Below are 65,478 nucleotides of genomic sequence, written 5' to 3'. Positions count from 1 at the left end.
ATTATTTCCCTATAGGCTATCCATATTGGTTGAGCCATTTGAGGGATGTTTGAGTTGTGTACATGTGAGCATGGCATCCGACGGGCTTTCTTTGGTTTAATTTAGACAATGTTGTCTTATTTACATTGGTGATGGTGGGTGTTCCTGTCTTTATATTTACCATTGGATTTTTTGTGTACATAAGTTTGATACATTTTTATATGTAGCACTGACCCCCGAAGGAGCTGCTGAATTAGTTTGGGCTTGTACTCTGCTAGTGAACCCCCACTGACTTGGCTCAGTCCCCTTGACACAGCTGTGGTACAATGTTGGTGTGGAACTAATGTTGAAGGATAACCCCACAATATACAATATAATAACAGTATACCTTTGTTATTACCTGGGTATCCGATGGCTCCACCTGCTGGGAAAGGAATAACACTCCACACCAGTTGTACTTAACCAAGAAACTTATTTTTACTAGGGTTAGTGTAAAGTAGTAGTTACAGCATTTGCACTGTCACATCAACATAATGTGACAGCACAGTAGGAACACACAACAGTATGTATATGTAGCATTTTCTTTCCAATATTTTTATTCAAATTTTTCCACTAAGAAAATACAATTTCAGTATCTGGCATCATCGAGACACAGAAGATCAGAAATAATAAAGAACAATTTAAGTAGAATGAAGAGCAACAAAAAAGAAAAAAACTAGGTTTACATGTGCATAGTTTTGAAGGTAACTTAAAGAATAATTAGATCACCACATACAGAAATCTAGTGTTTGTCTTACTCCATATGAGAGTTATGTAGCAATCACTGGGCCCTTGTTATCTAACCCTCAATTCCGGCTTCAGTGCTATAGTTAGTACAACGTAATGATCATACAGTAAGCGCTGGCACATATGTGATCAAGAACCCTCTGGTAGAGAAGGGAAAGCAAAAAAGATAGCTATAGTAGAATGAAATGAATGAATAAAGAGTAGAGAGTGAAGAGAGAAAGAAAAGGGATAGAAGAAGGGATGCACTCCAGCTCCAGGGGAACGCCTTACCCTGGTGGACCAGGTAGGTCTATTAGACTGTTACCAGGTCCCTAATCCACGGATCCCACACTCTGTTAAACCAAGCCATTCTATCAATTAGTATTGCCGATAAGCGTTCATTCACCATTATCCAGGACAATTTTGTTTTAAGTAAATGAAAGGGTATTGTTGGTGTCCTCCACGATTTGGCTATAGAGACCCTCGCAGCCACAAATATGAAAGCCATAAGTGTTCTCATTGGACGCCTCCGGAGCAAAGGTAGCCACTCGAGCTGGAACCATATACCACCACAGCAGCACCTTGTAGTTCGCTTCGATCAAAGAAGTATTAATAAGGGCTTTGATGCGCCTTGTACTATTTTGTTCCACTCTTCCATTTGCAAGGTACTGTGCATATCTCTTTCCCATTTCTCCATATAAGGCAGCTTCTGAGAGATTGGGAATAAGATATTGTATATCATAGATATATGACCCTTGTGGTTGTCGTATGTCCTGCAGGCAGTTTCCATTGGGGTACATATAGTGAGATCAGATATACGACTTAATGTGGCCAAAAAGTGCGCTATCTGAGTGTAGCGATAGAGTTCTGACCTCGGGAGCTTATGTCTATCTTGTAGTGACGCTCGCGACAAAGCCCCTTTATGGTCGCAGAGGTCAGCTATGCGCAGCAAACCTTTGTTGGTCCACCATAAAAAAATCTTGAGGGCGTAGACCCGGGGCGAACATGGGATTATTAAGCAGAGGGGCTAGCGGAGCATGCCTGGATCTGAAGGCGTGGGTAGTAGCTATCCTATCCCACAAATTTAGAGAATAGGACAAAGTCGGGCACATTACTTTAGGTCTGTCTTTTGCTTTCATCCACATTAGGTGGCTAATCTCTTTTCCAGGGAATTCAGAGGATTCCAACAGCATCCAGAGCGGTCTGGCTTGGCGTGTGTGGAACCAAATTAGTTGTGAAATTAGTGCTGCCTGATGGTATTTAAACAAATCCGGCATGCCCAGGCCACCCCTCGCTTTAGGTGTATATATTGTTTGTCTGTTCACCCTGGGTCTTCCATGCTCCCATATATAATCCAACAATTTTGCTTGAAATTTCTGAAGCTCTCGCCTGTCTATAGAAATCGGGAGGGTCCTGAATAGATAAAGCACTTTTGGAAGAACTGTCATCTTAATTGAGCACAACCTGCCAAACCATGATGGGGGGCTGTTCGACCAACGTTTAAGATCTGCAGATACTTTTTTAAACAGTGGAGGGAAATTATGTTTGTACAGCGAGGTGAGAGTAGGGGTCAGCATAATACCCAAGTAAGGTAAAGTCTTGTCCTGCCATTGAAAGGGAAAGGAGCTCCGTACTGCTCGGACTATATGGGGTTGTAGGGACACATTGAGTGCTTGGGATTTGGAGTGATTTACCTTTAAACCTGTAAATGACGTGAAATGCTGTAGTACCGCATGGAGATTGGGCAGAGAAGTGACTGGGGAGGAGAGAAGCAGTAATATATCATCGGTAAACAATGCGCATTTGTGTTCACGTCCACCGCATGTGACGCCTAATATATCCGGATGTTCACGGATCTTAATGGCCAATGGCTCCAAGGCCAAGATAAATAAAAGGGGAGACAGGGGGCACCCCTGGCGGGTCCCTCTGTGTATGTGAATGTTTGGTGACTGGCAACCCTTAATTACTAATGTCGCCTTGGGGGCTTCATAGATCGTTTTAAGTGTAGTCAAAAAGCTGGGCCCGAATCCATATTTTCCCAAAATAAAGAATAAGTAATCCCATGACAGAGAATCAAACGCTTTATGTAGGTCGAGGGAGACCAGCAGTGCACCCCTCTGTCCCCCACCATCCCAACCCGAGTTCAATGCAGAAATAATATCAATGATACGTCTAGTCTGGTCTGGGGCTTGCCTAGTAGGGACAAACCCCAACTGGTCTGGATGGATGTAGTCCACTAAGAACCCATTCAGTCGTGTGGCCATTATCTTCGTCATTAATTTGAGATCCACATTGATCAAAGATATGGGACGATAATTTGGGCAGTCACCGTGGTCTTTGTTCGGCTTTGGTATGACATGTATATAAGCCCTATTCTCGTGTGGAGGTAGAGGGGAACCCCTACGCAGGTCATTGTAAAAAGAGCAGAGATGAGGAGTCAGAATCTCGCTAAATTTGCGGTAATAGTGGCCCGAGAGGCCATCAGGGCCCGGAGATTTTGACGGGTTCAAGGATTTGATGGCCACCGCTATTTCTCTCTCTCTGTAAACTCTGCCTCCATCATCTCTGCGTGGTGTCTAGACAATGTGGGGAGCTGCAAATTCCGCAAGAATGCTCCGGCCACATTCGCCTTAAAGTCCTTGGGAGACTCGTACAACTTGGAATAGAATGCATGGAATTCTTCAGGGATGAGCTGCGGGTTTTGGGAGGTGTGGCCGTTCTGTAATCTCAATTTGGGAGGTGCTGGATTAAAGGGTCTAGGGTTAAGTTTCCTAGCTAGTAGGGTATTAGGTTTATCCCTGAGGGAATAATACCGATGTCTGTTCCATCTGACATACTTTTCTGCTTTTGTCGTGAGGCTCAGATTCAGAGCCAATCGCGCCGCATCTATCTGGCTCCTAAGGTCTATTTGTGGATTGTGTTTTTGTGCCTGGGTTAAGTCTAATAGTTCCTTCCCCTGCTGTTGTATCACCTTTTCCCGTTCCCTTTTTATTCTAGCAGATAACTGTATCAGTGTACCCCGAACAGTGGCCTTGTGGGCCGCCCACACTATGGAAGGACAGGTGTCTGAATAGGGGTTGTATATGTAGCATTTTAAATGAACCCTTAGAATGTGTCTCCAATTGGGACTAGTGCTCAGAGTGATTACACCTTATTCTGGGCACCTTCCCACTTCCAGCACACTCTGGTTGCTACAGAAATGCAGGATTAATAATGAATTACAACACAATCCCTAGGGAGCTCCCCCTGCTTTAATAGGATGCAAGTCCTTGCAATAACAGATGTAGTCTCTTTAGTCTTCAGTCTTCTGCAAGCTATTTGTGTTTGTAACAATTGTAATCCAGTTGTAATTCCCTTTGGTGTAATTGCTTTGGAATAACACAGTGCTAATAGTATTGTGATGAATAGGCTTGAGGTCTGCTTAAACTCAGTCTCTGTTAGGTTCTCCTCCGTGGGACTACAGGTCCCAGCACCACCATGTCAAAGTCTAGGTGTGTAACAAAGTGCATTAGCCAACTGGACAACAGTCCTCTCACCAAACTGGGTCTGAACAATAAGTCAGCTCCACTCCGCTGGTCTCAGTCCATTTGCTGTGGCCATGCTGTCATGCTGTTTCACTTCACAAGGTCACCAGGAGCTCTCTCAGTTACCTCCGTCAGGGCGCCTCTGGATCCTTCCTGATCCGACCACACTGCTATCTCAGCACGCTGTGGTGTGAAGTCCTCCTCTAGCTTCATATTTCTGCTCCGCACAGAGCAGGCCGCAGTGCTGTGGGACACACACACCCACAGGTCCTTGCAGGCAGGCCATGCATCCAGAAGAGAAAGAAAATGGCCGCACGCTCCCTTTTATAGCCTACCTAGCATGCAGTTCAGTACAGGGTGATCATGGATAGGTCACCTGGTATTCTGGGTAGGTAGGTCACAATAAAAATATAAACAACACAGTCACTTCCTGTTAGCTTTCTAGTGCTATAGAAAAAGAAAATCATTCAAGTCTATTTAATGTTTTTGGTCACTAGATGGCGCCAAATGTTAACGAATAACACCGTCCGTAGACTTACATTGCATTAACATTAACATTGCATTGGTAGGCAAATATGCCAGCGCTACATATAGATTGATTTTGTATTCAATTTTGTTACCATGGATGAGAGTCGAGATTAGCGTAGGTTCACAGTATTCTACAACATGTATGTAAACTTGTGAATAATTCTATACCTTATTGTGCACAATAAGGTATATAATTATTCACAAGATTACATATATGTTGTAGAATACTGTGAACCTGCGCTAATCTCGACTCTCATCCAACCCTTATTGATTTACATCAATATCGATAAAGCTGCGGTTCGGTCAGTTTAGTTGTTACATATACATCTTTGTCACTGTTAAAACCTTTTTTTTGTACACTTTTGTTACCATACTTCGAAGGCTCATAGTTATGGCAGTTCTGTCTATCTGTCCTTTTTTCCATAAGAGAACCAGAGCTGACAGTGCTTACGAATCTTAAGCCTCGTACACACGGTTCATTTGTCATGCGACCGAGCGGCTGATTTTTGTCAGAAGTGCGTGTGCAGGATTTTGTCTAGCATAGTAACTATGTGCAACTATAGTAACTATGTGCAAATTGTCATTCGGCAAACAGGAACGTAGTGACGTACTACTAGAGTATAAAGAGGAAGTTAATTTCTAGAGCACCACCCTTTGGGCCCCTTCTGCTAAATTTGTGTTAGTAGAAGTTTGGTGAGCGTTGATTTGTGATTTTCAGATTTGTGTATTTTTTTGGTAAGGTTTTGTTTTGTTATATTTTCTTTGTTTTTTTCTGCATGGAATGCACTTTTTTTGTTAAGTTATTTTTATTTGGATGGCAGATAGCATCTCTAATTTAATTTCTGTCATTTTTTTTCTTCTGCACAATAAAAAAATTGTGTAGAATAATACTTGGCTATGTTTTTTTCTTCAAATGACAGTTTGGGAGTAGGCAGTTACATTAGAAACAACACAATGGAAAATTAACAAGGGACACCAACATAGTTGTATCTTTGATGTTAAAAACTACGGGATAATGGTGTTGTGGTAACTTCCCCAAAAAATCGAACAACAACCATAATATTAATATTTTTTCTATCACTACAAAACATATGCCCTTTAAAATACGTTTGGTATAACTCCATCAGTATCACTAGTAAAGCAACTTCATTATTATCCCATTAAAAAAGATGAGAATTGTGCGCTGCATTTCGACATTTCATCAATTGCCACATCACGAATGTTTATTCTAGATTACAAACGCTAGTTTACAAGACCAAACTCTTCCCGGTCGTTCCTTGATTCTGAACATGCGTATTTGTACTTCTGACTTTTGTGTGACGATTTCTGTACTGACTATCTCAAAATCAGACGTTGAGTTCATATCAGACAAAAAATGTATAGCCTGCACATCCTTCTTTTGTCTGACGAAAAAGTGAAATCGGCTGTCGAAAGCACCGTACTAACGATCCAAAAATCCGCAAACAGCTCGTCTTATGAATTTTCCCATCTGATTTTCGTATCGTGTGTACGAGGCCTTAGTGCAATACTTTCTGTGATGTCTACTAAATGTTAATACGTTTTACACTATGGATGCCTCTTTTTCCCTCCACATATATGCGATGAATGTGATGAGTATGGACAATAAGGATTAACCCCTTATGTGCTGGAGAGAATTTCCCATCTGTCAAGAGATGTGTTTTTACCTAAATTAAAGAGACACTTTTACCACATGAACTGATTTTTAAACTGGGTGTTTGGGAATATGTTAAGTGCTCAGGGAAAAGTCAGATGATGATTATGTATATACTTTATATACTGTTTTCATGAATTGCATAATTGTTGCACTTTTACACATTTAATGAATTTGCCTATGGATATATAAACCATTTATTTGTGTTAATGTACGTAGAAATCAACAGGTTAATGAACTATTTAATGATTTTTTTTTTCACTTGTCATGTTAGTATTGTTTTTTTCACAGTATTTTTTTCACAAAATAATTCTTAGCATTTCGATGAACTTTTTATATTTTTTATAGTTTTGATGAATTACGGAGTATATATTTTGTTGGGTTTATTCATATCAGTTCAACATCCTTGTCACAAAGAATGAGGGTGGTCTAGTGCGGTTACACTTTATAATACATCTTTAGATATTTCACTTTGGAAGATGCTGATCATGTCTGAACACCGGGCAGATAGCTTTAAAATTCCCACCATGTGTCAATGACTGCAAGTCTCCTCTCTGATTGATGTCTAAATGATGAAGTATGTGCAATCAAACCCACCAGCTCAACATCCTTTAAAGGATGCAGACTTTTTTTTATCTTAATGTATTCTATGCATTAAGATAAACCCCCCCCCCCCCAATTACTTTCCTCAGCCTCATCTCCCTCCAACAATGTCCACCAATGTCTAAGCCACCCGGGACACTCCCCCTGATTCGCTAAGACACAGCAGCGGCGCCATTGGCTCACTGCGGCTGTCAATCAAAGTAGGTCAGCCAATCAGCCAATCAGGGGAGAGATGTGGATGGGTTGGGAGTCCGCATCTGAATGGGCACACAGAGCTGTGATCCGGCTTGGGTGCTCCCATAGCAAGCTGCTGACTATGGGGGCACTCAATAGAAGGGAGGGGCCAAGAGCAGCAAAGAGGGACCCAACAAGAAGAGGATCCAGGCTGCTCTGTGCAAAACCAACTGCATAGAGCAGGAAAGTATAACATGTTTTTTTTTTTGTTTTTTTTTTAAATCATTATGTGACAGAGGGGGGCAAAATACATCCTTCCCCCAGACCAGTTCAGCCCTGGGTCTAAATCAGGACTGAATTACAGTTTGTTTTTTTGGCATAGTTATATTGGTCCAGTTGAGACCAATGCAAGGATGCATATTCCATACTTGGCCTATCCTTGTGGAAGCGGAGAATTACTGTAGTAGCCACCACTACTAAAGTGTTCTTCATTGTATTTTGGTTCCCCTACTGAGCAGCTGCCCTGCTGCCACAGGATGTCACTTGCTTGGCACAGGTGCCATTCAGAGAACACTTTGCATTTTTCTCAATGAATGCATATCTATATATGAGTATCCCACATACAGCCAAAGCTTGCCAAAAGTACCCACATTTTTGTATACAAAACAATCCACGAGGGAAATGGATAATAGTGAGGAGCACCGGGGCTTTATGACACCCAAGGAGTAGATAAGTCAGTATGTACACAAAGATAGCATAGCAACAAATATTTATTTAGAAAAAGCGAAAATATTTGAGCTGTCACAAACCCCCTGTGCTCATCACCATTCCCCATTTTCCTTGTGGATTGTTTTGTAATGAATGCAAATCGTTTTCTTATTGGATGAGGTGGAGAGTTGGGGCAGTGACATCATAATCTCCACCTCATCACCTAACCCAATCAGAGAATGCCTTGTATTCATTGAGAAAACTGCAATGCTTTCTCAGAATGGTGCCTTTGCCAAGCTAATGACTGCACTGCTGCATAGTAACCAAAGGGATTCACTTACTCTGGCACCCAGAGAACAGCAATGATCACTGTAGTAGCGGTAGATAATACACTAATTCTGTTCTTTTACAGGGATAGGCCAGGTAAGTAAGAATATGCATGCTTACTTTTGTCCAAGCTGGGCCCATGCAACTATACAGGCAGAGAGTGTCAAGACCCTTGATTAGCACACATTTTCTAAGTTAAAAACTTAAAGTATTAATATTATTGGGTCATTATGACAGCCGGATAAAAGGATAAGTTAGCCATAGCAGCTTCCTGGGCCGAAACTGGTGGGGGGGGGGGGGGGGGCAGGGGGAAACATGCCCTGGGCGCTACACTGAAGGGGGCGCCATGACTGACAGTGTATGTTGGCACTGGGCAGATGCTCAGAGAAGAAGCGGAGCAGTAGGACCATGAGGCCATTATAAAGCATGCAGGAGAACATGTGAGCTTCCACTGATTTGTTTTGTGGATCTCTGGAGAGGTAGAGGGGTGTGGGGGCCTAAAACTTAGATGCCTGTCTGCCTCTTCTGCTCCCCCTCTTCTCCTGTGTTGGCTCTGCAGGTTGGCAGTGAGAATGGTCTGTCCCCAGGAAACCTGAAGTGTCAGAGACTTGGAGGAATTACAAGATCCTCTGATAGCAAGGTCAGGTGGAGGAAAGTGGCTGGGAGACAGGAGATCCCTTGGGCTGAATGGGAGCTTTGTAAGTATATGTCCACACATGACACACACAGTCTTTGAGCTGCAGCAGGGGACAGTGACTAGAACAGCTGAGAGATCTGTTATGTTACTACAACTGCACATGCTGGAAGGGGGGCACACTGATGTAAGGAGGGCACACAGATGGGGGGTGGGCAGAGAGGGGCACTCTAAGGTAAGGGGGAGGGGGACACACTGATGGAAGCGGACAAATTGATGTAAGAGGGGGATATGCTGATGTAAGGGGGGCACTGAAGTATGGAGCAGCTATAATGCAGGGAAGGCACTATTGTAATGGGGAACAATAAAATAAGGGGAGGACGGGCAGCACAGTGGTGTAGTGGTTAGCACTTTCACCTAGCAGAAAAATAAAATAAGGGGAGGACATTGTAAGGGGGTATATGAAATAAGAGAGATGTAAGGGGGGGGGGCAATGATGTAAGGGGGACGCTGATGCAAGTAAGGCAGTATTGTAAGAGGAAACACTGATGTAAAAGGGAATTGATGTAAGAGGGGACTCTGAATTAAAGGGGCACACTGGTGTAAGGAAAGACTCTGATGTAAAGTAGAGCATTGATGTAAGGGCGGGTCACCGAAATAAGGTGGGACACTGATGTAAAGGGGGGGCTCTGATGTAAGGAAGGCAGTATTTTAAGGGGAGATTGATGTAAGAGGGGACATTGATATAAAGGGGGAACTGATGTAAGGAGGCACTCTGATGTAAAAGATGCACTGCAGTAAGGGGGGACACTGATGTAAGACAGAACACTGATGCAAGGAAGGCGATATTTTAAGGGCAGGGTAATGTAAGGCGGGGCATTGATATAAAGGGGGACACTGATGAAAGGTTGGACTTTGATGTTAAAGTGATTCTGATGATAGGAGGGGCTCTGATGTTAGGGGAATTCTATAGCAAGGGGGACACTTATGTAAGGGAGACACTGATGTAAGGGAGGGGGCATTGATGTAAGGAGGACACTGATGTAAAGGGGGCATTGATGTAAGGAGGGCATTGATGTAAGGGGGACACTGATGTAAGGGGGACACTGATGTAAGGAAGCAGTGATGTAAGGGGGGCAATGATGTAAGGGGGCATTGATGTAAGGGGGGACACCAATGTAAGGGGCTATTGATGTAAGGGAGACACTGATGTAAGGGGGCATTGATTTAACGGGACACTGATGTAAAGGAGGCATTGATGTAAGGGGGACACTGATGTAAGGGGGCATGGATGTAGAGGGGGGCATCGATGTAAGGAGGACACTGATGTAAAGGGGCATTGATGTAACGGGACACTGATGTAAAGGAGGCATTGATGTAAGGGGGGCACTGATGTAAGGGGGCATTGATGTAGAGGGGGGCATCAATGTAAGGAGGACACTGATGTAAAGGGGCATTGATGTAATGGGACACTGATGTAAAGGAGGCATTGATGTAAGGGGGGCACTGATGTAAGGGGGCATTGATGTAGAGGGGGGCATCAATGTAAGGAGGACACTGATGTAAAGGGGGCATTGATATAAGGGGGACACTGATGTAAGGGGGCATTGATGTAAGGGGGACACTGATGTAAGGGGGGCATTGATGTAAGGAGGACACTGATGTAAAGGGGGCAATGATAAAGGGGGGATTTATGTAAGGGGCACACTGATGTAAGGGTGGTATTGATGTAAGGGGGGCACTGATGTAAGGGGGACACTGATGTAAGGGGGCATTCATGTAAGGGGGACACTGATGTAAGGGGGGCATTGATGAAAGAGGGACACTGATACAAGGGGGTCTTGATGTAATATAACAATTTTGTAAAAAAAGAATTATTATTATATATTATAAAATGGAAAATAAATAATAAAAATAAAAAATTACAGACACCGTCCTCTTTTTTTTGGGGGGGGGGGGGGGGGGGTTTGGGTTTGAGTCTTTGCCCCCCGAGTGACAGAATGTCTAGTTTCGCCACCAGCAGCCTCCATATTTTTTAATTAAAGTTTTATTTAAGAAGCAGGTGAGTGGCTGAGACCAGCAGCCAAATGTGAATGTAACCTTGTGCTTGAAGAAGTATGTTGTGTTCTTGTGTATGTCTTCATACTCACATTGATTATCAAAAAAAAGTTAAAAAAACTTATTCACAGAACAGTTTATTTTTAATTAACAAACACTGCATTATAATATAGTTTTTGACAATCAGAAGAACAATTGTTTAAAAGTAATTTATACAATGTGCAGGAATGCATGGCATTAATATTGATTATTTGCATTAAAATGTTCCATTCAAACATGCTTTTCTGAAAATTTATCAAATATGATTGGTTTTAGGATTGAACTTTCTATGTTTTTTGTTTTTTTTAATCAACCAAATGGCTAGTAGAATTGTGTTCTGCACCCTAGAATTACCATTTCACTTTCTTGGACCAGCCTTTACTCTCTTGTACAGGAATGCTTTCACTCCAAGTAAAAGTTTTACCATTCATGCCTGACATTGGCTTCCCTACTGACCCCATTCCAGATCCCCATCCACTGTCTGTTTGGGAAAACTCCTGGCCTCCAAAGCCTGAATAATATCCACCAAAGCTGCCACCTTCTCCAGTTTCTTGTAGTCCTCCAAATCCATTGAAGGTTCCTACATTGTTGCTAGCTCCAAATTCATAATCATTTAATGTAATGCCATCACCACCAAAGCCTCCAGCAAAGCTCCATTGTCCACCTGCACCTCCTTCAAATCCACCAGAGCCTCCCTGGACCCAGTACTCAGATCCGCCTCCTTTGCCATTTACACTTCCTGCTATTTCTCCTCCAGTTCCTCCAAATCCACCAAATCGATTAACATTTCCTTCACCTATACTGCCTCCAAATTGATATTCATCAGCAAAAATAGCATTACCATTAGTGCTCCAACTACCATCTGCACCTCCTATTTCAAATTCACCTGAGCCCCCCTGGCTCCAAATCCCAAATCCTCCTACACCGCCTGCTTTTTCTCCACCATATCTTATTTCTCCTGATATGCTACCTTCTCCAGCTCCTCTAAATCCATCTCTTCCATTGCCACCAAAGCCTCCACCAAAGCTCCATTGTCCACCTGCACCTCCTTCAAATCCACCAGAGCCTCCCTGGACCCAATACTCAGATCCGCCTCCTTTGCCATTTACACTTCCTGCTATTTCTCCTCCAGTTCCTCCAAATCCACCAAATTGATTAACATTTCCTTCATCTATACTGCCTCCAAATTGATATTCATCAGCAAAAATAAGATTACCATTAGTGCTCCAACTGCCACCTGCACCTCCTATTTCAAATTCACCAGAGCCCCCCTGGCCCCAGATCCCAAATCCTCCTTCTACACCGCCTGCTTTTTCTCCACCATATCTTATTTCTCCTGATATGCTACCTTCTCCAGTTCCTCTAAATTTACCTTTTCCATTGAAGGTTCCCCCAGCTTTGTTGTCTCCAAATTCATATTCCTCATATGAATTTCTATTGCCATCAATGTTCCAACCTCCGTTTCTACCTCCCTGGCCCCAAAACCCAAATCCGCCATCTACATCTTCTGATTGTTCTCTACCATATCTTATTTCTTCTGATGAGCTACTTCCTCTAGTTCCTTTAAATCTACCCCATCTCTTGGCTCCAGATTCGTTTTCCTCATATGAATTACTGTTGCTATCTGTGTTCCAGCTTTCTAACCAGCTGTCAGGCACGCTTAAAACATCATCCATTAAATCAGATATAGTTTCAGTTATACCGGATGCTACATCATTTAACATTCCGCCTAGTACATCATCTATTAGGCCCATAGGCATTTCTAACATATCCCCTATATCAGATAAAATATCAAATGAGAGAGCATCTGTTAGAGCATCTGTTATGCCATCCAGTAAGTTATCAGTGATACCTGAAACTGTATCTGATAATCCATCTAATACATCAGTTAACATATCTAATTGGAGACCCTCTGTTATGCTGTCTAAAACATCTACTACATCTGTTAACATATCTAATTGGAGAACATCTGTTAGACCATCTAAAACATCTACTACATCTGTTAACATATCTAATTGGAGAACATCAGTTAACATATCCAATGGGAGAGCATCTGTTAGACCACCTAATAATTCCATAGGACCGTCTAAAAGACCTCCTGCTAAATCAGTTAAAATATTCAATGGGAGAGCATCTGTTAGACCACCTAATAAATCCATAGGAACGTCTAAAAGACCTCCTGCTAAATCAGTTATCATATCCAATGGGAGACCATCTGTTAGACTACCTAATAATTCCATAGGCATTTCTAAAAGACCTCCTGCTAAATCAGTTAACATATTCAATGGGAGACCATCTGTTAGACTACCTAATAATTCCATAGGCATTTCTAAAAGACCTCCTGCTAAATCAGTTAACATATTTAATGGGAGACCATCTGTTAGACCACCTATTAATTCCATAGGCATTTCTAAAAGACCTCCTGCTAAATCAGTTAACATATTCAATGGGAGACCATCTGTTAGACCACCTAATAATCCCATAGGCATTTCTAAAAGACCTCCTGCTAAATCAGTTAACATATCCACAGGCAGAATATCTGTTATGCTACTTGCTAAATCAGTTATCGCATTTAATGGGACCAAATCGGTTAGGCCACCTAATAAGCCTCCTTCACCCCCAAGTAAGCCATCCACAGGAATCAGACCTGTAAATAAATGGAGAAGGTAGTAAATCACATTATCGCAAATTACTTTGACTATTTAAGGAAAAAAAAAACTTACCACCTGCCAAGCCAACAGCTGCATTTACAAGTCCAAGGGCGACGTCAAACACGGGGCACACCTGTTTTATTAGCAAAAAGGAACATGTGGGTCAGCCCCCACAAAGGAAATGATTGCATTATGCTATTATATATTTAGATAATATGGAGTGCTATGCTAAAAGAAACACAAATTTGATTGTGTGCCTAGCCTGCTGTTTGGGTTGCTGAATCCTTAATGACTTCTAGCCATTCATTTATGCATTTAAAGGAAATGACCTAAAAACTTGCAATCTGCACCAAACATTTACATAATGATTGCATACACTGATTACTTTAGGCAGGCATAGATTCGCCCCTGATTCGGCCCTGAAATGGGGAATAGGGATGCACAGGGCTCCTGTGCTATCCGCAGGTGGTTCCAATGTGGCTAAGTTCACCTTTGTTGACTTAATTAGCACACACCCTCAGCTGGTCAACTCCTTCCTGTGTCATTACCTAAAGTCTGTTCAGAAAGTAAGGCAGAAGTAATCGAGCACTGTTTTGAAACAGCCATAAAGACAGTGAGGTAAGCGCGCATAGAATAAATAGAAAGTGGTTTTATTTTAGCAAAAGAAGCTCTCAGAGAAATTGTGCAGCCGATGCTCATTCCCGCGCAGTAAGTGCTCATTCCCATTCAGCAGCTGCTAATTCCCGTTCAGCAAGTGCTAATTCTAATGCGCATGTGCAGAGTCACAGCCCAAGATGAGCAAGGCCTGGAATCTGCATGCACATTGGTGCATACGTGCGAGCACGTGCAAGTAGATGTTAGCGTGCATACGCATCCATAGATTCCCAGCAGCCTATTTAAATTGAGAGTTATTCATGTCTGCTGACCTTGTTCCTGACCCGGCTATGTCTGACAACTCTCTTGGATCACCCATGCCTGCTATATCTGCTTCTTACTTATGTTACTGACCCTGGCTTGGATTTATGACTACGGCTCCGCCTCCTGATTTGGTAGCCCACCTCCAGCACGATACTAACTTCTACCTGTCCCTGACCTTGCAACTGATCCTGATTTTGCACCTGTCTGCCTGACTCCTGCTGAAAAGGACTTGTGACCAGACTCCATGCCACCACTGGGAGGGCTCCTGTGTCTTCAAGTTACAGCTCACTCCTACAGATGCCAGGCACCTGTACTTTTCCACTGCCCTAGCAGTCCCTGTCTCCACTACCAAGGGTGCATGGGCAGGAATTGTGCAAGAGGCCACCCTCATCATCTCGGGCTTCACAGTTAATTACATGACAGAAGCACATTAATCCTATATTGGTACGTAGGGGAGCTGGAATTTAGAAAAAAAAAAAAAGGTGAACAAAGGTGAACTTTAAACTGTAAGGTCATCCTATTTCCTGCCTGAGCTCCATGCTGATATAAGATGCACCTGTATTATCAAAGTGCTATCGGGATGGTATAAAAAAAGCTAAACATATTTTGGGGAATCAATTTTTAAAGCTTCAATATTTCAATGGCCAGCAGGCTTAAGAAAATCCCAATTTTAATTACTAACATTTCACTTGCAACAAACAAATAATTCCTAAAGCCTAGTGGTGTTTGGTGAGGTCTGGTAGTTCCATCAGTCAGGCCTGTTTGCTGCTAACCTAATGCTCCGTAAACACACGACCCCTTTTCCCATCGGAATAAACTCCATAGGTTTATCCGACAGAGTTCTGCTAAAACTGTCTTGCCCACACATGATCACACCAAAGTCCGACGGTCTAGAATGCGGTGACGTACAACACGTACAATGGGACTAGAAAAAGGAAGTTCAATAGCCAGTAGCCATAAGCTGCCGTCTCATACTTGCTTCAGAGCATGCGTAATTTTTGGTCCGTCGAAACAGCATACAGACGAGCGGTTTTCCCGAAAAGAATTGATAGATTGAAAACATGTTCTATTTCTAGGTCTGACAGAATTTTCTGAAAAAAAAGTCAGATGAGGCCCACACATGATCGGAATATCTGATGAAAAGATTCCGTCTGACTTTTTCTGCCGGAAAGTCTGACCGTGTGTACGCAGCATAAGAGTTTGGATGTCCCTGTCTACCTTTGCTTTTGGTTGCTTTTTATTTTCTATTCTGTAAAATAAATGATAAATCTAACAGACAGATCTCAGAAAGAAGTGGAAAACAAAATCAGAGATCTCGCCAATAGAGTGCCCATGAATAGTGATGGCCGAACGGTTCGCCCGGCGGTCGTTTCGCGGCGAATTTCCGACTTTCGCCGTCCGCGGGTTCGAACGCCTTTTTCCGTCGTTCGCCCCGGCGGACTTACGTGTTTAATGTATACAAGAACTTTAACCTTTCGTGACACGTTTATCATGTGTTACAGGACAACCAATTGAGACATGACAGCTCATGGACACTTGGACATTCCCCCTAACCTATAAATACACCCGATCCGGTGGCCATTTTACATTCTTTCTTCTGTCACTGTAGGGAAAGGATCCTGTGTGGAGTAGGGACAGAGAAAACGCTAGCTATTTGGTACACAAAAGTTCTTTTCAGGACTGGTATAGGTGTTAGGTCAGCAGCCTGAGTTTCTTTTGTCAGTTTAGATAAAGGGACAGAGCGCTGTATGCTGCTATTTTAGGGACAGCTCAGCCAGATTAGTCTTTCTTCATCATCATCATCATCATCATCATTAGCTGTTACTATCAGGTCCACAAAAGAGCTGTTCCAGCTAATCGTTCCAGCCTACTCTTTTTTGCCAATTTGTATAGGGACAGGCAGGAAGCAGTGTGTCAGGCAGTGAGGATAATTTTAAAGACTTGCTGTTACTATTAGTTCCACAAAGGTTCTTTTCAGGACTGGTATCAGTGGTACGGTAATAGGCTTGTACACGTATAATATTCTTTCTTCCAAATATAGAAAGAATATTATACTTGACTGCTGCCCTTCTGCTGCAGTCTGCTAATCATTCACAACTCACTTGTTCCACAAAGCTCTTTATCAGGACTGGTAACTTGGTCTGTCTAGGGTGCTACGGTACATAGGCTTGGGTGCGGTACAGTCTGCTGTTCTGTAAGGACCGCTATCGGTCCACAATACATAGGGTTGCCGTGCACTACTGCTGACCGCTGCCCTATACTGCAGCAGTCCTTCAGCGGTATAGGGACTGACGCACAGTCTGCTAAACACTAATACACAACCTGCTTGGTCCACAAAAGTTCTTATAAGGACTGGTAACTTGGTATAGGGTGCTACGGTACATAGGCCTGAGTGCAGTACAGTCTGCTGTTCTGTAAGGACCGCTATCGGTCCACAATACATAGGGTTGCCGTGCACTACTGCTGACCGCTGCCCTATACTGCAGCAGTCCTTCATTGGTATAGGGACTGACGTACAGTCTGCTAATCACTAACACACAACCTGCTTGGTCCACAAAAGTTCTTATAAGGACTGGTAACTTGGTATAGGGTGCTACGGTACATAGGCCTGAGTGCAGTACAGTCTGCTGTTCTGTAAGGACCGCTATCGGTCCACAATACATAGGGTTGCCGTGCACTACTGCTGACCGCTGCCCTATACTGCAGCAGTCCTTCATTGGTATAGGGACTGACGTACAGTCTGCTAATCACTAACACACAACCTGCTTGGTCCACAAAAGTTCTTATAAGGACTGGTAACTTGGTATAGGGTGCTACGGTACATAGGCCTGAGTGCGTTACAGTCTGCTGTTCTGTAAGGACCGCTATCGGTCCACAATACATAGGGTTGCCGTGCACTACTGCTGACCGCTGCCCTATACTGCAGCAGTCCTTCAGCGGTATAGGGACTGACGCACAGTCTGCTAAACACTAACACACAACCTGCTTGGTCCACAAAAGTTTTTATAAGGACTGGTAACTTGGTATAGGGTGCTACGGTACATAGGCCTGAGTGCAGTACAGTCTGCTGTTCTGTAAGGACCGCTATCGGTCCACAATACATAGGGTTGCCGTGCACTACTGCTGACCGCTGCCCTATACTGCAGCAGTCCTTCATTGGTATAGGGACTGACGTACAGTCTGCTAATCACTAACACACAACCTGCTTGGTCCACAAAAGTTCTTATAAGGACTGGTAACTTGGTATAGGGTGCTACGGTACATAGGCCTGAGTGCGTTACAGTCTGCTGTTCTGTAAGGACCGCTATCGGTCCACAATACATAGGGTTGCCGTGCACTACTGCTGACCGCTGCCCTATACTGCAGCAGTCCTTCATTGGTATAGGGACTGACGTACAGTCTGCTAATCACTAACACACAACCTGCTTGTTCCACAAAAGTTCTTATAAGGACTGGTAACTTGGTATAGGGTGCTACGGTACATAGGCTTGAGTGCGGTACAGTCTGCTGTTCTGTAAGGACCGCTATCGGTCCACAATAGATAGGGTTGACGTGCACCACTGCTGACCGCTGCCCTATACTGCAGCAGTCCTTCAGCGGTATAGGGACTGACGTACAGTCTGCTAAACACTAATACACAACCTGCTTGGTCCACAAAAGTTCTTATAAGGACTGGTAACTTGGTATAGGGTGCTACGGTACATAGGCTTGAGTGCGGTACAGTCTGCTGTTCTGTAAGGACCGCTATCGGTCCACAATAGATAGGGTTGACGTGCACCACTGCTGACCGCTGCCCTATACTGCAGCAGTCCTTCAGCGGTATAGGGACTGACGTACAGTCTGCTAAACACTAATACACAACCTGCTTGGTCCACAAAAGTTCTTATAAGGACTGGTAACTTGGTATAGGGTGCTACGGTACATAGGCTTGAGTGCGGTACAGTCTGCTGTTCTGTAAGGACCGCTATCGGTCCACAATAGATAGGGTTGACGTGCACCACTGCTGACCGCTGCCCTATACTGCAGCAGTCCTTCAGCGGTATAGGGACTGACGTACAGTCTGCTAAACACTAATACACAACCTGCTTGGTCCACAAAAGTTCTTATAAGGACTGGTAACTTGGTATAGGGTGCTACGGTACATAGGCTTGAGTGCGGTACAGTCTGCTGTTCTGTAAGGACCGCTATCGGTCCACAATAGATAGGGTTGACGTGCACCACTGCTGACCGCTCACCTATACTGCAGCAGTCCTTCAGCGGTATAGGGACTGACGTACAGTCTGCTAATCACTAACACACAACCTGCTTGTTCCACAAAAGTTCTTATAAGGACTGGTAACTTGGTATAGGGTGCTACGGTACATAGGCTTGAGTGCGGTACAGTCTGCTGTTCTGTAAGGACCGCTATCGGTCCACAATAGATAGGGTTGACGTGCACCACTGCTGACCGCTGCCCTATACTGCAGCAGTCCTTCAGCGGTATAGGGACTGACGTACAGTCTGCTAAACACTAATACACAACCTGCTTGGTCCACAAAAGTTCTTATAAGGACTGGTAACTTGGTATAGGGTGCTACGGTACATAGGCTTGAGTGCGGTACAGTCTGCTGTTCTGTAAGGACCGCTATCGGTCCACAATAGATAGGGTTGACGTGCACCACTGCTGACCGCTGCCCTATACTGCAGCAGTCCTTCAGCGGTATAGGGACTGACGTACAGTCTGCTAAACACTAATACACAACCTGCTTGGTCCACAAAAGTTCTTATAAGGACTGGTAACTTGGTATAGGGTGCTACGGTACATAGGCTTGAGTGCGGTACAGTCTGCTGTTCTGTAAGGACCGCTATCGGTCCACAATAGATAGGGTTGACGTGCACCACTGCTGACCGCTCACCTATACTGCAGCAGTCCTTCAGCGGTATAGGGACTAAGAGTTTTGTCACAGGGTCATTTAAAAAATGACATGCAGAGGAAGAGGCAGGCCCTTCCGCAGGGGTGGTAGGGGTAGGGCAGGAGCAACAGGCTTGAGCCAAAGTGGGAAGTTGCAGAAGGTGCGTTCAATTACTTTAAAGGATGCACCAGACTTGGTTGAGTGGCTCGCTCAGCCTTACTCTTCTGCACCCTCCTCATCCTCTCGATCTGCACCCTCTTCTTCACTCTCTGCTATGTGCACCCCCAAAGACACTACCACCAACAACACGACCACCACCACCACCACCACATACCTTCCGCTTGAGTCACTGGAATTATTTTCCGATCCATATCAAGAGGACATTTCTGATGCGCAGCCACTCTTGGTATTGGATCAGGAAGAGGAGGTAGCAACAAGCGCTACTCAGCAGTCTGACGCCAGTACCCAGATCAGCCCAAGGAGGAGGTTGGTCCCCGGTGTTGCTGCCTACTCTACTTATAGCGGTGGGGAAGGTGACGTTGATGATGACGTGTCTAGTGATGTCACGTGGGTGCCCACAAGAGAGGAAGAGGAGGGGAGTTCAGAGGGAGATATGGACCAGCAGATAGGGAGGAGAAGCAGCAATGACTTACATTGCACAGCAGGGACAAAGCAGACTGCAAATGTATCAGGAGCGAGTCATCGACCATGTACGGTCACATCTGGCGCTCCCAGGACACCGGCACATGGCTCCGCAGTGTGGGCTTTTTTTAACGTGTCCGCTGCTGACAATAGCGTTGCCATCTGCAATCTTTGCAGTCAACGCGTTAGTCGCGGTAAGCCCAATACTCACCTAGGGACGACCGCCTTAAGAAGGCACATGAGCAGCCATCACCGAGCCCAGTGGGAGCAACGGAACACACAAAGCCACACTGCAGGCTCTCACCGTCCAGCCTCGTCTTCTACTTCTCCTTCTCCTCTCTCCTCACAATTGTCCTCCACTCCACCTTCCATCACGCCAAGCTCACATTTTTCTGCAAAAAGGCAGGCTTCCGTGGGCCTAATGTTTGAGCGTAAAAAAATGATGACGCCGGATAACCCTCTTGCCCAACGGTTGGCGGCTGGCTTGTCAGAACTCATAGCCCGCCAACTACTGCCATATAAACTGGTGGACTCGGAGGCCTTTCGCAAATTTGTGGCCATTGGAACACCACAATGGAAGGTCCCAGGAAGGAAGTATTTCTCAGAGAAGGGCATCCCAGAGCTATATGGCCATGTTCAGCGGCAAGTGAATGTATCTCTGGCACACAGTGTCGGTGCCAAGATACATCTGACCACAGACACGTGGTCTAGCAAACACGGGCAGGGAAGGTATATCAGTTTTACTGCCCACTGGGTGAACCTTCTGACGGCCGTCAAGCATGTAACCCGTGGCACCCGTGTAGATTTGGTTTTACCGCCACGGATTGCATGCAGGCCTGACTCTTCTTCTCCTCCTCCTACTCCATCCTCCTCCCTCTCCTCCTCAGCTGCCTCCTCCTTTTCCGCTGCTAGCGTCTCTTCCACTGCACCGCCCAAGCTCCCCAGAACCTATTCCACATGCCAGGTGAGACGTTGCCATGCCGTGCTGCGTCTGTTGTGCCTGGAAGCAAAGAGCCACACTGGCCCGGCACTCCTTTCAGCTTTGCGTTCACAGGCAGATGAGTGGCTAACACCGCTCAATTTGACAGTTGGTAAAGTGGTGTGTGACAACGGTGCCAATCTGCTTAGCGCATTGAAACAGGGCAAAATCACGCACGTGCCGTGCATGGCACACGTCTTAAACTTGGTCGTGCAGCGATTCCTTGTCAAATACCCTGGGGTCCAGGACATCTTGCGGCAGGCAAGGAAAATCTCGGCCCATTTCAGAAGATCTTACACGGCCATGGCTCGCCTTGCTGACATTCAGCGGCGACACCATCTGCCGGTCAGACGTCTTATTTGCGATTGCCCGACGCGATGGAACTCAACCTTCTATATGCTTGATAGGCTGCTCCAGCAGAAACGTGCAGTTAACGTCTACCTGTATGAACTCTGCGAAAGAAACGGTTCTGGGGAGCTGGGTTTTTTTTCACCGCGCCAGTGGCTGCTCATGCGCGACACATGCAGACTTCTGCGGCCATTTGAGGAGATCACCAAACTGGTCAGTCGCAGCCATGGCGCCATCAGTGACATGGTACCTTATGCCTTCTTTCTGGAGCGTGCATTGCGTCGTGTCATTGATCAGGCTGTGGAGGAGCAGGAGCGGGAAGATGAGGAAGTCGCAATGCTGGATGAATTCCCAGGGGGGGCTACTCTATCTGAGACAAGTCAACAACAGGAGTCTGATGAGGAGTCAGAGGAGGATGGTGCCGGGGCGGATGAGCAGGAGCAAGAAGAGCATGCTTTAAACCTTTCTGGGATCCCTGTTGTGCGAGGATGGGGAGAGGAGAATGAAGAGGACGACATTATCCTGGATGATGAGCAGGAGCCAGGCCACCACACCGCTTCCACTTTAGTGCAAATGGGGGCCTTCATGCTCCAGTGTTTTAATAGGGACCCCCGTATAAAAAGCATGAGGGTCAAGGACCAGTACTGGGTGGCAACGTACTTAGACCCCCGGTACAAACACAAAATGGCGGAAATGTTACCGCCGTCGCAGAGGGCTGTCAGAATGCAGCACTTCCAGGCCTTGCTTCGAGAAATGCTGCATTCTGCTTTTGCGTGCGCTGGCAGAGGAGCAATTCCCACTCCCAGAGAAGGATTTGCGGGTACCAATCCAACAGCGCCTGCAAGAAGAGGCCGGTTTGAAGATGTGTTGGTGACTTCGGATATGAGGTCATTCTTTCAGCCGACCCATCGACAGGTGTCATCCGGATCCAGCATCAGGGAACGCCTAGACCGTCAGGTGTCCGACTACATTGGGTTAACGGCCGATGTGGACGCTCTGAGGAGTGATGAACCCCTAGACTACTGGGTGGGCAGGCTTGACCTCTGGCCAGAGCTTGCCCAATTTGCAATCGAACTGTTGGCTTGCCCCTCATCCAGTGTCCTGTCCGAAAGGACGTTCAGCGCAGCAGGGGGGATTGTGACCGATAAGCGTACTCGCCTAGCTCACCACAGTGTTAACTACCTCACATTTCTAAAAATGAATGAGGCATGGATCTCGGAGGAATTCAACACATGTGATCAGTAGACCATGTATATGTCTATAAACAATTTTTGGAATCAAGCACACAGACCTTCTTAATTCATTTGGCTCACTTCCCTGACCCAAAAAAGCACACCGTACTATATGCCCCTACCCTCCTCTTTGAAGAGGTTGAGCGGTGTCATATTTCTACTGGGGCTGCTTATTATGAGGGGTTCCCACCATCCCTGTGCTGTGCTGACTTCCTCCTGGGTGTTCTTATTATGAGGGGCTCCCACCATCCCTGTGCTGTGCTGACTTCCTCCTGGGGGTTCTTATTATGAGGGGATCACACCATCCCTGTGCTGTGCTGACTTCCTCCTGGGGCTGCTTACGGTGCTGCTGTCAGCGCTGTATGTCACGGAGCTGCTGTCAGCGCTGTATGTCACGGAGCTGCTGTCAGCGCTGTATGTCACGGAGCTGCTGTCAGCGCTGTATGTCACGGAGCTGCTGTCAGCGCTGTATGTCACGGAGCTGCTGTCAGCGCTGTATGTCACGGAGCTGCTGTCAGCGCTGTATGTCACGGAGCTGCTGTCAGCGCTGTATGTCACGGAGCTGCTGTCAGCGCTGTATGTCACGGAGCTGCTGTCAGCGCTGTATGTCACGGAGCTGCTGTCAGCGCTGTATGTCACGGTGCTGCTGTCAGCGCTGTATGTCACGGAGCTGCTGTCAGCGCTGTATGTCACGGAGCTGCTGTCAGTGCTGTATGTCACGGAGCTGCTGTCAGCGCTGTATGTCACGGAGCTGCTGTCAGCGCTGTATGTCACGGAGCTGCTGTCAGCGCTGTATGTCACGGTGCTGCTGTCAGCGCTGTATGTCACGGAGCTGCTGTCAGCGCTGTATGTCACGGAGCTGCTGTCAGCGCTGTATGTCACGGAGCTGCTGTCAGCGCTGTATGTCACGGAGCTGCTGTCAGCGCTGTATGTCACGGAGCTGCTGTCAGCGCTGTATGTCACGGTGCTGATGTCAGTGCTCTGTATTACGGTGCTGCTGTCAGTGCTCTGTATCTCCTGCACCCTCTTGTTTGCCTACCCTGGTCCCTGACCTTCCCTCTCCTCCATTGCCTTCATTAGCTCCATAGTCCTGAATTGTCAGAACAATTTCCCAAATAAAAAAAAAATGCTTGTAGTTATCGATCCCAAATTCACCTCATACATGTATTATGCTATTGTCCAGGTGGTGGGACTACGTGCTACCCCCTAATAATTACCCCGTGGCCGCAAATTCGACCTAAAGGTTTGCGAAATTCGCCTCCCATTGAAGTCAATGGAGCCCGCGGCGAACGGTCGTTTTCGCGAACGTTTGTGTCCGTTCGCGTTTCGCGTTCGCGAAACGTCCCGTCGGAAGTTCGTCCATCACTACCCATGAATCTTAAGAAACTGTCAGTTGATTTAGCTCTACAGCATCTAGCTCTACTTTCTTAGACAGGCTGACCTTTGACTAGGGATGAGGGAAACTGAGAATTTTTGTTTCATTAGGATTTAAGTGAATGTTGAGACATTATGGTGAAATGCAATTGGATGGGGAAGTCAAAACTATTTTTTTTTTTTTTTTTTGAGGGTGCAATGGGACCTGAACAGGTGTTATTTAATACAATGAATGGGGTTCATTGTAATATCTGGCTGCTTCTTGTCCAGATATTGTCATGGCTACTTCTTTCCTTTGGTACCTTGATATTACCACAATAGGCTCTTTATTTTCTGTGTATTGTATCAGTTGTCTGTTTGTTGGCTAAGTATTGTGATCTCTGCCCATTTGCTGCCCTGTATAGTCAAGATTGTCTGCTTGTTACCCACATATTGCATTGATTAACTGTTGGCTGGGTGTTCAGCCACTTTTTTTCCTAGTATATTATAACGGTTGTCATTTCTTGCATACATATTCACATATTGTAGTCACTGCCCATTTCTTGCCAACGTATTACTATAATTGCCTCTTTCTTGTCCACATTGTGAACCTGATTTACTAAAGAAATAGAGAATGTTCAGTTTTCAAAGTGACTTTTCAATTATCGTAGTCAATGAACTTAAAATAATGTAAAAAAAAAAAGTCAACTTTGTAAAGAATACCCAAACATGAGCAAGGACAGTAATAATAATTTTTTATAAGTTCACCTGATTCACTAAACAATTCCCTCAGCAAAGAGAAAATTCACTTAGCTCAGTAAATTAAGTTTTGTTTTAATAATTTAGTTTTTCACATAATAGGATGTTGGGTGAATTATCACAATGTTTCACTTTAGAGAAAAAGAGAACATTCAAAACTGAACATGACCTACTCTTTTAGTAAATCAAGGCCAGAATAACTGTTTTTGTTGCCTGTGCAGCTCATTGTAGCAAGAAACATTTACAGTCGCCTCTATCATTTTTTTTTAACTGTCAGTGGTTTTTTTAAAAAAAAATAGGGGTTTTAGTTCCACTTTAACAGACCAAAAGGGAGCCAGTAAGAAAAGTTAATTGCTAGGGTTTAATACGCTTTAAAGTGGAACTATAGAAAAAAACATTATTTTTATTTTTTGCCTTGAATAGAGTAAGGGAGGGTTATTACCACTGTTGGTTTATTTTTTGCCATCTGTACCCATTAGAGTTGCCACCTCATGCCTTTAAACCTGAACACATATGAATTCCGCAGGTTCTGAGGCTAGTTTAATGCAGATAAGGGACCAACTGAGTTTAATCACCACCCTAATTAGCCACAGAACCTGTGTAATCAACCACAGGGCACCTTCACCCCTGTCCTGCCCAAGCCATTTTTCAGCTTTCAATGTTGTCACACTTTGAATGACAATTGCGCGGTCATACTACACTGTACCCAAACAAATTTTTTATCATTTTCTTCACACGAATAGAGCTTTCTTTTGGTGGTATTTATTTAACTGCTGGGTTTTTTATTTTTTTGCAAATAAAAATACCAAACATTTTGAAAAAAAAATGTTTTTCACTTTTTTTCTGTCAGTAAATTTTGTAACTAAGTAATTTTTCGCCTTCACTGATGTGCGCTGATGAGGCAGCACTGATAGGCTGAACTGGTGGGCATTGATGAGGTAGCACTTATGGGCACTGATGAGGCGACACTTACTGGCACTGATTAGGTGGCACTGATGAGGAGGCACTAATATGCCGCACTTATGGGCACTGACAGGTGGCACTGATATGTGGCATTGATGGGCACTGATAGGTGGCACTGATGGGCACTGATAGGCAACACTGATGGGCACTGTTAGACGGCACTGGTGGACACTGTTAGGCAGCACTGGTGGGCACTAATAGGTGGCATTAGTGGGCACTAATAGGTGGCACTGGTGGGCACTGATAGGCAGCACAGATAGGCAATACTGATGGACACTGATGGGCATTGATGAGTGGCACTGATGGGCAACACTGATGGGCATTGATTGACTGCAGTGATGGGCATTGATGGGTAGCACTGATAGGCGGCATTGATTGCCAGCATTGACTGGCTTCGCTAATGGGCACTGATTGGTGACACTTTTGGGCAGTGGTGGGCACTGATCGTTGGCATTGGTGGGCACTGTTTTTTTACACTTTTTTTTACTATTGTAAATCATCAGTGATCATCAGTGCCCTGATTACATTCCTAAATGTTCCCCTGTGAAGAGATGCCACTGATCGGCTCTCCTGGCCACACACTCTGTCAGTGTGAGGTGAGGAGCGCCGATTACTGGCATTTCCTTGTTTACATGTGACCGGCTGTGATTGGACACAGCCAATCACATGTTTAAAGAGCCGAGGACTCGGATCTTTTCACAGATCGGGGTCGCGGCGTGTCCTAGCAACATGGCGCAGACAAAATCGCTGCATTGAGCGCCCCCGCAGGCACATATGACATATCACAGTGGCCCAGAACAAGAGCTGCACCACTCCGCTGTCATATGACGGTGGGCGGGCGGCAAGCAGTTAATATGTGTTTGGTTTTAAACTGATGAGGTGGCAACTCTAGTACCCATTGGGGAGATTTACCTTCACTGCTTGTTCCATAGCCAAACAAGAAGTGAGAGAAAATCCTTGCAAATTAAAGGAATCTCTTGGGGACCCCCCAGACTACCAGAACTAGTGCCCCATAGGAAGATTTTCCTTTTATTACTTTTGTAGGGACATCCCATAGTTTTAGATTTTCTTTTACTTTCACTTTCAATGCTAATGATAAACAGGACAAATAGAGAAGGTGAATCTCCTTAACGTTGGCACAGACAGCGATAAAAACTGACAGGAGTTCTAATACATCTCCACTCCACCCAAAACTAAGGAAAACATTTTGCTTTTAGTTATACTTTAAGGAATGGGGAATATGTCGGTAATGCCTAAAACTGGGCGAATCACATGTTTTTTGGTAATTTTCTATGGCAAACTGCTAGGGTGTAATGTGTCCTAAGCATTTCCCTTGAAATTATCCAGTTTTGACTGGAGCAATGATGTCCCTCAAGCTTTCAGCGGTCCCAGAGTCAACAATGCGATCAGTTCAATAGCTGGCCATTCACGCTCTGCTTTTCTTAGTATCGAAGTTTTAATCAGAGTAGGTATTTATGCATCCGTAGTTTTGTCAAAGCAAATGTGTAACACTTCAGCATAGCATTCAAAAGAATATAGATACTTACAAGGCCGGGCAGCATGCCTTTTGCCATAGGTCCTACCATGTCAAGTACCCTAGATTTAATCAGAAAAAATAAAATAAGTATATAGAGAACTGAAGCAGCTTCACAATGGCAAATAATGGTTTTCAACAATCCCCAATTAAGCGGAAAATATGCCACTAATTTATTGCCAATGTAAATGTATGATAAGGCAAAGTAGACTTGTCCCTATAGGCAGCAGTTGTATAGTTCTCAGCCTCCCACTGTTTTTCATTTATGTCTAGGGGATCAGGTAAAGCACAAGTATTTACTTGATCCTCTGTTTCTGCAGGTTTCTCCATGCGGCTAGATGGCTCCCTCCTCTTCCTTTCACTCTGGCAATCAGATGCCTCAGATGACTAAAGGCTGATCGTCAGGGTTTTCTTTCCAGGGGGAACGTGGGGGAACACAGTTCCAGCACCTCCAGGACTGCCTGTATGTTATGGCAAGGGGTGCTAGGGTGTGCCGCAGGGTATTGATGCTCACTGCTGGGGGATCTATTCAAGCTGTAGGGGATCTATTTTTTCAGGGGGTGGGTCTTATGCTGCTGGGGGGTCAGTTGTTCCTGAAGGAGATCTACTGTTGTGGGAGGGGTCTATTGTTGATGGCTGTCAGAGAGTCTATTAATGCTGGCTGTGCGGAGGTCTGTTGATGCTGCCGGAAGTCTATTGTTACTGGGGGGAGGGGGGCGGCAGATTTTGTTGTGGGTGGTACATTGTTGTTAGGGGGATCTTTTGTTGCTGGCTAAAGGGGATCTATTTTAGTGCTTTTTTTTATATCATTACCAAATTCCATACAAATTAGCACCACAAAAGGATACTTGGTTCTGTATTGTCTAAAAGGGGTGGTACTGGGAGGTGGGTAGGGGATGGAACCAAGGGACAATGCTGGGAGATGGGTAGGGGGCGGCGAAAAGGGGTGAGTCAGAAAAGGGGAGTTCCTACACCTATTTTATGAGAAAAAAAAGCCCTGCTGATCATGCATGATGGCTGAACAAAGATATAGTTGACCATAGGCGTGCGCACTAATCACCCTGTTCACATTAGCATTATTGCTCTGTGTGCCAGTGGGGTGATGAGAGATGAGAGAAGCTGCTTAAAAGAAATGTGTAGAAGCATTTCTCTCTCAATCTGAATATGCAGGTAGGGGGATTGTGTGCTGGTGGAACAGAATGTCACATGGAAGACTGTATGTATGTATATGATCTACGTATATACATTTATATATATATATGCACACACACGCACGCACATTCATGTGTTTTTGAGCTTTGTTGTGCACACCCTAATGCAATAGCCTATGCACACCAATGTTGTTGACCTTCTGGGGTGAACAATTGAATAAGGGATTATCAGCGGAGTGCTGTGGTCTCCTTATGTAAAAATGAATATATGTAATTAAAATGTACTTAGTACACGTGTATTAAACATGAAAGAAAATAGCTTACATTAAGTTTGCTTTATCTAAAGCAGGTATTTTACTTACATCAAACCCTCCACTCTCATGCCGTCGAACATTGCTTGGCAGCTATCGACATTAAGTTGAAGACCAGCACCTAGATCCTCGAAGGTGACTGTAATTTCAAAGTCAATTTCTATACGGAAAGCAACCATGTCTAAAGGACCACTAACAGAACATAAGAGAAATGTTCGGTAAGTAAACTGAATAGAAAAAAACAATGGCATTCTCTTGTATTAATGCACATATATTTTTGAATGAAAGATGCAATGTTGTTCTGAAATAATATGTACCCTACATTACACATGATTTCCATAATTTGAAGTTTAATTAAGGGCATTCAAAACATTTGTAGTACATCTCTACATGCCCCCATGTTTTATACCTTTGCTGACCTTGCAAGTACAGAAAAAATATATATTTTTTTTGTCTGAAATGCACTCTGTCCTATTTTGGGCTGGCAACACAAAGCATTTTTGTAGACTAATTGGTGTCAGCCCTGCCCAGTTTTCCTTTGCTAAACTACTAGTTCACACACCTTCTTCTCATGTCCACAACATAAGCACATATTAATCTGTAGTCCAGGATTTAAACTGTGAAGGTTAATCAGACCCCCTAAGATACCACAGAAAGCATGTAAAAGACACAGGACACCTCTAAATTTCTGATATAACAGGTATTTTTCTTGCAGTTATTGAACAGATATAACAAAACACTTTTTGATGGTGAAGTTCATCGTTAAGGTTTATTTTTACTGTAACATAAACTTTTCCTAAAGTGGACAAAGTATGGAGTGATAACTGACTCTCTAAATGTAAAACTTTGACCAGAAACAAGTATGTAAATAAGGGTTTGTGACCTTTTTCTGACTCTCCTAAACTGCATACTTGCTCCAGGTTTCCTTCATTCTATATTAATAAGCTGTCTCCATTCAAGATAGCATTTGTTCATATTGTATTTAAACTATATTGTTATTTCATGACTGCCATTCCAAAGATGTCACTATATCCTAAATTTGAGATTTTTATTTTTTTCATATGTTCAATAATACAGCTCTGAGTCCCGTTGTCAGAATACAATGTCCTAGCAAAGGGGATAAAGGAATCATATTTTTTGTTCTTTTTGCTCGTCTATGACCGCCCCATGGCCTCTTTCACATGGTTTTGCCATGGAGCAGTAAAAATAGGCGGCGCTTCTCCCATACCTCCCACCTGCAAGACAAAGGCATAGTGAGCTAGTATGCATAACATGCTAGCTCATTATGTAATACTCACTTGAGATCGAAGCCCTCGATGCGATGCCCATACACCGCTCTGGCGGCCGACATCACTCCTGTGGGTTACTACCGGGTATCGTGGCTCCAGTGCTGTGATTGGGCGGAGCCGCGATGATGTCGCTCCCGTGCATGTGCCATTGCGTATGTGCCATTGCTTCAGTGCGCATGTGCCGATGATGTCAATACAGGGGATATCTCCTAAATCGTGCAAGTTTAGGAGATATCCAGGGTAGCTACAGATAAGCCTTATTATAGGCTTACCTGTAGCAAAAAGTAGTCTGTAAGGCCACGTACACACGGGCGGATTGTCTGCTCAACTAAGTTCGGCAGACAATCCGACAGACAGTCCGTTCAAAATTAGCATGAACGGACTTGACCACACACGATGAGCAGACAGTCCGCTGAAAGCGTGCGTGATGACGTGTACAGCACGTACGACGGGACTAGAAAAACGACGTCCTATACACTGCAATGCAACCTTCGGCCGTGTAAACCCTTTCTGAGCATGCGCCATACTTAGTCCGTCCAACTTGCCTACACACGAACGGACTGTCCGCTGAAACCAAGTTTGGACGGACAAAACCAAGTTTGAACGGACTGTCTTACGGAAATTCCGTAAGACTTTGTTCGTCAGACTGTCCGCTGAAAAAGTCAGCTGAAGCCCACACACGAGCGGATTGTCCGCTGAAACACTGTTCAGCGGACTAAGTTGGGCAGACAGTCCGCCCGTGTGTACGCGGCCTAAGGGTTTACAACCACTTTAAAGCGGTAAAAAAAAAGAAAAAAAAATCTTTTCCCTGTAAATGAATGTCATATTATGCTAGTATGCATCGTATACTAGCACATTATGAAAGACTTCCCTGAAAATGCCAGACACTGCTGCTGACAGGCCTTCCATCTCCACTTGGTCTTCCTTCTGGGTCCGTGGGCTGTTTGACTTGCTGAGCCTCGATGATGTCACTCCCGTGGCACGGCTCTCTCTATGGATGGCACACCGTCCATTGAAAGTGCAGTGCACACACGCCAGTGGCGTCGCCGGCACTGCTAAGGGAAGTGTCTTTGAAACAATGCATATTTAGGAGATATTTACTGTACCTACAGGTAACCCTTATTATAGATATAATTAAAAAATAAATAATAAAGGCTTACCTGTAGGTAATAAACAAATATAAATAAGCCTTTAAAGCAGGGTATTCATGTATAGTTTTTTTTTGTTTTGTTTGTTTGTTTAAACAATGGGTTGAACAAAAAAACCTGACAAATCCCTGCATCAACACGAGTGATGTTGATGTAGGGATCTCTCCCACTGTTCTTTTGTTAACTGACTTCCTTCTCAGAATACACAAATCAGCGATTACAGCCATTGGCTGCATGCTGTGATCGAATGCTGGCTTCAGTCTACAATAAAACAACACCTGGCTTATGATTGTGGAGAATTAGTCCCATTGTAAATGGCAAAATAAAAAAAATTAAAAAAAACAGCCTGACTGCGACTTCATAGCCACACTCTGAAAAGTGATCCATTGCCGATCACTTTTTAGACCATGGACTAGTGTCAACCTAGCCTTAAGTGCTGCGAACATCTTTGATACTGACACAAACCAAAAAAGTTTACTTTGGCATAAATTTTCAGGATTCATTCATTTCTGCTGTATGATGGGTAAGCTCAAAAATAATCAATAAACTGTGCTTTCTATATATGATATCATTTACCCGCTTGCTTTTGCTGCTGCTTCACCACCTTCGGCATCACTAGCTCCAGCTGATATCCTGGTTAAAACATCAATTATGAATCCAATGCAGTCCTCCATTGGGGTAAGCTTGATAGTTGGGAAGATGATATCAATAGATCTGTGAAATATTCAGAGTGTACGTTATTATCATTCTGATATGACACTATTTTTATTAACTTCTTTTTATTTTTTGCTTGGAACAAGATTAAATACCCTGAGGCAAATAACCAAGCCATATTTTACACAATAAAAATTTCATAAACAGCAATTCTGATTCTTAATTGCTTTATGGCACACAGCAACCCGAAAAAGGTCCAGATCCAGATACATTCATACTTCATGGTCTTTGAAAATTATATTAGCATTCTCATTGCAATGAAATGTGTCTTTAGGCATAGCCTTTTTAAGTTTTGGATAGAGTGGGCGTAGGGTTAGACCCTCTGCCAGATTTTTAATACAGTCTGTGTCCCTGATGGAGAGATGCGCACTATTATTTGTACTAGACTTGAACATTGCGAATAAGAAAGAAAGTGAGGGGAGATTCAAAATGTTATGGCGTGTACACACGGTCGGAATTTCCGACAACAAATGTTCGATGGAGAAGGGATCTCACAGATCCAGGAGCACACATGCAGGCTACAATCTGTCTCTTCGGCTGGGAAGCCACAGGTGCTGGCTATTACCACTAGCAACAGACGGAAAACAAGCTCTGGACTCCCACACTCTTTAGAAGTCCACTTTCTTTTATTGGAAAATCACATCACAGCTCAACAAACACAGCAAACAAGGAACAATTGCTGATGTCAGCAATTGTTCCTCGTTCGCTGTGTTTGTTGAGCTGTGATGTGATTTTTCCAATAAAAGAAAGTGGTCTTCTGAAGAGTGCAGCAGTCCAGAGCTTGTTTTTCGTCTGTAGCAAATGTTCGATGTGAGCTTGTTGTCGGAAATTCTGACCGTGTGTAGGCTCCATTGTCCATTTGTTGTCGGACAAATGCCACGTTTGACGTTCGGAGTTATCAACAACATTTGTCCGACCGTGTTTATGCAAGACAAGTTTGAGCCAACATCCATCGGAAATAAATCCAGGATTTTGTTGTCGGAATGTCCGATCTTGTGTACGCAGTATTAGAGTTGTTCCTAGAACAAGTGGTAAGTGGAAATCTTCTAATGGAGATAGATGCCCGTTCTATGGAATTCCTTCACCTTGGCAGATTTCTTCTAATAGGCAATTGCCTTCTTAAGGCAGAAGACAATTGCATATTAGAAGAAATCTGCCAAGGTAAGGGAATTCCATAGAAGCGGAACTGATTCTACCTGGAGTGGTCAAATTTTCTACCAATTTTAAAGGATCATTGCAAGTGAATAAAGAAAAATTATTGGAATAAAAATGTGTTGCTGCATTTACTAATTAATAGAATATGTCACCAATTCAAAAGTATATAAAAAGTATATAAAAGTATTTAAAGCTAAAAAATTTTTTTTTAATAGAATAGGGTTGTACCACTGTATTTTTTCCAGTTTGTGTCTCAACAAATTTTCCTTCACTTCCTGTCCTGTAGCTTCAACTACAAATGATAGGATATATTTCTAATGAGAGAGAAATACCCTCTTAGCCCTTGTACACACGGTCGGAAAATCCGTCGGAATGTGTCCTATCGGACCGTGTTGTCGGATAATCCGACTGTGTGTGGTATTCATCGGAATGATTCCGTCGGAATATCCGTCGGATCCAATTTTCCAACATGTTGGAAATATTTTCCGACCAACTGGTTCGATCGGACATACTCCGATCATGTGTAGAGAATTTTGATCGGACCAAGTGCCACGCATGCTCAGATCAAATTCCTAAATCAAAGCTATTGGCTACTAGTCCCATCGTAACGAAATTACGCCATCACGTTCTGAATGATCGGATTTTTCGACAACTTAGTCCGACCGTGTGTATGCAACAGTTTCGGGCAAAATCCGACGGATTTGGTTGGCAGAATGTCCGACCGTGTGTACAGGGGCTAAGACAGTTGTCATGGAAATAAAGGTCCCTATTGGTATTTTGTATTTAACCCCTTTTTTTCACCAGTACATTTTTTATTTTGCAGTAACTACTGCATAATCTGTTTTTTTTTTTTTGTGAATTGAACTTTTTTTTGCTGCATGTGATAATTGATATTTATGATTCACATGCCCGTGTTATTGCATGCGGTAAACGTTAGTGAATTGACTTCATAGTCATTTCTTGTGGTAGAGTGACAATGCAAGCCATAGGCTCCCTATACAGTTATTAACTCATTATTAATACAGTAGCTAGGGAACTGTGGGATTAGAAGAGAAAGATGCAATGACAGCTCCAGACCAATGAGTCAAACATTTTTATGTGATTCATATTAGATCAATGCAAGGTAAAACAGCCAAAGTATCTTGCATCAATAGCTTTCAAAAATCCCAACCTGGAAAAAACCCATCAACCATATAATCTAGTTTTCTACAATTATTTCACTATTCTATAGCTCTAATGCTGTATATACATGTCCAGACATTCCGGCAGACTAGGTTCAAAGGGATTAGTCCATCGGACAATGCGATCATGTGTGGGCTAGTCCGATGGTTTTTCGAAAAAAAAAAAAAATTAGACGGACCTAGAAATAGAACATGATTCAAATCTATCCAACGGACTCAATTCCAATGGACTAAAATCGTGAAAACCGTTCATCTGTGTGCTAGTCCAATGGACCAAATACGACGCAAGAGAAGCTATTGGCTACTGGCTATTGAACTTTCTTGTTTAGTCCCGTTTACGTCATCACGTTCAAAACGAATGGACTTTTGAAAGGACTTAGTCCGGTCGTGTGTGGCCAAGTCCGTTAGTTCGTAAAGTCAGTCGGAACTCCGCCGAGAGTCCGTCGGGAAGACCGTCGAACCTAGTCTGCCAGAAAATCCGGTCGTGTGTACGCGGCATAAGTCTCCCGTTCGTATTACTCTTAACTTAAGCACTAAGGAAGAGGCAATGCCTAGACCCCCGAAATGCATTGGTTGTTTTAACTTGTATTGATCTAATGTGAAACAAATAAGGATCTTCTTAGCTTTCTTTGGCTAGGTCTTTGCAGTTCCCTGGCTGATGAAAGCAGCCTAACCAGAGCAAGTGAGCTCTGTGAAACAGATTTTTTTATATTTTGCAATATGGGACCTTTATAACAGAATATTGAGAACCTTGCAGCCCTTAGACTGTTACTGTCACCATTTTGGATGTATAATCAGTAGCCCCAACAGAATCAGAGCTACTACTGTCATGCAAGTGAAATTTTGTAGTATTCCCTTTTACGCCTGCCCTAGCAAACGGATTTGTGGAAAGGAAAAACAATGGTTGGCTGGGTGAGGGAATATCATTCATGACAAAACATCTTAGATTGCAGATTGTTGTCATCAGTGGGTTGGTAGTAGACATCCCTTGTTACTGACAATGGATCTACATCACTGGACAACGTGATTGACAATGCTTATACAAATGTGTTACTGTGTTAATTTGGGGGCCCTTTTATTTTATAACATTCAAACTTTGGCGCAGTTCAGCAAACATCCTATTAACCTGAACCCAGGTACATTCAGCTAATCACTATTCAGCAGCACTCTTCAGAGAGCATTTAATAAGTGGTGAAGAGGTGTTGTATTGCCTCGTCATCTCCTGCTTTAACTCCTGCTTTAACCCTTTGAATCATATACTCGTGTGGCACAACTACATGCACTGCATGCAGTTGCAGGAGGCTTGCAGAGTGGCCCCATTTATTAAAATGGTAGCCACCGCTGAAAATGACAAGGGGGGTATAATGCCTACTGCTGCTTGTGAAGCATAGCATCACAGCTGTGAAATGTGTACATCTCCTGTCTCTTCAGTTAAAGGGGGTAGCAGTTGGGAGGCTGTAAATTCACGGCTCAACAAGGTTTTATCGCCCCTTAACCTCACATATCTATAAGTCCTAAGACCCCTATACCTAAAATATTTTACTGCAGTCCAGAATCATTGAGCCCTGATGAAAGGGGCACCAGGAATGCCCTAAAATATGTTGGGCTATTAAACACCCTTTGATTTTATAAACATATTTTGGACCCTTATCTTTGCAAAATAAACTAGGAATACATAAGCAAAACATTTCTCATTAAACAGTTTCTTCGAGATTGCAATGAACTATGTGTATAATTTTTAAAAGTTAACTTATTTTATATTCTCAATAATTTATTCATTAAATTTACTTACCCAAAACCGCCAAGAAGTCCTCCAATTAGATCACCACTGAGAAGGTCTCCTATCAAATCTCCACTGAGAAGGTCTCCTAGCAAATCTCCACCTAGAAGTCCTCCAAGCAAATCTCCACCGAGAAGGTCTCCTAGCAAATCTCCACCTAGAAGTCCTCCAAGCAAATCTCCACCGAGAAGCCCTCCCAGTAGTCCATCCTCACCAAGAATTCCATCTAGCACATCTCCACCGAGAAGCCCTCCCAGTAGTCCATCCTCACCAAGAATTCCATCTAGCAAATCTCCACCGAGAAGCCCTCCCAGTAGTCCATCCTCACCAAGAATTCCATCTAGCACATCTCCACCGAGAAGCCCTCCCAGTAGTCCATCCTCACCAAGAATTCCATCTAGCAAATCTCCACCGAGAAGCCCTCCCAGTAGTCCATCCTCACCAAGAATTCCATCTAGCACATCTCCACCGAGAAGCCCTCCCAGTAGTCCATCCTCACCAAGAATTCCATCTAGCAAATCTCCACCGAGAAGCCCTCCCAGTAGTCCATCCTCACCAAGAATTCCATCTAGCAAATCTCCACCGAGAAGCCCTCCTAGTAGTCCATCCTCCCCTAGAATTCCATCTAGCAAATCTCCACTGAGAAGCCCTCCCAGTAGTCCATCCTCACCTAGAATTCCATCTAGCAAATCTCCACTGAGAAGCCCTCCCAGTAGTCCATCCTCACCAAGAATTCCATCTAGCACATCTCCACTGAGAAGCCCTCCCAGTAATCCATCCTCACCTAGAATTCCATCTAGAATATCTCCATTAAGAAGGCTTCCCATTAGTCCATCCTCACCAAGAATTCCATCTAGGACATCTAAACTGAGAAGCCCTCCCAGTAGTCCATCCTCACCAAGAATTCCATCTAGCACATCTCCACTGAGAAGCCCTCCCAGTAGTCCATCCTCACTAAGAATTCCATCTAGCAAATCTCCACTAAGAAGCCCTGCCAGTAATCCATCCTCACCTAGAATTCCATCTAGAATATCTCCATTAAGAAGGCTTCCCATTAGTCCATCCTCACCTAGAATTCCATCTAGCACATCTCCACTGAGAAGCCCTCCCAGTAGTCCATCCTCACCAAGAATTCCATCTAGAAAATCTCCACCAAGAAGGCTTCCCATTAGCCCATCCTCACCTAGAATTCCATCTAGCAAATCTCCACCAACAAGCCCTTCTAGTAGTCCATCATCCCCAAAAATCCCTTCTAGTAGTCCATCATCCCCAAAAATCCCTTCTAGTAGTCCATTGTCCCCAAAAAGCTCTTCCAGTAATCCATCACCCCCTAGAAGCTCGTCTAGTAGTCCATCACCACCAAGAGCTCCTAGCAAATCACTACTAATAACTCCTCCCAACAAATCAGGACCACCATGAAGCCCTCCCAATATTCCACCACCACCATGATGTCCTCCCACTTGTCCACTACCACCATGATGTCCTCCCAGTAGTCCACCACCACCATGATGTCCTCCCAGTTGTCCACCATCACCATAATGTCCTCCCACTTGTCCACCACCACCATGATATCCTCCCACTTGTCCACCATCACCATTATGTTCTCCCACTTGTCCACCATCACCATGATGTCCTCCCAGTAGTCCACCACCACCATGATGTCCTCCCACTTGTCCACCACCACCATGATATCCTCCCACTTGTCCACCATCACCAATATGTTCTTCCACTTGTCCGCCATCACCATGATGTCCTCCCAGTAGTCCACCACCACCATGATGTCCTCCCAGTAGTCCACCACCACCATGATGTCCTCCCACTTGTCCACCGCCATTATGATGTCCTCCCACTTGTCCACTACCACCATGATGTCCTCCCACTTGTTCACTATCACCATAATGTCCTCCCACTTGTCCACCACCACCATGATGTCCTCCCACTTGTCCGCCATCACCATTATGTTCTCCCACTTGTCCACCATCACCATGATGTCCTCCCACTTGTCCACTACCACCGTGATGTCCTTCCAATTGTCCACTATCACTCTGATGTCCTTCCACCTGTTCACTACCACTGTGATGTTCTCCCACTTGTCCACCACCACTGTGATGTCCTCCCACTTTTCCACCATCACCGTGATGTCCTCCCACTTGTCCACCATCATTGTGCTGTCTTCCCGCTTGTCCACCATCATTGTGCTGTCCTCCCACTTGTCCACCATCATCGTGATGCCCTCCCACTTGTCCACCACCACCGTGATGTCTTCCCACTTGTCCACCACCATGGTGATGTCCTCCCACTTGTCCACCACCGTCGTGATGTCCTCCAACTTGTCCACCATCACTGTGATGTCCTCCCACTTGTCCACCACCACCGTGATGTCCTCCCACTTGTCCACCATCACCATGATGGTCTCCCACTTGTCCACCACCACCGTGATGCCCTCCTGATACTCCATTACCTCCAACATATCCTCCCCCTTGTCCTTCACCAAATAGATACCCTCCTGCTTGTCCATCACCAACAAGATATCCATGTGCTAGTCCATCAACCCCTGGAAAACCTCCAACTAGTCCATCACCGCCTATAAAACTCCCCATTAGTTCATTACCACCAAGAGACCCTCCTTTTCCATAATTATGATAAAGCCCTCCCTCTACTCCATCAACATTGTGGTGCCCTCCTGCAAGTCCATCACCACCAAAATACCCTCCTGATACTCCATTACCACCAACATATCCTCCCCTTTGTCCTTCACCAAAAAGATACCCTCCCGCTTGTCCGTCACCACCAAGATATCCTTGTGCTAGTCCATCACCACCAGTAAAACCTCCAACTAGTCCATCACCAACTGTAAACCCCCCCATTAGTTCATTACCACCAAGATACCCTCCAGCTATACCATCATCACTGTAAAATCCTCCCACTTTTCCACCAGCACCAAGAGACCCTCCTTTTCCATAATTATCATAAGGCCCTCCCACTACTCCATCATCACCTCCTGCTAGTCCAGCACCACCAAAATACCCTCCTGATACTCCATTACCACCAGCATATCCTCTCCCTTGTCCTTCACCAAAAAGATACCCTCCTGATTGTCCATCACCACCAAGATATCCTTGCGCTAGTCCATCACCACCAAGAAACCCCCCCACTAGTCTGTCACCACCAATAAACCCCCCCACTAGTTCAGCATCACCAAGAAACCCCCCTACTAGTTCATCAGCACCAAGATACCCTTCAGCAATTTCATTACCACTGTAAAACCCTTCCACTTTTCCGCTAGTATCAAGAGACCCTCCTTTTCCATAATTATCATAAAGCCCTCCCACTATTCCACTACCAAACTGCCCTCCCATTTGTCCATCACCACCAAGAAACCCCCCTACAAGTTCATCACCACTACGATACCCTTCAGCTATTCCATCATCACTGTAAAACCCTCCCAATTTTCCACCAGCACCAAGAGACCCTCCTTTTCCATAATTATCATAAAGCCCTCCCACTACTCCACCATCACCAAATTGCTCTGCCATTAGTCCTTCACTACCAAGATAACCTTTGGCTAGTTCATCACTACCAAGAAAACCTCCAGCTACTCCATCACCACCAAGAAAACCTCCAACTAGTCCATTACCACCAAGAAAACCTCCTGTTAGTCCATCATGATTACCTTTTTTCCCCCTTGAATGGTGGTTGCCATGATTTGACCCCTTATGATCCTTATGTTTTGTGTTTCCACCACCATTTTTATCTTTACCCTTCCAGCTAACCTTTTCACCTACACCTCTATCAGATATTTCTTCATTATAATACCAGGTTTGCACAGGTTCCATATATTCATATTCATAATCATAATATGTCCAAAGTGTTTCATCAGATGATGATCCTCCATGGTCTTTATAATGATATGTAGTCCTGTGTTTACTTTCTTCTGGTTTGGCATTATCTAGAACATTGTAAAAAAAAAAAAGTAAATAGAATTATTGTCAAAAATGTAAAATTTAAGATGCAGTGTGTCAATAGCATTAACACAGCAGTGTTATTAATGCTCTGTATAAAAATAGGATTTTTATAACAGCTTACCTGTAAAATCCTTTTCTTCTAGTACATCACGGGACACAGAGCCACAGTATTTACTGAACGGGTTATATAGGCACCACTAGGTGATGGACACTGGCACACCATAGACAGGAAGTTTAGCCCCCTATATAACCCCTCCTCTTACTGGGAGTACCTCAGTTTTGTAGCAAAGCAATATATGTGATATGTGTTAGAAGAGGGGAGGAACCTCTGTGTCCCGTGATGCACTCGAAGAAAAGGATTTTACAGGTAAGCTTTTATAAAAATCCTATTTTCTATTTTGTACATCACGGGACACAGCGCCACAGTATTTACTGAATGGGATGTCCCAGAGCAATGCTCTCTGAGGGGAGAGAGACACAAACAAAAGTAGGGTATAATCAGATCTGAATAAGAGAAAATTGGTGTAGCGCTAGTGAATCGATTAGTGAAAAACTCTAAAGCTGTATATTAAAGGGGTGATAATGAAACCAATACTAAAAAACACATGTGACAAAATGTGCAAAAATAAAAAATATAAAATAAAAATAAATGAAATTAATAATTCACTAAATATGTGGATACAATATATAAATGCGCACAGATCTTGATGGGTATCAGCAGCTGAAATATAAATCCCAGCAAACAGTCCACATATGTTAGGTAGTGAAAAGTGTCAATGTTGGTCTTCCCGGCAATGAAATCAAGCGACCGCACAATTCAATTTAGCCTGGAACAACGACTTGTCTGGAGTGAATTAAAGAGAATTGAATACTCTTACCGGAGGAACTGGACACATCTGTCATATGACAGTGGGTCAAATGCGCTTGAAATCCTAGGTGGTATCAATCAGGTGTTATGCGTTGTTGGCAGGTCCCCGTTAGTCACCGCACTGTCTCCGGATTTCACGGTTCTCTGGGACTCCTGATATGAGTATATCATTATCATATATCATATCATTATCACCCCTTTAATATACAGCTTTAGAGTTTTTCACTAATCGATTCACTAGGGCTACACCAATTTTCTCTTATTCTCACTAAACTTTGTTTGTTTGGGTGTTAGCTGCTGACCCTCAGTTTTTGGCCTCAGCCCAGTGTTTTCCCCCAATTTTTTCTATAATCAGATCAGAGCACCTTGTACACTGCACCCAAAGGCGATATCCTTGTGCCTTCTCACATCCACCTGAAAGAATCTGGTGAATGTATGGACTGAAGAAATCTGCAAGTTGCGGCCTTGCAGATTTGAGCGATGGAGGCCTGGTGATGCACTGCCCATAGAGCACTAACGGCCCTGGTGGAGTGCGCTTTGATTTGAAAAGGTGGAACCTTCCTCTTCAAACCATAAACTTGAACAATTACCTGTCGAATCCACTTAGCAAAAGTAGATTTTGACGCTGCCTGTCCTTTTTTTGGACCTTCAGGCAACACAAACAAAACATTTGTTTTGCGAATCTGAGCAGTCACTTCCAAATAGATTTTGACTGCTCTCACTACATCCAGAGAATGTAGTGACTTTTCTTCCATAGAACAGGGATCTGGAAAAAATAAAGGCAGAACAATATCCTGGTTTCATAATTAAATATGGCTCTTTACAAGAAAGAGCTGGCAATTCTGATATCCTTCTTGCAGAAGAAATGGCTACCAGAAAAATTAGCTTCCTTGTCAAAAGGACCAAGGGAATATGTCGTATCGGCTCAAAAGGCTGTTTCTGTAATGCCGACAGAACTAAATTCAAGTTCCAAGGGTTCAGGGGAGCTTTAACCGGTGGATTAAGCCATGATACCTCCTGTATAAAGCTTCAGACCAAAGAATGCAAAGCAAGCGGACATTGAAACAATACCGACAAGGCAGAGACCTGGCCCTTGATAGTGCTCAAAGCCAGCTTCATCTCTAACCCCATTTTCAGAAAAGCAAGGATTCTCCCTATGGCATACTTTGAGTGATGTCAACCTCTGGATTCACACCGGGAGACATATGCCTTCCAGACTCTATAATAAATTACTCTGGAAGCTGGCTTCCTTGCATTAATCAAGGTAGAAACTACTGAGCCTGAAAGCACACGATTCTTCAGAATGTGGGTTTCAATAGCCAAACCGTTAAATTTAGTGTTTGTAAGGTAGGATGGAACACTGGTCCCTGTGATAGCAGGTCTGGATGTGGTGGTAGGGTCCACAGGGGCCCTACCGCCATCTTTACTATTTCTGTGTACCAAGATCTTCTGGGCCACGCTGGGGCCAGCAGAAGCACCGGCTTCTTTTCCTGTTTGATCCTGCTAAGAAGCAGAATAGGAGGCAATGCATAAATCAGTGAGAACTGATCCCACAGAGTCACCAACGCATCTGTCCCGCGTGCAAGTGGATCCCTTGCTCTTGACACAAAGTTGTCGATCTTGTTGTTGAACCTGGACGCAAACAGATCTATGTCCAGGATCCCCCACCTTTGACATATAGCTAGGAAGATGTCGGGTGAAGAGACCATTCCCTCGGGAACAACTGCTGGCGACTTAAGTAGTTCACCTGTCAGTTCTTTACCCCTGGAATGAAGATTGCAGATATGCACGGCACATGCTTTTCTGCCCAGATTAGGATCTGGTTTACTTCTCCCTGGGTTTTGTGACCCCTGGTGCCCCCTTTGTGATTGATATAAGCCACTGCTGTGGCATTGTCAGATTGGACCCTGACAGGACAACCCTGCCTGCTCTTCCATGGAAACCACCATGATTACTTTTTGTGACAAAAGTCGCTCTAACGATTGAAAGAGAGACTTCTTTCTCTCTGGGTCTTTGGGAACATTTGATCTGAGGAAGCGAAGAGACAGGAATTCTCTAATTTGTAACCTAGAGTTATTGTGGGGACCACCCATCTGTCCTGAAAATCCTCCTGCCAGACCCTTGTAGCAGTCTTCCCCCCACTCGAATGAGCAGGAGCGCCCCTTCACAAAGAGGCTTTAGCATTCTGTCTTGTATATTTCCTCCCCCAGGACTTCTTTTGTCCCTGGGCTTGTCTTTGAGTTTTACCACTTGAACCTGATGGTGAAGGCTGTCTCGACTGCCTGGAGGCTGATGCCTCTGGCACTGGAGAAAGAGACAGTTTAAATGAGGGACATTGACTCCTTTTCTTAACTGGCAAAAGGATACTTTTCCCACTTGATATTTTTTGGATATTATTGTCCAAATTATCCTCAAACAGCCTTACACCACGGAAGGGAAAACCAGCCAGGAGCTTTTTGCATGGTGTTTTGGCTGACCAATTTTTCATCCATAAGATTCTACGCATATATAAGGCAAGAGCTCTGAAGGATAGAATCTCTGATTGAGTCAACTGCAAAATACAAAGCCACTGGCAGATTGGCTAACTCCTGGGCCTGCTGTTCAGGGAAAACCTTGAGCATCTGCTTCAAGTGATCTCTCAAGGATTGACATACCCAATTGCTGCCATTGCAGATTGAGCTACTGGATCTTCTAAAGAAATTTTTTTTTTAACAGGAATTGCAATTTTTTATCAGTTGGTTCCCTAAGCGTGGTCCACAGGACAAGTCAAACTTTTATTCACAGAGAATATAGAGGCGTCAATTGACAGTATACCCCATATCTTTGTGAATTTTTCCTCCATAGGATAAAGTGTTGAGGGGAAAAAATGTTTATCTCGGTGATCCCACTCAGAATATTTTCAACTGACTCACAGGTGCCTCGGGACCCTTCGGGGTAAGACCACACTATATTAAGACACCTCTCAACTCAGGTAAATTAAATGTGGAGTGGACCATTTCAGTAAGAGATTGCACTAGCAACTTCTCAGCCTGTGAAGAGGAAGAGGGTCCTTCCCCACTTGATTCCTCAGAAGAGGAGTCATCGGTCTCATTCCAGTCCTTTGAGAGGGATTCATCTTCCCTTTGCCAGAGTTACTCTGTTTGAGGGTCCTGGGTGGTAGAAGGGGACCTAATGTGTTTTCTTCCACTTTGTGAAGATCAGTTGAGGAAAAAACCTCCCGAGTAATATATACAGGGGCTGAAATGCCAGAAAAAGTTGCAGCCCCTGACCCCGACGGCTCACTCTGACCAGCCTCCCTAGGTCGTTCAGGGGGAGAGGGTGTTGCGGGGGGGGGGTCCTCAGAGCCCGAGGGAGATCCCTTTGAGCCCCTATTTCTCAGGGTATTTGTACCTCCCCTTCTGCCCATAGTGCTAAGCACAAATGCAGAGGTACAACCAGAAATGCACCTATTGCTGAGAAAAATAGTCCAGAAACTGCCACTGCTATCAAGGATCAGTCTGATGCTAAGTAAATGTTGCCTGGGAATGCCTGTGTCACCCACACTCATATGCCATCCATCTACTCTGTGTCTCTCTTTTAGCTGTGTGCATCTGCAAAAGAGTGCATTTTTATAGCCTTGTATAGCCCGCGTTATGGGTATTAAACCACGTTGACAATGCACTAATGCTCTGCCCCCCTCCTCCGACTACCCCTTCCGCCCCCCTTCTTTTTTAAAAAAAGACTGCTTTTCCTGTGCGAGCTGAGGGCTTCGATCCCATCAGATCACACATGGAGGGGAGGCTGGGGTGGAGGAGAGAGGAGGGCCAGTGGCTGAAGAGCCACCGTAATGGCGGCCACCGATTAACCCATGGCCTCTAGCCTGAAGGAAGCTGTGGGGGGGACATTCCTGAGAATAAAAAAAACCTTCCCACATCCTACCTGGAGTGTGGGCTCAGAGGAAGCCTGCGGCTTGTGACACAGAGATGAGACTGACAAGCATGGAATCGGGTATGTGCTCTTGACAGCCCCCGGTGGTGACTTTAGGCATAGCAAAATTTTACTTAAAGGAGACAACCCACAAGAATTTACCTTATCCAGCTGCAGGGTTCTGTGGTAACAAACCCAATTTTCACCTCTCACGGTGGGCTCCGTTTAGAAAACCTTCAGGGACTGGGGCTCCCTTTTTTTAAATCGGGAGATCCACAGCCCTGGGCCTTTAAAAAGCACCCCACCAGGAATATGGCTGAAAAAAAACAAATACTGGATACCGGGGTCCATCTCTCTAAAAAGAGAAGCGTAACAGGCAAAACCTTGTTTCTTCGGACACGAGGCCCGGGTACCATTCAATTCAGCCTGGAAAAGATACTTTGAATGGATCCGGTTGCATGGAAGGAATATTCCAGCTGAGCTCAGCACAGCACATCTTTACTCGTGACCAACACCTAAGACACTGGCAAAAAAAAACTGAGGTACTCCCAGTAAGAGGAGGGGTTATATAGGGGGCTAAACTTCCTGTCTAGAGTGTGCCAGTGTCCATCACCTAGTGATGCCTATATAACCCATTCAGTAAATACTATGGCTCTGTGTCCTGTGATGTACAAAAAAGACATTTATTTTTTTTTACTTTTGAACTTGCCAGAAGATCTATTTTATTCCCCATTTTCTGTAATAGGCCAAGTTGTCTAGCAAAAGTGGCAGTTACACTGGGATGTCACAGTCTCAGTTGCTAAATAGTCAGAGCATCTGTCAATCAACCAGAAAAAGGATATTGACTGCAGCAGATTGTATGAAAGCACAGGGTGACCACTTTCCTACAGCAATGGAAGCTGGTAATCACCCAATTAAAAAAAGTCAGAGAGAGCAGAAACTGTTGTGACTTACAGGTATTTATTAAACTTTTATTAAAACCAATATTAAAACCTTGCATAACTACATTTACTAGGTGAAAAACAGCTATGTACACAACTTTAGAATTTGGGTTTATATACACTTAATAAAAACAATTACTTTGCTAAAATAATAATGATAGAAACGTGGAAAAGGAAGTCTGCTCCATTTTGTTAATATGTTTGTGTATAGAACCTTGTTCATTTCATTCATGTTTCAATATACTTACAGTTTACTACAAATGCTGAAAGTCTGCCACAATCAATCATTACTCTCTCAGTAAAATAATACTTTCTAAGGTTAATTTTTAATTTTTCCCCTGGTAGTTGGAGGTCATTAGGGATAAGCTTTAAAGTGGTATTAAACTTTCATTTTTTTCTTAAAATAACAAACATGTTATACTTACTGTATCTGTTCTGTGGAATGCTTTTGCACAGAGCAGCCCTGCCCCACCGGTGCTCCTGGGTCCTCTTCTTCCGTGAGTTTCCCCTACAGAATGCAGCTTTCCCTGGGAGCACCTGCGCATGCTCGCTCCTGAGCCCCGCTGATGAGTGCATTGACACAGACAGCAGGACTTGCCCCCCCCCCCCCCCATGCACTACCATGTCACAGCATTTGATTGACAGCAGCTGTAGCACAGAAGGTTTTCTACCTTTTGTGTACATAGAAAAAGTCATAGATCTTTAAGTTCAGCTCCTGATAAATAGGGGCAAACACAAAAGTGCAGCGCTTATAATTTTGCTCAGTGTAGTAAATAAAATATACACACTTTTTATAAAAGTATTGCATTAACAAAAACAATGCAGAAAAAATGCCCTACAGTGTAAATCCGGTTACTTTGTTCCAGCGATGTAAATCCATTGTCAATCATGGTGAGCGACACTCTAGGGTCTCTAGGGTCCCCGTACACACATGGTCGGAGATTTCGACAACCAAATCTGTCAGATTTTGTCCATCGGATCTTGTCCGAAACTGTTGCATACACACGGTCGGACTAAGTTGTCTAAAAATCCGATCTTTCAGAACGTGGTGACGTAATTTCACATTCAGGCTAGTAGCCAATAGCTTTCATGTAGGAATTTGATCTGATAATGCGTGGCACTTGGTCCGTTCAAAATTCTCTACACATGATCGGAGTATGTACAATCGGCCCAGTTGGTCGGGAAATATTTCCAACAAGTTGGAAAATTGGGTCCGACGGATATTCCGATGCAATCAGTCCAATGCATACCACACACAGTGGGATTATCCGACAACACGGTCCGATAGGACACATTCTGACGGATTCTCCGACCGTGTGTACAAGGGCTAACAACCCGCCGACACAAATGACTCATGCACAATGATCCTCTTCTGCCGGACTCTAATCGCAAATTACATTTCCTCAGCACTGCTGGAGTGTAAACACCAGTGCCGAGGAACTTGGCTGACACCGTATTTAATTAACCCATTAACCCAGGATCCCCCATCCACTTTGTTTACAAAGCATTAGCAGGCCGAAGATTAGAAGTGTCATATAACAGTGACTATTATTTTTTTTTTTGTTAAATGTCACTTTTGCTGCAGTACATTTCACTGGTGCACCGCTTTATGTACAGATTTAAGGCATCTCCCAAGCTTGTTATGTTAAAGAATTGTGTATTTTAATGTTGTAATTTAGGCATTTTTTAAAAAGGTATTAAAAAAGAAAAAAAAAAGGTTGCATTGGCTCTGCCCCCCCCCCCCCAAAGCACCTTGTCCATGTTGATGGGGACAAGGGCATCTTCCCCTGCATCTCCTCCAGCCGTGCGTCTTCTGCTTCCTGATTGGCCGGAAGCAGAATCGGTGTGACAATAGCGAATATTCATTCCCTATTGTCAAACAACTGGGTGGGCTCAGGGTGCAGTGCCCACCCTTTTTTGAAGCCTGTTAGAGCCTCAAGCTCAAATCACATGCTTAAAAACAAAACAAACAAAAAAAAAACATTGGAATCAATACGTCAGGAGCTCCACATTTAGATTAGGGGGCCGGAAACATGGATAGAGGGGGGCGGCGCCCCCTAATGGATGAGCCACCACTGCAAGGTACTCTTTTTTACTCTTTTCAAAATGGATATTTCAGTTTTGTGTGAGTCACGGGTCAAACCATTTGCTGGTTTCTTGCATCTCTATAAGACCTCAGTGAGGAGATTTCTTATTATTATCAGCATGGAGGGAGGAGAGTGTTAGATGGACAAGCAGATTTAGATACACTAAAAAATTTAGGCCAAACTCTAGCTAACACTTTATAAACATTTTACAGCAAAAACTTTATTTTTTTTCCTTTTAGGGATAAAGGTTTTGCATACTATAATTGAATAAAACCTGACCATTGTAAGCACGCTTGTTAGTGTTAAATGATTTGTCTCAACCCTCTAACTGTTACATTTACAGGACGTACAGACTTACTGGCAGGATCCCCAGGTGAAAATAAAAGGAAGAAATCCTAAAAAAGAAGACAAATGCAGCCACCACATCTAAGAATTGGCTGCAATATAATAAAGGTTTGCTTTTGGATTTAATACTGCTTTAAAATCTGCAGACATCTGAAATTACACATTCTGCATTGACCGGTGAAGTAGTGAGGGTGTTGGAACCTATGGAAATGGTAGGTAGACATCACTAAAATTTACTGTATTATAATTGTTTTATCTTAATCTGAAATAGGTATTAATACATAGACAACATACCCCAAGACATTACTTCTGCAGCATACTTTTTGGGTGCGGGTCTTGCAAACGTGACATGGTGGGATAAGATTGCCAAGCTGCAAAGGAGCAGCATATTCAAGAGAAGCCGCATCCTGTGATTCTGAAATGAGGTTAAAATGAACAGCAATAAAATCATTGATATATTACCAATAATACAAAAAAAATATTTCATAAGTTGTTATGATCTGTCAACATCTACAAACTATATAAATTATATACAAATTATCCAAAGCTAGCACAAATGGTCGATCATATGAAGAAAACCACAGCTTGGCTGTAGCAAAGGTTACTCTTCTGCTGGTGGACCTTGATAAATATTGGCAAGGGATGATATTTCCCATAGATAAAGCTATACATTCTGGAATCAGGAATATGCTCACACCCCAGGTATTCAAGCAGAAGAAAAGCAACAGTACCTCCAAGATGATCTAACATTCTTGTTTCCCAACTTATAGCCAAACAATCTTGAACCCAGCACAGTGGGCAGCACAGTGGTGTAGTGGTTAGCACTCTCACCTAGCAGTACAGAAGTGTCACTGGTTTGAATCCCAACCCCGACACTACCTGCCTGGAGTTTGCATGTTCTCCCTGTGCCTGCGTGGGTTTCCTCCGGGTACTCTGGTTTCCTCCCACACTCCGAAGACATGCAGGTAGGTTAATTGGCTTCTGTTCAAAACTGACCCTAGTATATGAATGGGGACCTTGGATCATGGGCTCCTTGAGGGTAGGGACCAATGTGAGTGTGCAATGTACAGTGATAGGAACAACTGTAGACACCTCACTCAGGTTGAACTGGATGGACTGGTGTCTTTATTCAACCTTACTAACTATGTAACTATGTAACCCAAGCAGTCAGTAGTGGGAATGTTAATTTTGTAAAGGGGCTTTAATGGCAATGATCTCTAGCAGTCCTGTACAACATATCCCCTGTTTCCTGCTGCACATGTTTAACTTTTAACCACACCTGTAGCCAGGTCTTTTTTTCTCAGACAATAGGTGCAGGAACTCCCCTTTTCCGACTCACCCCTTTTCCCCATCCCCTACCCACCTCCGAGCACCGCCCTTTGGTTCCATCTCCTAACCACTTCCCAGTGCCACCCCTTTTAGACAATACAGAACCAAGTATCATTTTGTGGTGCTAAGTAATTTGTATGGAATTTGGTAATGATATCAAGAAAAGCAGTAAAATAGATCCCCTTCAGCCACGCAATAATAGATCCCCCTAACAACAATGTACCACCCACAACAAAATCCCCCCCCCCAGCAACAGTAGGCTAGCAGCAGAATCAACAGATCTCTGCACAGCCAGCATTAATAGACTCTCTGGCAGCCATCAACAGTAGACCCCTCCCTAACAGTAGATCTAATTCAGCAACAACTGACCCCCCCAGCAACATAAGACCCACCCCTAGCAACAATAGGTCCCCCACCAGCAACAATAGACCCCCTGCAATAATAGATCCCCTCCAGCTAGAATAGATCTCCCAGCAGTGAGCACATCAATACCCTGCAGCCAGGGGCGGACTGACCATTGGGCCACTCGGGCACTGACCGAGGGCCCCGTGCCACTAGTGGGCCCCATCAAGGTTGCCAGCCTCAGTAAAACCATGGAAAGTATGTAAAAATCAGTGTTTTTTCTTACATCTGTCTCTGAAATGTCCCTTACCGACATAATTTTGTGTGTCTGTGTATACTGTGTGATTGTATACAGTGTGTGTGTGTGTTTGTGTATACTGTGTGGCCCCATAATTTCTGATTGCTTGGGGGCCCCATAATCTCCTATTGCCTGGGGGCCCCATGAGTTGTCAGTCCGTCCCTGCCTGCAGAACACCACAGCACCCCTTGCCATTACATGCAGTCAGCCCAGGAAGTGCCGGAACTGTGTTCCCCCACGTTCCAGCTGAAAAAAGCCCTGCCTGTAGCATGTCAGAGGTTGACTGTTTCTTCTAGTCTCTGAATGTTTTCTCTAGCATTATGTGCACTGAAGATTATGTGCAGACCCTCATTTGAGGCCCCGTATATCTTACCTTAGCCTTTATCATGACCTTACTTTACTTTTCACCAAGCACAAAAAATTCATGTAAGGATTATTTTTTCATAAAACATGTAATCTATGATAGCAGAACATGACATTAAATACTAACAAGAAATTCCTGCCCAGTCAGAGAATTGCCCAGCCCTTAAAACTTTCTCAGATAGACAGTCCAACAGCTAACTAAAGAAGTGCAAATGAAGGCTGACGACCCTTCTGTTAATTGCAAAAGAGTGGTTTAGAGTTGTCAGCTTGCAAAAGGAAATTGTGTTACTGGTAGGATTTCTATGTAAGGACTGCAATAGATTTCTGTAAATTAATTTGTTTAGTTATGCCAAAACATACTAAAAATTAGATTTTTGTCTTTACATACACATGAACCCCTTGCCACTCTAATGTTAATACACAATAAGGTTAAATTATGTGTGAATGAATAGGCCTCGTGTATGAATTCAAGCATTTAAGCTAACTTGACATTTATATATTTTAGCCCTTAAGTACAGTAAATACATAGAGTAAAGATAAAACCCTATTTTTTTTGTTTGAATAGAGTGGGAAGGATTAGACCACCCTTCTTGTTTTTGCCCCTGTTGGGACGATTCACCATGTCTATCTATTAAGCTGACAATTGTTACCAATACAGAGGCTAAGGGGTAATCTACCCTTTGTCACCAGTACAAGAGCTGAGCAATCATCCAATAGATAAAAATGTTCCAGTGACAACTCTCCAAAATGTGTAACATCAAATGAGTTGGATGTGAGCGGAGGACAGGTAGAGATCAGTATAATAGCAGAGGTAGCAGTGTTTTACCGCCACTTCCTTGCACTGCTGTGCATATGGGTGGAAATACCAGTATGCCCTAGAGACTTCTGGTCCCTGTACACTGACCTGCTGACTCCTGTACACTGACCTGCTGACCCCTGTACTCTGCCCTGCTGACCCCTGTGTGTTGCCCTGCATATCCCTGTACTCTGCGTGCTGACACTTGTACCCTGCCCTGCTGACTCACTGAACACTTACCTGTTGACCTATGTATTTTGCCTTGCTCACCTCTGTGCTCTGTCCTGTTCACCTCTCTACACTGCCCTGCTGACCTCTGTATGCTACCCTGCTGACCCCTGTACACTGCCCTGCTGACCCCTGTACCTTGCCCTTATGACCCCGGTACTCTGTCCTGCTGACCCTTGTACCCTGCCCTGATGACCCCCTGCACTCTACCTTGATGAACTGTCTACAGTGCCCTGCTCACTCCTGTACACTGCCTGATGACCTCTGTACACCATCCTGCTGATCTCTGTACACTGCCCTACTAGCCTCTGTACACAGTTCTGCTGACCCCTGTGCACTGCCCTACAAACTACCGACTCCTGTGCACTGCTCTACAATCTACTGACCCCTGTGAACTGCTCTACAATCTACTGACCCCTGTGCACTGCTCTACAATCTACTGACCCCTGTGCACTGCCTTGCAAACTACTGACCCCTGTGCACAGCCTTACAATCTACTTACCCCTGTGCACTGCCCTACAATCTACTGACCCCTGTGCACTGCCTTACAAACTACTGACCCCTGTGCACTGCCATACAAACTACTGACCTCTGTGCACTTCCTTACAAACTACTGACCCCTGTGCACAGCCTTACAAACTACTGACCCCTGTGCACTGCCCTACGTACTACTTACACTGGCCAGAACTCAAAACAGACAACCAAGCCTGAAGCTAATCAAGCAAATCAGTTTTCATGATGCATCATGAGTTGATCGATTACTGTCCAAACATGAAATATAAATGAAAATGAGGTTTCACGCTAAAGCTATGTTTTAAGAAAGGCTATGTTTATATTTTTACAGAGGTGTGTTTTCTCCTATTTTTAAAGTTTTCTTCATGCCTTCCTTTTATTTAGGCCTAGCTAGTTAACTTATTCTTTTCTTTTTAAAAGGGAGCTGCACTCATCTCCTCCACATTGTTCAGGTAGATCTCCACCTCCCAAAGGTCACCTACTCCTGCAATAAGGTAAGTGAAAAATCCTTCCTCAAAGAAAGGATTTGCTAAGCTTAGTGAATGAAATTAAGTTTTGCTGACTTCAATCATGTGGAAGCTAAAATCAATTTTTTAAAACTTTTCTTGTATGTGCTTGGGTATTTTTTGCAAAGTGAATTTTCATTTTGTTTCACCTCACTCACTAAATTAAGTGAAAAATAAATTTGCAAAGTGAACATTTACTTTAAATGTGAACATACAACCCAATTTGTTTAACATGTGTTTCCTCTAAGTGCTTTGGTTCCCCCCCCCCCCCCCCCCCCCCCATTAACTTTTTGTTGGAAAGTTAAAATGTTTGGTCTGGAGCCACTTTATTTTGTTATGGGTAGAGGAGGAAGGGAAAAAATTTGGGAGGGTTTTATTTTTGTGACCCCGTTAATGGGATTTTCCCTGATTAAAATGGGAGAAGGGAAATCTGACCTTTAGCACATGGTACCAGAACAGGTGTCCTTAGAGGGAGACGTTTCTCTACTCCTGTCCAGTAAACTTTAATTGACAATGCTGTGTGTGCCCTATTAGTAAACAGACTCCCTATGTCATCACATTTGGAATGCTTGCTAAATTAGATTTTTATTTTTTGGCCTTTGCACACTAATAAAGAGGATGTCTGCAATTTATCAGGTTGTATGACATTGCCTTATATGAGCTTTTCACAAGCTTTTGAACTTGGAGGAACCCTTGAAGTAGCTTCCAGGTCTCAGGGAACTTTTCACATCCACGGTCAGTGGAAAAATACCCCTTACATTTTTGGCTAGTGTAGTGTCCCTTTATATTGGTTGTCAGTGGAGAAGGGCCCCTTAGATTGATGGCCAGTGGGTGAAGGGTCACTTTACACTGGAGGTCAGTAGGAAAAGGGTTTCTTTACACTGGCAATAAGTATGCTTCTTACATTGATGATCAGTGGGAATAATGTCCCCTTACAGATGCGTTAGCTGTTATTTACCTGAGAAGTAAAAAAAGTTGCTCATTGCCCAAGGAACCCCTAGCAATGTCTGAAAAAACCATTGGGTTCCTAAGAACCTAGCTGAGAAAGGCTCCCCTAGATAATAAGATCCCTAATGTATGGTGACACCCTCTCATTATTCAGAATAGTAGTGTAAGTTTCTCAACTCACCTTAGATAGGGTAACTTGGTGTGTTCTCCTGAGTTCGGTGGAGACTTGCTTCCACCTTCCCTCTCCACTGAGGATGCAACAATGAAATTGTCCTTTATAAACCAAGTGATTGTCGAGAGATGCCAATTACAGAGGACAGCTGATGAAAGAAAGGATTACCAGAGGTAGAACTTTTCTTTGTAATCTGCCCAAGATAAATAGTTAGCTATGAAACCATTACAAGATAAAGTATCAAGGCTTTAATCAGCACTTATCTGAATGTCTAAACTAGCCATTAAATAACTTTGTGATCAAAACAATATATTTTATTGGTTTTACGTGTAATATTCTTATTATTTGATCATACGGTGAGAAAAACAATTGAGTTTATGAGAAACCAAGTTTTGCCCATTAGATGAAATAAAAAGAATGTGAGAATGAGAATGTTGCTTGTAATTAGTGTGTGTGTATAAAAGGTCAATTTGTTTCTGGACTCCTGACAGACCCTTGCATCTTTCATCCAGTGCTCCACTGACGTTTCTGGATTGTAAGTCATGGGGAAAGCAAAAGAATTGTCAAAGGATCTGTGGGAAAGGGTAGTTGAACTGTATAAAACAGGAAAGGGATATAAAAAGATATCTATGGAATTGGGAATGTCAATCAGCAGTGTTCAAACTCTAATCAAGAAGTAGAAAATGAAGGGTTCTGTTGAAACCAAACCACAGTCAGGTAGACCAACTAAAATTTCAGCCACAACTGCCATGAAAAATTTTCGGGGTGCAAATAAAAACACACAAATACCTTCAGGTGAAATACATGTGGTGTGGCTGTTTCAAGGTTGCACAATAACGAGGCACTTGAAGAAAGATGGACTGCATGGTCAAGTCGCCAGAAGAAAGCCATTACTATGCAAATGCCACAATGTATCCCACTTACAATACACCAAACAGCACAGGGACAAGCCTCAAATCCTCTGGCACAAAGTCATTTGTAGTGATGAGAATAAAATTTTGCTTTTTAGGCCACAACTATAAACACTTCATTTGGAGATGTCAACAAGGCCTATGATGAAAGGTACACCATTCCAACTGTGAAACACGGAGGTGGATCGCTGATGTTTTGGTGATGTGTGATCAACAAAGGCACAGGAAATTTGATCAAAATTTCTGGTGAGATGAATGTAGTATGTTATCAAACAATACTGGAGGAACATTTGCACTCATTAGCCAGGAAGCTGGGACATACTTGCACATTCCAACATGACAATGATCCAAAACACAATGCCACGTGGACCTGTCATTGACTACAGCAGAATAAATTGAAGGTTCTGGAGTGGCCATCTCAGTCTCCTGACCTCAATATCATTGTGCCACTCTGGGGAGATCTCAAACATGCAGTTCATGCAAGACAGCTCAAGAATTTACAGGAACTGGAGGCATTTTGCCAAGAGGAAAGGGCAGCTTTACCATCTGAGAAGATAAAGAGCCTCATCCACAAATACCACAAAAGACTTCAAGCTGTCATTGATGTTAAAGGGGGCAATAGATGGTATTAAGAACTGGGGTATGTAAACTTTTGATCAGGGTCATTTGGATAGTTTGTGTTGTGATTATGTTTTAAAAAGCATAAACATATAAACATAGCTGATGATTGATAATAAGTACATACACCCCTCACATTTTTGTAAATATTTTATTATATCTTTTCATGTGACACTGAAGAAATTACACTTTGCTACAATGTAAAGTAGTGAGTGTACAGCTTGTATAACAGTGTAAATTAGCTGTCCCCTCAAAATAACCTAACACACAGCCATTAATGTCTAAACCGCTGACAACAAAAGTGAATACACCCGTAAGTGAAAATGTCCAAATTGGAACCCAGGTGTCAATATTTTGTGTGGCCACCATTATTTTCCAGCACTGCCTTAACCCTCTTGAGCTTCACAGGTTGTCACTGGAGTTCTCTTCCACTCCTCCATGATGACATCACGGAGCTCGTGGATGTTAAAGATCTTGCGCTCCTTCACCTTCCTTTACCTTCCATTTAAGGGTCCTTCCACAGCATCTCTATGGGGTTGAGGTCTGGGTTTCTAATTTAGCTACTCCAAAAGGCTTAGGGTCATTGTCCTGCTGCATCATCCAACTTCTACTAAATTTCAGCTGGTGGACAGCCACCCTGACATTATCCTATAGGATATTTTGGTAAACTTGGGAACTAATTTTCCCGTGGATGATGGCAAGTGGTCCAGAACCTGAAGAAGCGAAGCAAGCTCAAATTATGATGTTCCCTCCACCATTCTTCACCATCGGGATGCTGTTTTGATGTTTGTAAGTTGTGCCCTTTTGTGCCATACATATTACTATGTACTTTTCTCAAACTTTCTTTTCATCAGTCCACAAAATATTTTCTTAGTAGTGTTGCAGTTTGCCAAGGTGCTCCTTGGCAAACCTCAGGCACACATTAATGTTTTTTTGGAGAGCACCGGCTTCCTTTGTGATGTTCTGCCATAGATACTCTGCCTGTTCAAAGACTTATGTATGGTAGACTAATGAACAGGGATGTTTGCCATTTCCAGTAATGCCTTTAAACCTTTAGCTGTTTCTCATGGGTTCTTCTTTACCTCTTTGAGGATTCTGCATTGTGCCTTGGAAATCATTTTGGATGGTCAACCACTTCTAGGAAGAGTTGCCACAGTACTAAACTTTCTCAGTTTATAGACATTGTGTCTAACTGGAAACTGATAGATGCCTAAACACTTTGAGAATGCTTTGCCTCCCTTTCCAGCCTTAGACTTCATGCCTACACCTGCAGCTCCTAAACTCGAGTTTATGAGCTTTGTGCATTTTTTGGACAAAGCTCCTAAACTTTGTCAACTTAATAAAGCCTATGTCTCAATATACACATAGGCTTTTAGCAGAGTTTAGGAGCCGCTGTTTTTAGGTGACCTTCAACCTTCCTCTCTTGAATGTGGAAAAATCACGTTCAGGATAAGAACGTTTGACCACCGGCCGCAAGGAAACACAAAACATGGCAAATCGGTAGCAAACGTGCATGATTTTTCTGTATTTTGCAATTTCCGGCAGCCTCCATAAATGAAGGCTGAGAAAGATCAACTCTTTGAGGGTTCACATGAGCTGATGCTTCTATGAACAGCAATCTTAAAATGTTTTAGTGTCCTTTATCAATCAACATAGTTCCAAACCATACTTCCAAACTCTTTTCATTAATTGGACTCTGAATATGCAAAACTACTGACTTCAATTAGCTTTCATTAAAGTAATTAGTCTATAGGTTCACAAACTTTTTTCTTCGGCACTATGAATGCTTAATGAATATACTCAATAAAGACACAAGAAGTTACAATTGTTTGCATGTTATCAGCTTAAATACATTTGTGCATAGTAACCTATAACTTCCAGATTTTATTGTCAAAAGTTAACCTCTTTGCGTCAGCCACACACATATATGTGGTCCTGTGTAAACCACTTACCTGTGCTCCCAGAATGGTAGCCAGCAGTTACCGGAAAGCTCTCGATGCATACTAGCAATTGGGAGCTTTCCGATCGAGTGACTGCTGTGAAAGCCAATCATGACCGAATGGAGTTAATTGTACAAGCTTAAAAGCTGATTGGTTGCTGTGCACAACTACATCAGATTCTGTGTGTTTCAGTTTCAGTAAATCTCCCCCCATTGTGTTTGTCTATTTAAAAAACAAAAGAATTGGTTAACCTGAGGATTCAAATATAACCACTAACAGCGCTGATACCACATCTCCATATACAACAAACAATTTGTCTATGTTAAACATGTAGTACTTTTTTAAAAAACCAGCAAGTCTTTTATCAAAATTGGTGTCCAAACACCAAGTATTAAAGAACCAGCAAGACTTTTGTCAGGAATTAATGTCCATACACCAAGGGATCACGCTCTATTCCTCATCAATGAGTGCAGTCCTTCATATTCATATTCATACAATCTTCTCAGATATCTGGGTGTGTATGGGTATGGTCCTACACCTTCACCATGTGCTGTTCCACCTCCGTGAATATGTATATAGATGGCTGCTTACCAGATTCCAATCACTTTAGAGCCTGTCTCCACTATGTGGAACTCCTCTGTCTGGTTCTGTGTGTCCCGCTGATTGCTCTCACATTGGTAGTAGACATGCAAAAGATTCAAGGGGTCTCATATAGTGTGATACCTTTTATTTAGGATTGAAAAAATTCCTTTCCCCCCTTACATAATATGCTTACATTTAAAACAACTTAAAACCAGCGTATAACATATGTGGTGTAAGTGCTGCCGCACGATCGTCTCACCGGTAGGCTGCAGATCTCATCCAACACAGTCTCCGTGTGTGGACCCGGGTCCTTGTCGGCTAACACTCACCCTCTTGCTCGTGTGATCACCGCTCTGACGCGTTTCGTGGTTTTCACGTCTTCAGAGAGCGTGATCACACGATATACTAAGCAATCTTATATAGTTATGTGTACACAATGTGAGAGCAATCAGCGGGACACACAGAACCAGACAGAGGAGTTCCACATAGTGGAGACAGGCTCTAAAGTGATTGGAATCTGGTAAGCAGCCATCTATATACATATTCACGGAGGTGGAACAGCACATGGTGAAGGTGTAGGACCATACCCATACACACCCAGATATCTGAGAAGATTGTATGAATATGAATATGAAGGACTGCACTCATTGATGAGGAATAGAGTGTGATCCCTTGGTGTATGGACATTAATTCCTGACAAAAGTCTTGCTGGTTCTTTAATACTTGGTGTTTGGACACCAATTTTGATAAAAGACTTGCTGGTTTTTTAAAAAAGTACTACATGTTTAACATAGACAAATTGTTTGTTGTATATGGAGATGTGGTATCAGCGCTGTTAGTGGTTAGTGATGGCCGAACGGTTCGCCCGGCGGTCGTTTCGCGGCGAATTTCCGACTTTCGCCGTCCGCGGGTTCGAACGCCTTTTTCCGTCGTTCGCCCCGGCGGACTTACGTGTTTAATGTATACAAGAACTTTAACCTTTCGTGACACGTTTATCATGTGTTACAGGACAACCAATTGAGACATGACAGCTCATGGACACTTGGACATTCCCCCTAACCTATAAATACACCCGATCCGGTGGCCATTTTACATTCTTTCTTCTGTCACTGTAGGGAAAGGATCCTGTGTGGAGTAGGGACAGAGAAAACGCTAGCTATTTGGTACACAAAAGTTCTTTTCAGGACTGGTATAGGTGTTAGGTCAGCAGCCTGAGTTTCTTTTGTCAGTTTAGATAAAGGGACAGAGCGCTGTATGCTGCTATTTTAGGGACAGCTCAGCCAGATTAGTCTTTCTTCATCATCATCATCATCATCATCATTAGCTGTTACTATCAGGTCCACAAAAGAGCTGTTCCAGCTAATCGTTCCAGCCTACTCTTTTTTGCCAATTTGTATAGGGACAGGCAGGAAGCAGTGTGTCAGGCAGTGAGGATAATTTTAAAGACTTGCTGTTACTATTAGTTCCACAAAGGTTCTTTTCAGGACTGGTATCAGTGGTACGGTAATAGGCTTGTACACGTATAATATTCTTTCTTCCAAATATAGAAAGAATATTATACTTGACTGCTGCCCTTCTGCTGCAGTCTGCTAATCATTCACAACTCACTTGTTCCACAAAGCTCTTTATCAGGACTGGTAACTTGGTCTGTCTAGGGTGCTACGGTACATAGGCTTGGGTGCGGTACAGTCTGCTGTTCTGTAAGGACCGCTATCGGTCCACAATAGATAGGGTTGCCGTGCACTACTGCTGACCGCTGCCCTATACTGCAGCAGTCCTTCAGCGGTATAGGGACTGACGCACAGTCTGCTAAACACTAATACACAACCTGCTTGGTCCACAAAAGTTCTTATAAGGACTGGTAACTTGGTATAGGGTGCTACGGTACATAGGCCTGAGTGCGTTACAGTCTGCTGTTCTGTAAGGACCGCTATCGGTCCACAATACATAGGGTTGACGTGCACTACTGCTGACCGCTGCCCTATACTGCAGCAGTCCTTCATTGGTATAGGGACTGACGTACAGTCTGCTAATCACTAACACACAACCTGCTTGGTCCACAAAAGTTCTTATAAGGACTGGTAACTTGGTATAGGGTGCTACGGTACATAGGCCTGAGTGCAGTACAGTCTGCTGTTCTGTAAGGACCGCTATCGGTCCACAATACATAGGGTTGCCGTGCACTACTGCTGACCGCTGCCCTATACTGCAGCAGTCCTTCATTGGTATAGGGACTGACGTACAGTCTGCTAATCACTAACACACAACCTGCTTGGTCCACAAAAGTTTTTATAAGGACTGGTAACTTGGTATAGGGTGCTACGGTACATAGGCCTGAGTGCAGTACAGTCTGCTGTTCTGTAAGGACCGCTATCGGTCCACAATACATAGGGTTGACGTGCACTACTGCTGACCGCTGCCCTATACTGCAGCAGTCCTTCAGCGGTATAGGGACTAAGAGTTTTGTCACAGGGTGATTTAAAAAATGACAGGCAGAGGAAGAGGCAGGCCCTTCCGCAGGGGTGGTAGGGGTAGGGCAGGAGCAACAGCCTTGAGCCAAAGTGGGAAGTTGCAGAAGGTGCGTTCAATTACTTTAAAGGACGCACCAGACTTGGTTGAGTGGCTCACTCAGCCTTATTCTTCTGCACCCTCCTCATCCTCTCGATCTGCACCCTCTTCTTCACTCTCTGCTATGTGCACCCCCAAAGACACTACCACCAACAACACCACCACCACCACATACCTTCCGCTTGAGTGCAAATGGGGGCCTTCATGCTCCAGTGTTTTAATAGGGACCCCCGTATAAAAAGCATGAGGGTCAAGGACCAGTACTGGGTGGCAACGTACTTAGATCCCCGGTACAAACACAAAATGGCGGAAATGTTACCGCCGTCGCAGAGGGCTGTCAGAATGCAGCACTTCCAGGCCTTGCTTCGAGAAATGCTGCATTCTGCTTTTGCGTGCGCTGGCAGAGGAGCAATTCCCACTCCCAGAGAAGGATTTGCGGGTACCAATCCAACAGCGCCTGCAAGAAGAGGCCGGTTTGAAGATGTGTTGGTGACTTCGGATATGAGGTCATTCTTTCAGCCGACCCATCGACAGGTGTCATCCGGATCCAGCATCAGGGAACGCCTAGACCGTCAGGTGTCCGACTACATTGGGTTAACGGCCGATGTGGACGCTCTGAGGAGTGATGAACCCCTAGACTACTGGGTGGGCAGGCTTGACCTCTGGCCAGAGCTTGCCCAATTTGCAATCGAACTGTTGGCTTGCCCCTCATCCAGTGTCCTGTCCGAAAGGACGTTCAGCGCAGCAGGGGGGATTGTGACCGATAAGCGTACTCGCCTAGCTCACGACAGTGTTAACTACCTCACATTTCTAAAAATGAATGAGGCATGGATCTCGGAGGAATTCAACACATGTGATCAGTAGACCATGTATATGTCTATAAACAATTTTTGGAATCAAGCACACAGACCTTCTTAATTCATTTGGCTCACTTCCCTGACCCAAAAAAGCACACCGTACTATATGCCCCTACCCTCCTCTTTGAAGAGGTTGAGCGGTGTCATATTTCTACTGGGGCTGCTTATTATGAGGGGTTCCCACCATCCCTGTGCTGTGCTGACTTCCTCCTGGGTGTTCTTATTATGAGGGGCTCCCACCATCCCTGTGCTGTGCTGACTTCCTCCTGGGGGTTCTTATTATGAGGGGCTCCCACCATCCCTGTGCTGTGCTGACTTCCTCCTGGGGGTTCTTATTATGAGGGGATCACACCATCCCTGTGCTGTGCTGACTTCCTCCTGGGGCTGCTTACGGTGCTGCTGTCAGCGCTGTATGTCACGGAGCTGCTGTCAGCGCTGTATGTCACGGAGCTGCTGTCAGCGCTGTATGTCACGGAGCTGCTGTCAGCGCTGTATGTCACGGAGCTGCTGTCAGCGCTGTATGTCACGGAGCTGCTGTCAGCGCTGTATGTCACGGAGCTGCTGTCAGCGCTGTATGTCACGGTGCTGCTGTCAGCGCTGTATGTCACGGAGCTGCTGTCAGCGCTGTATGTCACGGAGCTGCTGTCAGTGCTGTATGTCACGGAGCTGCTGTCAGCGCTGTATGTCACGGAGCTGCTGTCAGCGCTGTATGTCACGGAGCTGCTGTCAGCGCTGTATGTCACGGTGCTGCTGTCAGCGCTGTATGTCACGGAGCTGCTGTCAGCGCTGTATGTCACGGAGCTGCTGTCAGTGCTGTATGTCACGGAGCTGCTGTCAGCGCTGTATGTCACGGAGCTGCTGTCAGCGCTGTATGTCACGGAGCTGCTGTCAGCGCTGTATGTCACGGTGCTGCTGTCAGCGCTGTATGTCACGGAGCTGCTGTCAGCGCTGTATGTCACGGAGCTGCTGTCAGCGCTGTATGTCACGGAGCTGCTGTCAGCGCTGTATGTCACGGAGCTGCTGTCAGCGCTGTATGTCACGGAGCTGCTGTCAGCGCTGTATGTCACGGTGCTGATGTCAGTGCTCTGTATTACGGTGCTGCTGTCAGTGCTCTGTATCTCCTGCACCCTCTTGTTTGCCTACCCTGGTCCCTGACCTTCCCTCTCCTCCATTGCCTTCATTAGCTCCATAGTCCTGAATTGTCAGAACAATTTCCCAAATAAAAAAAAAATGCTTGTAGTTATCGATCCCAAATTCACCTCATACATGTATTATGCTATTGTCCAGGTGGTGGGACTACGTGCTACCCCCTAATAATTACCCCGTGGCCGCAAATTCGACCTAAAGGTTTGCGAAATTCGCCTCCCATTGAAGTCAATGGAGCCCGCGGCGAACGGTCGTTTTCGCGAACGTTTGTGTCCGTTCGCGTTTCGCGTTCGCGAAACGTCCCGTCGGAAGTTCGTCCATCACTATTAGTGGTTATATTTGAATCCTCAGGTTAACCAATTCTTTTGTTTTTTATGTATGATAAGTTTTATTTTATAATGGCAGCTAAGTATTAAGAACCATCCCCAGGTGGGAGTAAGTTGACTGCACCCTTTGAGCGCTGGGAGTAGAGGTGAGCATATCAATTGTTTTGAGTGCATACCTCTGCCAGATTAGACTACATACTGTGTTTGTCTATTGTTGTGACTTAGATGAGGATCAAATCACATTTTGTGGCAAATTACTGCAGAAAACCAGTTAAAATCTAAGTGGTTCACATACTGTTTCTTGACACTCTACTTTAAGCATTTTTTTCTGAAAGGTTAGATAACCACTTCAAAACATCTTCTTTTTGCACTTTTTTTTTGCTATAGTCTGTGGTTAAAGTAATTGTTGACTGCTCTGGTATTTTCCTTCTAAGCTAGATGATCCTAAAGCAAACCTCAGCCTCAGTTCACATGTCATATTTCACTACGTACAGTAACCTGCTGCACAGCTAGATAAAGCGTGATGATGCTATATACATAAGGTTACTGTAGCCAACCTGCTAAGTAATTTTCCTTAATGGAAGGTTTAGCAAGCTTGTGTAAATATCAGCAATTCACATTTAGTTCAGCATTAATCCCTGGAAATTTTTACGCACATTTCAAAGGCGAATAGACATGATCTACCCTTTTACGCATAATAAGTGTGTGTTACAAAGGTTAACAGTTGATTTTTTTTAGATTTTCAACCTTCTACAATGCTACTTGTAACAGATATTGTTCACTTTAACAAAGAATTCAAATTTAAATTCAGATTCAAGTACTTGTTCACTTTAACAAAGAATTCAAATTTAAATTCAAATTCAAATTTAAGTACCTGTTCACTCTAACAAAGAATTCAAAGTTAACACTTAAACTAGCCATATACCAATAGAATTTTGTTTAAAAATATAAATTTTCTTAGCATTAGTTTGATTTTCTAATGGTTAGTGGGGTCAAATCGACAATCATTTTCAACCTTAATGGCAAGAAAGAAGCAGGATGGAAAAACTTTCTTGAACAAATTAAATTCTAACTGTAAATGTGGTTTTCATTTTGAGAAATATCAGACATATTGTAATGTGCATGTGCTAGGCCCCAAAAAAAACTCTTTAATGGATCTGAAATTCTCTTTATGAAGGTCTGGAAAAAATTGTCAGGGCTTTGGAAAGAAATTAGTTGACTCAATAATTGCAAGGTTGAATGCTCATGAGCAATTTTTCAAATTGAACGAAAGTTCAAACAAAATTCCAGATATTCACCACAATCGTGAGCAGCAGAGTTCCAAAACCTTCTAGCCAAAAAATGTGAATAAAGTAAAAAAATGTGTCTCAATACATATGCGAAAAGTGTAATTGAACATAGAAAAACTTAAAGAGGAAGTAAACCCAGATGGGCTTTACTTACTCTTTTTCTCCTCGCCAGGCCTGCAAATGAAAAGTATAATGGGCTAGTATATATCGCATAATAGCCCATTATATGGCACATACCTGCAAATGAAGCCCACACTTTCCCCTGAGCAGGCCGCGTCCATTTTCGCCCAGGGCCACGGACTCTGGCTCTGTGACTGGCCAGAGTCATGTGACGTCCCTCCCGGGCATGCGCGTGGGAGCCATCAATCATGGCAAAGTGATCCGTTTCTTCACAGCGCATGCGCCGATGACAACATCGGCACACTACAAGTGAAATATCTCCTAAATGGTGCATGTTTAGGAGATATTTCCACTACCTATAGGTAAGCCTTATTCTAGGCTTTCCTATAGGTAAAAGTCACCAAAAAGGGTTTACAACCACTTTAAATAAGTCAATTAATCGTGCCCTGCTGCTGCCTTAACCAGTTCAGATCTGCCCTATAGCAGTTTTTCTGCTACAGGGTGGCACCTGTGCACCGGATCACGTATATATACGTGATCTGGGTCTTTCGGGTAGGGCGTGTGCATGCATCACACACAGCCCAGCGGCGGGGATTGTGGACTTGAAGTCTACCAGCACCCACCGATGATCGAAGCGATGTAAACAACGCAGATCGCCATTCTGTCAATAGGGAAGGCGTGGATCCTGTGTTCCTGGAAAGCAAGAACATGGATTCATGCCTTCACCTAGTAAAAGCACCTCCCACACTGTACACAAACACAGACTAGGCACACATATAACCCTTTGATAGCCACTGATGTTAACCCCTTCCTAGCCAGTGTCATTAGTAACTTGCACTGAACAAGGTGCTTTGGGGGGCTACCCCAAAGCACCCTCCCCATGCTGAGGGCATGTGGCCTGTTATGGCGCAGGAAGGGGGTGCTCTCTTGTCCCCCCTCTTTTCCTGTGGCCTGCCAGGTTGCATGCTTGGTTAAGGGTTTGGTATGGAATTCCCCTCAAAATCCATACCAGACCTGAAGGGCCTGGTATAGCATTTGGGGGGATTCCCACGCAATTTTAAAAAAAATGGTTCAGGGTTTCCCTTAATATTCATACCAGACCCAGAGGGACTGGTAATGGACTGGGGGATCCCATTACGTTTTTATCAATGACTTATTTTATCTGTATGGCCGGAACCGACAATTCATTATAGCCGCGAATACTTTTAAATTACTTTTTTTCCTTTAGAAATGTCATTTTGTGCAGGGACTGTTCTAAACACGGGAAACATGCGCCACTTTACAGGCATACTATAGACACCCCCCAGGTACGAAATGTAAGCATTATTAAAATCACTACTCCCGAAAAAACTTCAGTTTTTAAAACTTTTTTTTTGCATTCATACATAGTTACATAGTAGGTGAGGTTGAAAAAAGACACAAGTCCATCAAGTCCAACCTATGTGTACGATTATATGTCAGTTTTACATTGTATATCCCTGTATGTTGAGGTCGTTCAGGTGC

The 65,478-nt window shown here is 43.9% G+C and overlaps 1 protein-coding gene across 1 annotated transcript; it reads right to left on the bottom strand.

Annotated features, from left to right (window-relative positions):
• Nucleotides 1–11,092: 11,092 nt before the first annotated feature.
• LOC143935286 (uncharacterized) lies at nt 11,093–53,684 on the bottom strand. Its single transcript, XM_077459034.1, has 8 exons — nt 53,628–53,684; nt 48,418–48,538; nt 36,024–39,960; nt 31,758–31,895; nt 28,796–28,936; nt 27,296–27,344; nt 13,735–13,795; nt 11,093–13,658 (listed from the first exon to the last, which is right to left on the bottom strand). Exons 2-8 carry the CDS (start codon nt 48,527–48,529, stop codon nt 11,362–11,364), a joined length of 6,735 nt encoding a protein of 2,244 aa, XP_077315160.1. The 5' UTR covers nt 48,530–48,538; nt 53,628–53,684; the 3' UTR covers nt 11,093–11,361.
• Nucleotides 53,685–65,478: the final 11,794 nt, after the last annotated feature.

Source organism: Lithobates pipiens, unplaced genomic scaffold, assembly GCF_037356315.1.
Source record: "Lithobates pipiens isolate NorthernLeopardFrog02 unplaced genomic scaffold, aLitPip1_a1.2 Scaffold_28, whole genome shotgun sequence".
Lineage (NCBI taxonomy): Eukaryota > Metazoa > Chordata > Amphibia > Anura > Ranidae > Lithobates > Lithobates pipiens.
This window is presented reverse-complemented; position numbering and strand designations above follow the sequence as displayed.

What these genes read in the sequence shown, in the direction of transcription:
- LOC143935286 (XM_077459034.1), bottom strand. Translation starts at nt 48,529, where the DNA reads ATGCGGCTTCTCTTGAATATGCTGCTCCTTTGCAGCTTGGCAATCTTA. An exon ending in TGCAGAAGTAATGTCTTGGG is followed by an intron (nt 39,961 to 48,417) that starts GTATGTTGTCTA and finishes ACAATGTTCTAG; the next exon opens with ATAATGCCAAACCAGAAGAA. An exon ending in ATGAGAGTGGAGGGTTTGAT is followed by an intron (nt 27,345 to 28,795) that starts GTAAGTAAAATA and finishes GATTAAATCTAG; the next exon opens with GGTACTTGACATGGTAGGAC.